Source organism: Theropithecus gelada, chromosome 7a (assembly GCF_003255815.1).
Source record: "Theropithecus gelada isolate Dixy chromosome 7a, Tgel_1.0, whole genome shotgun sequence".
Taxonomy (NCBI): Eukaryota; Metazoa; Chordata; class Mammalia; order Primates; family Cercopithecidae; genus Theropithecus; species Theropithecus gelada.
In genome coordinates, this window is record NC_037674.1 from 49316977 (window position 1) to 49387398 (window position 70422).

General features: G+C 50.5%; 1 protein-coding gene across 8 annotated transcripts; it reads left to right on the forward strand.

The window, feature by feature from the left end:
• The first annotated feature begins 20550 nt into the window (after window positions 1–20550).
• Window positions 20551–50794, forward strand: CD276 (CD276 molecule). 8 transcript variants are annotated; one of them, XM_025389897.1, is made up of 10 exons: window positions 20551–20801; window positions 35314–35446; window positions 38567–38905; window positions 39090–39404; window positions 39976–40314; window positions 40499–40795; window positions 44683–44817; window positions 45973–46014; window positions 47460–47495; window positions 49227–50794. In XM_025389897.1, exons 2-10 carry the CDS (start codon window positions 35368–35370, stop codon window positions 49247–49249), a joined length of 1605 nt encoding a protein of 534 aa, XP_025245682.1. In that variant the 5' UTR covers window positions 20551–20801; window positions 35314–35367; the 3' UTR covers window positions 49250–50794. The 8 variants fall into 8 exon arrangements, with proteins under 8 accessions (XP_025245682.1, XP_025245687.1, XP_025245685.1 ...); XM_025389902.1 differs by having other exon boundaries at window positions 38692–38905; XM_025389899.1 differs by lacking the exon at window positions 20551–20801 and adding an exon at window positions 20849–21140.
• Window positions 50795–70422: the final 19628 nt, after the last annotated feature.

Here is a 70422-nt window from a genome sequence, read left to right on the forward strand (position 1 = left end):
GTCATTGCAAGTCAGCAGTGGTCTCCTCTCATAGCCACTCAGGGACCCAGACCAGTGGAGTGGCCACCATTTCTAACATTGCTTGTCATCACACCAAAGGGAAAGAAAATGTGGTAAACACATTGGCTTTTAAAGCTTCTACTTAGAAGTGATACTTGCCACTTAAATTTTATGGACAAAGCAAGTCATATGACCATACGTAACTTCAAAGGAGGCAGGCAAGTGGGTATATGGCCACTAATCACAGCCATGTATCCAGGAGGAGAACCAGAAATATTCGTTGAATGGTACTATCTCACATAATTTGCCTATTTTTATTGCTGTTTCTTTTTTTGTTGATTGTTAAAGTTCCTTGTAGGATCTAGAAAATGTTATGTACTCCCTCATCAGTTTTGTTTTGTTTTGAGACAGAGTTTTACTCCTGTCGCCCAGGCTGGAGTGCAATGGCGTGATCTCGGCTCACTGCAACCTCCGCCTCCAAGGTTCCTGCCTCAGCCTCCTGAGTAACTAGGATTACAGGCATGCATCACCACGCCCAGCTACATTTTTTTGTATTTTTAGTAGAGATGGGGTTTCACTATGTTGGCCAGGCTGGTCTCAAATTCTTGACCTTGTGATCCACCCACCTTGGCCTCCCAACGTATTGGGATTACAGGCATGAGCCACTGTGCCCAGCCCCTTATCAATTTTAAACATTGAAAATATCTTCTGTCCATCCTTCATCTGTTAATTTTGCCCATAGTATCCTTCACTGTGTAGAAATCCTTTTTGTTGGTGTAGATCCATTCACCAATTTTTCCAGATGAAAGTTTTGGCTTTTGGGGTCTTATTTTAAAAATCCTTTCCCCATCCCAAGGCCACAATATGTAATTATATACTTTCTCCTATTAACTATTTTACTTTCCATATCTAAATTTTAATACAGCTAGAGTTCACCTTTTTCTTAAGGCGTGAAGTAGGAATCTTTTCTTTTAATCCATAAGAGGAGCAAATATTCTCAATACCATCAACTATAAAATTAATAATTTATCCACTAATTTATGGTTCCATCTTTATAATATTTCAAATTTATGAAATCTGTTTTTGTCCCACTAGTCTATGTGTTTGTTCCAATTCTTTCTAGTATAGTAGTATGGTTTTGTAGAATATTGAAGCAGGATATTTTCCTGACCCCCTCACAGGCCTTGCGACAAGGGTGTTTCACTTACTCAGCCCGCAGTGCTCCACCCCTCACAGAAGGGGGAGCACATATGAGCAGGTGCAGGAGCCAGGGTGAGTGCTTTTGGGTGCTGATAGGGGCAAAACTCCATGTGGGCCCCACAGCAGTGACTGGGGGAGTCGTCCCTGCAACCTCTGAAACCCCAGAAGGAGTGTTACAGTGACCTTTTGCTTTGCCATCTATGGACTGCTTACGTGTTAACAGCTCAGTGGAGGGTCAGTGTGGCAGCTTTTTGCACCCACACTTGAGGCACCCGAGTTCTCGTCTGGTGTCCAGGAGGAATGAGGTCACACAAATGAATCAAAGGTGGTAAATGTGGGGAATTTTATTGCCAATGAAAGTGGCTCTCAGTGGGTAGGGGAGCTGAAAAGGAGACAAAGGGGGAAGGTAATCTTCCCTTAAAGTCCAGATGTCCTTGGCTGGACTCCTCTCCAAAGCTACACTGTCAAGCTATCCCTCTGAAGTCAAGCCTCTTCTCTCTGACTTCCAACTGTAGTCTCTGACATCCAACTGCTTCTCTCTCTACTGGCTGAGCCTGTAGTTTTTAGGTGCACAGGATGGGGGACAATGTAGGCCATGGGTGGTTTTTGAAAAGTCAACATTCAAGCAGGAAAACAGGGATGTCAGTTTTCATTTTGGGCTGCAGGCTCAGGCTATTCAGCTTGAGGGTGGGGCTTTAGCCAGGGACCCGCCCTCTTCTGCCCAGAATTTCTCCGCCTCCTGCACCTATCAATATCTTTGCTTTGTAGAGAATCTCTGCTCTTCTTCACAGTTGTCTTAATTATCTGTGAATTTCTATTCTTCCCTATGTATTTCAGAATATTTTAAGTTGCTAAAACCTTTTGATATAAATTGTACTAAATGTGTAGATGATGTTGAAAGACAATGAACATCTTTGTGATGTTAAAATTTTCCATTCTTTTTTTTTTTTTTTTTTTTTTTTGAGATGGAGTCTTGCTCTGTCACCCAGGCTGGAGTGCAGTGGCATGATCTTGGCTCACTGCAACCTCTGCCTCCCGGGTTCAAGTGATTCTCCTGCCTCAGCCTCCCGAGTAGCTGGGACTACAGGTGTGTGCCACCACACCTGGCTAATTTTTGTATTTTTAGTAGAGACAGGGTTTCACCATGTTGGCCAGGATGGTCTCGATTTCCTGACCTTGTAATCCACCCACCTCGGCCTCCCAAAGTGCTGGGATTACAGGCATGAGCCCCCATGCCTGGTCCATTCTTAGTTTTTTTTGAGATGGAGTCTTGTTCTGTCACCCAGACTGGAGTACAATGGCGAGATCTCGACTCACTGCAATCTCCACCTCCTGGGTTCAAGCAATTCTTGTGCTTTGGCTTCCCAAGTAGCTAGGACTACAGGTGTCTGCCACCACACCCAGCTAATTTTTGTATTTTTAGTAGAGATGGGGTTTCACCATATTGGCCAGGCTGGTCACTCCTGACCTCAAGTGATCTGCCCCCCTCAGCTTCCCAAAATGCTGGGATTACAGGGCATGAGCCACCATGCCCACCCCAAATGTTCCATTCTTTAACATGACATGTCTTTCCATTTTTTCTAGTCTTTATGTATTTTATTAGAGTTTTTTCTTTTTTTTTTTGAGACAGAGTCTCGCTCAGTCACCCAGGCTGGAGTGCAGTGGTGTGATCTCGGCTCACTGCAAGCTCCGCCTCCAGGGTTCACGCCATTCTCCTGCCTCAGCCTCTCAAGTAGCTGGGACTACAGCCGCCCACCACCACGCCCGGCTAATTTTTTGCATTTTTAGTAGAGACGGGTTTTCACCGTGTTAGCCAGGATGGTCTCGATCTCTTGACCTCGTGATCCGCCCGCCTCAGCCTCCCAAAGTGCTGGGATTACAGGCGTGAGCCACCGCGCCCGGCTTTATTAGAGTTTTAAAGCTTTTATTGTATATTCTTTGATAGGTGTATTTATATTGTTAAAATAGATAATTGGGACATCATTAGGATGAGACACTCCAATGCCTGAGGTTCTTAGCAGAGAAACCAAACCCCAACTCAGTGTAAACTGTAAAATGAAACAGGCTAAACCAATCATAAACTGTTAACTAAACTTCTAACAGACTTTCCACTTTAACCAATTAAACGTTTTTTTTGTCTTGCTTTCATGAGCACCTTATAAAGGTTTCTCCCCTGTGTCTTCTCAGTAGAGCACTGACCTGCTCATAGTCTGGTGTTGACTGATGAATCGCAGAATGCTCAAATAAACAAAGAAACTCATTAAGATTTTAAGGTGTCTAAGTTTATCTTTTCTTTTCTTTTCTTTTTTTTGAGACAGAGTCTTGCTCTGTTACCCAGGCTGGAGTGCAATGGCACGATCTCGGCTCACTGCAACCTCTGCTTCCTGGGTTCAAACGATTCTCCTGCCTCAGACTCCCAAGTAGCTGGGGTTACAGGCACATGCCACCACACCTGGCTAATATTTTGTATTTTTGGTAGAGACGGGGTTTCACTGTGTTAGCCAGGATGGTCTCGATCTCCTGACCTGGTGATCTGCTCACCTCAGCCTCCCAAAGTCCTGGGGTTACAGGCGTAAACTGTGCCTGGCATGTTTTACTCTTTTCTTATTAGGGAGGTAAGGTAAGAGACTAATCACAACAATATGATCAGAAACTAAACTAGATTGGGGTTGAATTGTAGTTCCGCTAGACTCAGTCTCTGGTTTGATGGGGAGCTTGTCAAGTCTCTACCTACTCAGCCATATCACACGATGAGAAATTCACTTATGCCTCCTAGAGGTTTGAGCTTGGTTCTTTAGCTTCCCACTCAACACAGCTTCAATTTTGGCAAATAGGAGAGCGGGACCGGCTGTGTGTTTGACACAAGTCCCCCTTCCTCTACAAGTTGTTCACTCCTAATTACTGTGAGAGTGGAAAGTTTCAGTTTGTTATTCTGTGCCCCTCCCACAGCCTCCCATGCCACTCAGGCACTTGGCAAATGTTCCATGGGAAAAGCTGGCCATGCTTCAAGGGCTCTGTTCAATCTGAGACCCTACAGCTTTAATTATGAGAAATAATTGGACATTGTATCTTAAAATATTTTTTCTGGTTCTTTTTCTGAGACTCCTGTTAAATGGATATAGGCCCTTATACTTTTGTCACCCATATAACTTTTTTTTTTTTTTGACACAGAGTCTTGCTGTGTCACCCAGGTTGGACTGCAGTGGCAGTCTCAACTCATTGCAACCTCTGCCTCCCGGGTTCAAGCAATTCTGCCTAAGCCCCCTGAGTAGCTGGGACTACAGGTGCATGCCACCATGCCCAGCTAATTTTTGTATTCTTAGTAGAGATGGGGTTTCACCATGTTGGCCAGGCTGGTCTCAAACTCCTGACCTCAGGTGATCCACCCGCCTCAGCCTCCCAAAATGCTGGGATTACAGGTGTGGGCCACCACCATGCCTGGCCCACTTTTCTTTATATTTTCTATTTTTAGGCCTTTTCCGTTTTTTTGAGATGGAGTCTTGCTGTGTTGCCAGGCTGGAGTGTAGTGGCACAATCTCGACTCACTCCAAACTCCGTCTCCCAGGTTCAGGTGATTCCCCCGCCTCAGCAGCCTCCCAAGTAGCTGGGATTACAGGCACGTGCCACCACGCCTGGCTAATTTTTGTATTTTTAGTAGATGGGGTTTCACCATGTTGGCCAGGATGGTCTCGATCTCCTGACCCCATGATCCACTCGCCTCAGCCTCCCAAAGTGCTGGGATTACAGGCATGAGTCACCGCACCTGGCCCCAATATTTTTGATTTTGGTGATTGTCTTCTGCCTGATCTTCCAACTCTCTAATTTATTTTTTGGCTGAATACATTCTGCTATTTACTCCATCTACTGAGTTATTTGTTGCAATGGTTATTAAATGTTGTCATTGCCAACATTTCTAGTTATTTTTAAATCATTGCTTATCTTGCTTGATATTTACAGTGTCCTCCCTTATGTCTTGGAGGATGTGTATTGTTCTTATTGTAAATCCCTCTTTTGCCTAATCTGTTCATATGACTTTTTTTTTTTTTTTTTTTTTTGGAGACAGAGTCTTGCTCTGTCACCCAGGCTGGAGTGCAGTGGCACTATCTTGGCTCACTGCAGGCTCCACCTACAGGGTTCACGCCATTCTCCTGCCTTAGCCTCCCAAGTAGCTGGGACTACAGGTGCCTGCCACCACGCCTGGCTAATTTTTTGTATTTTTTTAGTAGAGACGGGGGTTTCACCGTGTTAGACAGGGGGTTTCACCGTGTTAGACAGGATGGTCTCGATCTCCTGACTTCGTGATCCGACCGCCTTGGCCTCCCAAAGTGCTGGAATTACAGGCATGAGCCACCACGCCCGACCCATATTACCCCTTTTGTTAGTCACTCATTTTGTGGTGGTTTTGGCTCTGAGCTCATCTTCCCTTGGAAGTGTCGGCTATCTTGGTGAATAATGTGTCCTCTGTGGGAAGGAGTGAGGTTAAAGATGGGCCTCCAGCTTTGGCTCCTCCAGGCAAAGGTATGAGGGGAGTGCCTCAGGGTGCAGAGCCTCTATCTAGCAGCTATTCCCCTGTCCACAGACAAGCCAGAGTGAAGTGCCTCGCCTTCCAGAGAACCTCTGCCCTAGTCACTGCTCTTTTCCAAGAGCTGCCTCCCTCTGCGTAGTCTCTTATCCCAACCAAGGGTACAAGAGGAAGGAGGGACTGCTCCATGGCTCCTGGCCAGCCTTCATCTATTGAATCTGTTTTCCACCAGCCAGTCCAGCTGGCTCCAGAAGTGCCTTGAGGTTCCCTTGCCATTTTCGGCTGGTGCTGTGTTGATGTTTTCTGCCTACAGAGGTGAAAGGGCAGACTACCCTCCACCTGGAGAAGTATGGGGGACAGAAAACAACAAGAAAGCCCTCTCCCAGACTTATATCGACCCATAACCTCTGGCTGTCACCACTCCAGGCTGCAGTGCTCACCGGACTAGGACCCATCTAGCTTTTGTTTCTCAGGGTCAGATTCCGGATACATCATCCCTCTCTCCCTTATACAGTGTCTCCAGGGCCGAGTCTAGGGGAGGGAATCTGCAGTCCACTCCATCCAGCACCAAGGTAAAAATCTGAAGCCCCATCTACTTTCCATCTTCTAAAAATTCTCCACTATTTCTGGTTTGCTAATGGTTCTTCATTTTATTTTCTAGCCCTGTTATGTATTGATTGTCTTAAAAACTATTTGTATCTTTTCTGCCATTTTCAAATGTGACAGCATGTTCTGAGACCCTTCCATTTCCTCTTAAGAAGAATCTCCTTGGCTGGGAGCGATTGCTCATGCCTGTAATCCCAGCACTTTGGTAGGCCGAGATGGGTGGAGCAATTGAGGTCAGGAGTTTGACCATGGTCAACATGGTGAAAACCCGTATCTACTAAAAATACAAAAAATTAGCTGGGCGTGGTGGCAGGCAACTGTAATCCCAGCTACTCGGGAGGCTGAGGCAGGAGAATCTCTTGAACCTAGGAGACGAGGTTGCAGTGAGCCAAGATCACGCCATTGCACTCCAGCCTGGGCAACAAGAGAAAAACTCTGTCTCAAAAAGAAGAAAGAAGAAGAAGGAGAAGGAGAAGAAGACGAAATCTCCTACTTAGTAGAGGCAGCGATTCTTGTGCAACTTTGTAACTTTGATTCATCCCATTCACTCTTTCCTGTGTTCTTGTCTGTAAAATGGGAACAGAGGAGTAGGTGATGTTTGGGGGCCTTTCACCGTCTCTGTGCTGTAGCTCCAAAGATCAGGCCCAACCATTGTTTGGCTCATTTTCTGCTGTACATTCGCATTAGTTCAGAAATGTGAGTGGTGGCACCACTTTCTTTCTAATTTCATTCTGGTCATTGGTAGTCAGAGAGCAAAATGTAGAGCTGAAAAATGAAGATTGTTTCCTCTTAGAAAAACAAAAAGCACAACCATCTACAGAAACCTATTCCTATAATGAGCAGCTGAGGCAGGTGAACAGAGGATTGTCCCGAGAAATGTGAATGAACCTGCCGTCACGGAATGGGGTATCTAGAGTGGGGGATGATGTGAGGGATTTTTTTTATTCCTTCCCAAAGCAAAAGCAGACTTTTAAATTACTTTTATCTTGCATTCTGGCCTCTTTCAAATCCTCTGAAGCCCCCCAAAGTTGCCAATGACTAACGTGAGACTATAACTCTCTAGGAAATAGGGATATCTCTGCCTCTGATGCTGGAAAACAGGGCAATAGACAGAATGACCTCCAAGAACCTTGCCTATCAAATATAGCATCCAGTCATGTCTCTTGGTAGAGGCAGAAACCATTCATGCTTCTGGGAAGAGCTAAAAACCATTCTGAGAAAGGTTGCAGGAGTTGAAAGGAACACTGGGATGCTGGCTTCCCCTGCACCTTCCACCATGATTGTAAGTTTCTTGAGGCCTCCTCAGAAGCTAAGCTGATGCCAACTTCATGCTTCCTGTTCAGCCTGCTGAACCATGAACCAATTAAACCTCTTTTCTTGATAAATTACCCAGTCTCAGGTATTTCTTTATAGCAATTTGAGAATAGCCCAATCTGCCATCGATGATTTTAGGTACTATAAAGCCATAGACTACTGGGCAAGGGCTTCAGCTCGACCCTCATATACAAATAGGGAAATAGGCTGAAAGAGCTCAGAGACTTCCCTGACATCACCATAGTGAGGCAGTAGCTGAACTAGGAGTAGAACCCAAGGCCTCTTACTGCTATGCAGGAGTCTGATACCTGCACCTGGATGCCTCAGGTAAGTTCCTGAAGCTTCTAAGCCCCCCACTGCTTTTGAAGGAAATGCTGGGTCAGGTATAGAATAAGGGCTAATTAAATGTGCAGTACTGTGGCAGACGCTGTGGATCCCCATTGTGGTTGAAGGACCTAGCCCTGCAGGTGCTAGGAGTACTGCAGGAAGATGGTCTCTCAGCTGTAAGTCCTCTTTGGGAATTGCCTCTGCTGAAGAAAGCAACCTGGATCAAAATAACTTCCCCCTTTTCAGAAGCTCCACATCCAATGACTGAATTGTGCTTGAGTATTAAAGGCCAGCTCTGTCCCTGACACAGGACAACTCGAAAGAGGTTGTTCCAGCTTCAGAATGCCCCATGTGGTTGGCCAAGGCCTTTGCTGAGTCTGTACTGTGGCCTGACTTCTCCCCTGCCCAATTCTACTTTTCTCCCTTTTCTTCCCCAGGTGTTGAGCCGCAGAGCACTCTCTATTCTAATCTCATCTAATCTCAGAGTCTGCTTCTTAAAGAACCCATCCTGCCACATTTGGGTTGAATTACAGTCATGAGGAAGCCTGAATTTGGGAAGCAGCCAGGGTCTGGTGGCTTCAGTCGTGGCTGGGGAGCAGCTGAAGAGAGATGGGTCATGAGGTGGGGCATAGACCCTGGACCTGGAGGCCTGGATTCCTGCCTCTCCATAGCAGCTCACCTGCCCAATTATGATTTTGTCTGCAACCCTCAAAGCAGAGTGGGGAGAGGCTGTGTGATTATTACTGTTACAATCACTGCTTAAAATCAATGCTAGGTGTTCCAGTAGATCAATCTCCCCCTAAATCTTCACCCCTCTTCTTGGGCTCTGCTCACTCTCACCTCCCTCACTCTCAGCAGATGATCTTGCCTCGTACTGTCCTTTACAGGAAAAATGAAAATGAAGCCATTGGGAAGCTTTCATGAGTTTCACATCTCGTATCCTTGTCACCCTATTCTCACCTCCTCCCATCCAGCCCAAGAAAGGGTGGTCCTCCCCAGGTACTGGGCCCTGCCCCTTTCTGCTTCCTTAGAAATCTCTACATGTCGATTATCATGACCCTTCTCCCTCATGGGACTTACCTGTTTCCTCTCTCCTGGTACCTTCCCATGGGTACATAAATATGTTTAGGTCTCTCATATCTGGAAAAAAGCACCAACCACAGATAGAAGAAAATATTTGCAAATTATATGTTTGATAAAGGACTTGTATCCAAAAATATACAAAGAACTCTTTTTTTTTTTTTTTTTTTTTTTGAGACAGAGTCTCGCTGTGCTCCCAGGCTGGAGTGCAGTGGCGTGATCTCGGCTTACTGCAAGCTCCGCCTCCCAGGTTCACGCCATTCTCCCGCCTCAGCCTCCCAAGTAGCTGAGACTACAGGCGCCCGCCACCACGCCCGGCTAGTTTTTTTTTTTTTGTATTTTTAGTAGAGACGGGGTTTCACCATGTTAGCCAGGATGGTCTCGATCTCCTGACCTCGTGATCCACCCACCTCGGCCTCCCAAAGTGCTGGGATTACAGGCTTGAGCCACCGCGCCCGGCCACAAAGAACTCTTAAAACTCAACAAGAAAACAAACAACTTTATTGAAAAATGGACCAAAGACCTTAACAAAGGAAGACATTTAGGTGGCAAGTAAGCATATGAAAATATGTTTCACATCAAATGTCACTGGAGAATACAAATTAAAACAATAAGACATGACTACACACCTATTGAAATGGCCAAAAATCCAGAACACTGACAACACTAAAAACTGGTGAAGATGCAGAGGAACAGGAACTCTCATTCATTGATGGTGGGAATGCAAAATGGTACAGCCTCTTTAAAAGACTCTTTTTTGGCAGTTTCTTTTTTGTTATTTACTTTTTTTATTTTTTTATTTTTTTAAATTATACTTTAAGTTTTAGGGTACATGTGCACAATGTGCAGGTTTGTTACATATGTATACATGTGGCATGTTGGTGTGCTGCACCCATTAACTTGTCATTTACATTAGGTATATCTCCTAATGCTATCCTTCCCCCCTCCTCCCACCCCACGACAGGCCCCAGTGTGTGATGTTCCCCTTCTTGTGTCCAAGTGTTCTCATTGTTCAATTCCCACCTATGAGTGAGAACAAGCAGTATTTAGTTTTCTGTTCTTGTGATAGTTTACTGAGAATGATGGTTTCCAGCTGCATCCATGTCCCGACAAAGGACATGAACTCATCCTTTTGTGGCTGCATAGTATTCCATGGTGTATATGTGCCACATTTTCTTAATCCAGTCTGTCATTGATGGACATTTGGGTTGGTTCCAAGTCTTTGCTATTGTGAATAGTGCCGCAGTAAATGTGTGTGCATGTGTCTTTATAGCAGCATGATTTATAATCCTTTGGGTATATACCCAGTAATGGGATGGCTGGGTCATATGGTATTTCTAGTTCTAAATTACAAAACTAAACATACCCTTACCATATAATCCAACTTCCTTTGTTAAATGAGGAGCAATCACACTTCTCAGTATTTAACAAAGGAAGTTGAAAAGTTACACCCAAACAAAAAACCCTGCACACGAATGTTTATAGCAACTTCATTCACAATTGCCAAGGACATCCTCTTGTCCTTCAGTAGGTGAATAGATAAAAAACTGTAGTACATCCAGACCATAGAATATTATTCAGTGCTAAAAAGGAATGAGCTAGCAAACCGTGGAAGGACTTGAGGAGAACTTAATGCATATCACTAAGTGAAAGAAGTTAATCTGAAAAGCCTAGATACTGTATGATTCCAGCTATATGACATTCTGGAAAAGGCAAATCTATGAAAGCAGTAAAAAGGTCAATGGTTTCCAGGAGTTGAGGGGAGGAGAGGAATGAATAAGTAGAACACAGACTGTTTAGGGCAGCGAAACTACCCTATATGATACTATAATGGTGTAAACATGTCATTATATATTTGTCAAAACCCACAATTTGTATAACACCAAGAATGAACCTTCATGTAAACTACAGACTTTGTGATGATGATATGTCAAGGTAGGTTCATTGATGGTAACAAACGTACCCCATAAATTGATTATCGGGGAGGCTGTACCTGTGTGGGACCAGGGGGTATATGGGAAATCTCTGTATCTTCTGCTCAATTTTGCTGTGAACTAAAACTGTTCTAAAAAATAAAATCTATTTTTAAAAACAACACCACAACATTTTCCATCCATGTACTTGTCAACTACTGGTCTTTTCATTTATCCACACTCATCCACAAGCAGTTATTAGGCACTATTCTAGGTGCAGGAATACAGCAGTGGACAACAAAGTCATCACTCAAATTCTATGGAGGGAGATAGGTAATAAAGCATAACCGAGTAATATATAATATTGTTAGAGGGTAAATAAGTGCTAAGGAAAAAAAAAATCAAGCAGAGTAAAGAAGTTGGGGATGACCAAGGCTGGGGATAGTGACACCACTTTATACAGGGTGGTCAGGGAAGGCCTTCCTGGAAAGGTAACACTTGAACAGAGACCTGGAGAAAGTAGGGAATGAGCTCTATGGACATCTGGGGAAAGAATGTCCCAGTCAGAGGGAAGACCAAGAGCAAAGGCCCCGAGGCAAGCATGACTGGTGTATTTAAGGAGCAGTAAAGGAAGCGAACAGAGTAGAGGAAGCAAGGGGGAGAGAGATGAGATCAGAAGGAAAGCACAGAGCCAGATCATGTAGGAGGATCATATAGAACAATTGAAGGACTTAACTTTTACCCCAGAGAATACTGAGCAGAGGAATGACTTGATTTGCCTGCATTTAAAGAGGTCACAGTAGCTGCTGTGTAGAAAGTAAACTATAGAGAGAAGAAGTGGAAGGAAAGAGACTAATCAGAAAGCCACTGCAATACAGGTAAATGAGGATGGCTTGGATTAGGGTGGTAGCAGTGGAGACCAGAAAGGTGCTCCTGGTTCTAAGGTAGGAGCCAGTAGGATTGTTGTGTGGGTTTTGCAAGAAACAGAAAAATCGGCTGGGTGTGGTGGCTCATGCCTGTAATGCCAGTACTTTGGGAGGCCAAGGTAGGTGGATCACGTGAGTTCAGGAGTTTGAGATCAGCCTGGCCAACCTGGTGAAACCCCCATCTCTACTAAAATACAAAAAATTAGCTGGGCCTGGTGGCAGATGCCTGTAGCCCCAGGTACTCAGGAGGCTGAGGCACAAGAATCCCTTGAGCCCTGGAGGCAGAGGTTGCAGTGAGCTGAGATCGCTCCACTACACTCCAGTTTGGGCTACAGAGTAAGACCCCATCTCAAAAAAAAAAAAAAAAAAAAAAACAAGAAACAGAAAAATGAAAAATAAAGGATGACCGCAAGGTTTTTGCCCTGAGCCAGAAGAAGAATGAAGTTGCCATCGCCTGAGATGGGGAAGACTGCAGGACAAATGGTTTGTGGTTTCTTTTGGTGGCAGTGAGTAGGCAGGAGGATGAAAATCATGAGTTTGATTCAAGACAAGTTAGTGAAGATGTTGAGTAGGCAGTCGGGTATACAGAATTAAAAGATACAGTCCAGGCCGGGCGCGGTGGCTCAAGCCTGTAATCCCAGCACTTTGGGAGGCCGAGACGGGTGGATCACGAGGTCAGGAGATCGAGACCATCCTGGCTAACATGGTGAAACCCCGTCTCTACTAAAAAATACAAAAAACTAGCCGGGCGAGGTGGTGGGCGCCTGTAGTCCCAGTTACTCGGGAAGCTGAGGCAGGAGAATGGTGTGAACCCGGGAGGCAGAGCTTGCTGTGAGCTGAGATCCGGCCACTGCACTCTAGCCTGGGCGACAGAGCGAGACTCTGTCTCAAAAAAAAAAAAAAAAAAAAAAAGATACAGTCCAAGCTGGAAACTTGAATTAGAGCGTTCTCAGCACACAGATTGTATTAAAGCCGTCAGACTGGATGAGATAACCGAGGGAGTGGGCCTAGACCCAGAAGAAAAGAGTGTGAGTACTAAGTTCTGGAGTTCCTGTACGTTAACGGGTTGGGGAGAGGAGAAGGATCCAGCACAGGAGACTAGAAGGAATAACCAACAAGGTGAGAGAAAAAGCAAAAACTTTCTGTTCTAGAGGCAGAAAGTGTTTCAAGAAAGGTAGTGAATGATTTGAGAGATAGTGAAAAGATTGATGATGCAGGAGAGGAGAATTGCTGGTGTGATTTCCTGAGTAGGCTAGTTGTGCAACAGGAGGGCTGACCTGAATGGTAGCATAGGGAGGGAAGGCAGAGGCTGTGGCCCAGGTGCTCTTTTCTCTGCTCCCAGATCTGCTCTTTGCGAGGTGGCCTTCCCCTTCTGCCCCCTGCACTTGACCACTTTCCTGGTGTCAGACTCTGCAAGCAGCACCACCAGGGTGATTAGATCAATGTCTTCCCAAGTGTGTATTGTCTTAGAGAAGGCCAGACCTGGGCAGGTCCCTGATGCCTTTCACTTATCAAGTTCTTCCCACCCTTCAAGGTCAGTATAAGTCCACCTCCTCTGCGAACCCTTCCCTGACCTCCACAGCCTCAGCCCACACAGCTTTCCCCTCTCCTTCCCTCCCATTCCTCCTTTAAGCTGGGCATTGAGGAGCATCCTTGGAGACCTAGGACAGGTGAGGACAGGAGCCCATTTCAGCTGCGTTTCCACTTATCACCAGGAGGGGGCTCAGAGTAGCAAGTGCCTATGTCAACCATGATGGAAATAACTTGAAGAGGAGTAGGGAAGTTGGAGACTGTTAATTCCTTTCTGGCCTTGCAGGCTGCTTGTTCTTGGCGCTAGCCTGCTTCATTAGTCCTGTCTGCTGCAGGGCTGAGGGGGAAATTCTGATACTCTCAGTGAGAAATGGTGGCTCAGGGTTGCAAAGGAGCTTTGGGAGGACTCTGAGAGGAAAAGGCCCAGAACAGTTAAGCTACCTCCTCTGGCCACATGGTTAGTTCATGGCAGGGATGAGAGGTGAGCCCTGGTGTCCTGGTTTTCAGCCTACTGTACTGTCAATGCCCCTTCCCGCCAGCCAGGGTCAAGGCATTCACTCCAGAGTTCAAGCCCTCATTCAGCTACAGCATCCCAGGTGGGAGTTGGGGAGCATGAGTGAGGAGCCTGGAGGAGAATGAGCCAGAGTTCCTGCCCTAAGGGAGCCCTCAAAATGCCTGGGGAGATATGACACATGGCTCGGGTCAAGTGGAGAACACTGTGGGCAGCACACATCAGAACAGACCAAGGTTGAAGCTGGCACCTGCTCCTTGGAGGAGGCTTAGGGAAGTAAGTGGATTGGTCCAGTTTGAGAGGACAACCTCTGATAGACTCCCTCCTCCTAAGCTGGGAGGAACCGGACTGTGTGAGTATTTATGGAGGGGTGGAGAGTGATGGAGAGGGGCCACATTTCGACAGCAATGCTGACCCCAAAGAATAATGAAGGGCTGGTTGAGGAACTACTAGGGTGAGGGGAGAAACTCTGGCGGGAGTCTCTCCTCAGAAGCCACACATCTGGCTGCACATCTCCCTGAGTAGACAACGTCAGTGCTGCTGCTCAAGTTCCTGTTTGGAAACCCAGAGCCCATCCCTGTTTGCCTGTGAAGGTGCCAGGTTCCTGCAGAAAGTCTGCTTATAAAGGATTTCTTTTGAAGTTATGTTTGTGATGGTCTCATCATGAGAACTGAGGAAGGAAGAGGAGCCACATATGTTATTTTGCTGAAAGTCCTGTTTTAAGAAAACAAATGCAAGGTTGTATTCATGAGCAACTGCTAACCACAATAATGGAAGAAGCAGGTAAGCTAATAAGATATAATACCCCATACCTCAGGTAGTAACTTTGGGTGAGGTAGGCCAGTGGGCAGGAAGCCCTATGTCTGGTGGCAGAAGCAGGGTGGGAAGGAAACTGGAAGAGAACTGAGCCTTGGTCACTGACTGAGGATGCTGCAACTCACACATCCTGCTTCGTGGCCTGGCTTGTCTCGAACTGGGTTCTTCCCTAGCACCAGTAACCCAAGTGGAGACCTAGCAGCAGCCAAGACATGGTGCCAAGTAGGGTCACTTTCACTGCAAAATGCCTATCTCCAGGAGAGAGGGAGAGTGGACTGAGAGAAGCCAGGGAGAGAAAAAGGGCGGGGATTTGCAGTCGGTTGTCCTGCCTCAGGGATTAGGGTTGACACGAAGAACTGCAGGTTAAGAGTGCTCCATTAAGGAAGATTGGATAAACTCTTCTCACCATTGGGGCAGTTAAACCTTCCCTTGAGTCCATTTGGTAAGGTGCCCTGAAGATATCTAGGCATAATGTCACAAGCCCAGCTGAAAACAAATACCACAAAGAGACCCTGTAATTCTGAAAACAGCAATATTAGCACTTAAGATTCAGCACCTGGCTTACTCCTGTAGTCCTAACTACTAGGGAGGCTGAGGAAGGAGGATTTCTTGTGCCCAGGGGTGAATACAAGGCTGCAGTGAGCTACGATTGTACTACTGTACTCTAGCCTGAGTGACAGAACAAGACCCCATCTCTTAAAAAAAAAGGATTAAGCACCTGGATTGAAATTCAGATTTCTGGATTCCATGTGGTTTATCCACTGTCTTCCTTAAGAGGGCCATCACCACTGGCTTGTGAGGCTGGGCACTTGTGAGGAGGGGCACTTGATCTTATTCATCTAGCAGGAACCTTTAGTTGTTCTGGTCAGTGCCTGCTTCTCTGAGCCTGTCTTGGGGCAAGTCTAAGAGCAGGGCCAGGACTAGCATGAGGTGCCTGCACCTATGATGCAAAACTGAAAGAGGGTGCTCACTTTCAGGTCAGCGCGAGGGCAGAGCCTGTTCAGTTATTTGCATGTGAGAGCTATTATAAAAAAACAACTCTCAATGAGATAGAAGAGTTCCCCTGGTAGCATGGTGCTGTTTTTAGTTTGTTCTGTTGTTTTGTTTTTTAAACTCTGTCCAACCCTCCTATGTGGAGGACCTCCCACCTTCCTTCCAACTCACCAGCCACAGGACACAAACGCTGAAATGGCTTCCTGGTATTGGGAGTGTTGTCAGCCCAGGTTATAGTAAAGAAATTGGAAAGAGAAAGGGGATGGAATGGTTCAGTTTCACTGGGGACGAGGAGGAAGACAGATAATGGAAAGGGTGAACAGGGAAGAAGAACAGAGGCTGGTGAGTCAGAGAGAAGCAGATAGTTAGAAAAGACTGCGTAGAAGCTCTTTCGTTATGTTGTTGTGTATGTATTAGGGCCTTAGGGTTGTGAAGTGTTCCCCGGTGATCCTCCTTGGAGGGCCCGTTCCTCTTTCATTAGGCTGCTCCTGTTATTTTGCTTGCCAGACTCTTCCAGCTGGAATTAGTTGGTTCTAGACATTTGAAGCCTATTCCAAGACTCAATTCCCAGGACTAAGAAACTAGGAAGCCGGAACCTGCAGTGGTTGCTATGCACCGTATTCAATTTTGCACCGGATTCAGTCATTTGAGAGAAATGTGGTTGCCTTCAGTTTAGGCTGGATGGAACAGCTCCTGATGGCACCCTATGAGTCCTAAGTGAGTGGGCAGAGTGGAGTGTGGGTGGGTGGCCTTTGCCAAGACATCAAGGATTTGAGGCCTAAAAATGCAAACAACTTGGGAAGTAATATGCACCACCCAGCCTGAGGGAAGGGAGGCCAGTGCCAAGATGTTGGCTCAGCATCACAGTGATCCTCGATAAAATCCCCAATCCCCACTTGGGCCTTAAATCCCTGACACTGCCAAGAATTGATTTTTGTTTCTTAAGGAAGCAGTCAAAATGAATACATTTTCAGTATCATTCTTAGGAGAGGCATCGCAATGTTTCTGAGCTGCTTTCTATGAGATGGACTGCTAAGCTGCTCTAAAAAGACCGAAATGTCTCCATAGCTTACACTGTACAGTTTGCTTTATTTAAGTGTATTTAAATAGATGAGCGAGACACTTTTCCTTTTGTATGTCAAAGGAGGCAAAAGGAAGTTGTCTCCTAATTTCAGTCATAATTTGTGCCGTGAGGAAAGTTATAATATTCTATTGTATGGATACACCACATTTGCCTATCCATTCATCTGGAGATGTAGACACTTGGTTGCTTCTACATTTTGCCTATTGTGAGTAATGCCACTATGAATATGAGTGTACGAATATCTCTTTGAGACCCTGCTTTCAATTCTTTGTGGGTATGCCCATAAGTGGAATTGCTGAATCATATAGTAGTTCTATTTTTAATTTTTTTTTTTTTTTTGAGACAGAGTCTCACTCTGTCACCCATGCTGGAGTGCAGTGGCATGATCTCAGTCCACTGCAACCTCTGCCTCCTGGGTTCAAGTGATTCTCCTACCTCAGCCTCCCGAGTAGCTGGGACTATAGGCGAGCGCCGCCATGCCTGGATAATTTTGTATTTTTTTTTTTTTTTTTTAGTAGCGATGGGGTTTCACCATGCTGGCCAGGCTGGTTTTGAACTCCCGACCTCAGGTGATCCGCCCGCCTTGGCCTCCCAGAGTGTTAGGATTACAGGTGTGAGCCACTGTGCCTGGCCTATTTTTAATGTTTTTGAGGAACTACCGGACTGGTTTCCATAGCTCAGGGCTGCTCCTGTAACACGCTTTCCCCAAAGCCTCCATCAGTGTTTCATTTACATCTCATTTGCCACACTGGGTCACGTGACTGCCTCTAGCTGCAAGTGGATCGGAGAACCCATGTATTTTCAACCAGGCATAGAACTTCTTAGAACAAATGCTACACTCTGTTGGTAAGGAAGAAGAAGAGAATGAATTTTAGTGGACAACTAGCAGCCTAAGGGCAAATGAGAACACTGGAGGGCTTCACGTAGGCAAGATACATTGCGGCATTGTGGGAGGATTTGCGCTTTAGAAGGCTCTCTCTGGCAGCTATGGACTGAGGAGTCAAGTCAGCAGAATCCGTTAAGAGGCAATCCAGTGAGGAGTGATTGGGGCTCAGATGAAGATGGGGTGGCAGTAGGGTATTCAGAAAAGGGATGGACTCCTAAGATATTCTGATATTGGCAGTAGGAAGGGGGAAGAAGTGGGAGGGAGGGAGGGATGAGTCCAGGTTTTGAGCATAGTCCTTACTGTATATCTAGAAGGGGAAACAGGTTTGGGGGACAGGTGATAGTTCAATTTTGCACATGTTCAATTTGAGGAACCTGCAGGATGGTAGGTAGATAAAAAGTAGGATAAGACTTGTCCCAATCTGGGTCTTTTGGGATTGGTTTGTGACCTCCTTGGGGAACTTGAAGCAAAACTGGAGATAGCACATTCTGAGTCATCTACTCCTGTGCTGGCCCAGGAAGCAGGTTGTGGGGAGGTGGGGTTGGGAGGGATAGAGGTGAGAGGGGTAAGGCTGTTGTCCAGAAAGAATGCATGAAGACAACCTTCCATCCTGAGTTTTTCTGGTTCTGATGGGAATCTCTGTGTAGCCGCCCCATTCCTGAGTTCCCAGGGACAATCAGACAAACATTCTCTGAACCAAGGAGGCCCCTGCATGATGGGATGGTCATTCTAGCTATCTGTGTCCAGATCCAAGTGTCTGAGTCTCAGATGAGCTGGTCCTACACACATACTATCTGTGCCCTGCCCAAGCTGTTTCCCCTTCCTAGGGGATCAGAGCCCTCTCAATCTGCTGCTTCCAGGGATGAGAGCCAGTACACCTTTCCTTCCCTCCTGACCTCTGCTCTTGAATGATTATTTTAAAATCTCCCCCCATAGACACACTATAAACTGCTCTGTGATGTTCCTTCACTGTCCACCATGGCTGAGTCATGCCAGATTATAAATCCCCTAGGACAGGACCAGTGTCACCACTGCAGGGCACAAGGCACAGGACTGACTCTTTGTGAAGGGAAGGAAAGTAAGTTTCTCTAGATCTGTTCAACGCCACCTCCGGGGTCCTCCAGCAGGGCTCCTGGCTCCCTCAGCCCGGGCACACCTCTCCATGTGATGCTTCTTTCCTAGGTTGCTGGGTCAAGTGGAGGCTACTCATCCTGAGACCTGTAAGGCCAGACCCAGGCTGGACGAGGCTGGATAGGACCTGGCAGGGCAGCGGGGAGCAGCGTGGATTTCTCCAGAGTTCCTGGAGGTCGTCAGGGACAAGACAGCTGGGCCTCTCTGCTGCCATCCCTAGGAGCAGTCGGCAGTTACACAGACACAGCTGCTGTGTGATTCAAAAACACATACGCACGAAGACTCAAATACAGAGTTGCTTGAATGTGTTCACAAATATACACACCTGGCCGGGCGTGGTGGCTCATGCCTGTAATCCTGACACTTTGGGAGGCCAAGGTGGGCGGATCACGAGGTCAAAAGATCGAGACCATCCTGGCCAAAATGGTGAAACCCTGTCTCTGCTAAAAATACAAAAATTAGCTGGATGTGGTGGTGCGCACCTGTAATCCTAGCTACTCAGGAGGCTGAGGCAGGGGAATCGCTTGAACTCGGGAGGCGGAGGTTACAGTGAGCCGAGATGGCGCCACTGCACTCCAGAGTCAGATTCTGTCTCCAAAAAAAAAAAAAAGACAAAAAACCCCCACAAATACACACACCCATGCACCACCACCCCTACCCATATACCATATGCACACTGAAATTCAGAGGGCAAATCCTGGTTTCTCCCTTCATAGCTATGTGTCCCCAAATTACTTAATCTCTTTGTATCTTAATTTCCCTATTTCTGATCTGCAAAAAAGAGGATAATAATGGTATTCACCTCAATGAGTTGTTGTGAAGATTAAATGAGATAAAATGGTAAAGAGCTTACAACAGTGGCAACACATGCAGAGAGACACACGTGTTTTCATACTCATTTCTCAAGCCCTGCCCAGTACTGCCACTGGCACTGGTGGTGAGTCTGGCAGCAGTACAAGGTTGGAGTCCCTTCATCCCTCTGAGCCTTGGTTTTCTCATCTGTGAAATGGGAATACTATCTACCCGGTGGGGCTGTCCGGAAAATTAAAGAGGCCCAGCATGGAAAGCTCCTAACCTAACTCTGGCCCACAAAAGCCTCCCTACGTTTTAGCTGTCACTGTCCCTGTGAGGAAGAACAGATCCAAGAACAGGTGCAGGGATCGGCTGCACCACGGCAAAATCTAGACAGGCCCGACCCCCATCTCCTCCTAGGCTGGAGCGGGGCCCTGTAAGGACAGAGCCCAAGGCCACTAGGTGTCAGGGCTGTTGGAGCCAAGTCCGGCCAGCAGTCTGGGGTGGGGCTGGGGGCAGGGCTCGTCGGATGGCCGTGGGTGGAAGGAAAAGAGGAAAACCAGCTCAGTGGAAATTGTCCTGCGGTTGGCTCAGGCGCCCACGACACTGTATTTATAGAGAGCTCCCTGCAGCTCTTAATTCCTCGCAGTCGAGTTAACCCTTTCTGGGCTGTGGTGCCAGCATGGTGTGGAGGAAGAACCCAGGACTGGGGTCGGACAGCAGGATTCCAGCGCTGTTCCGCCGCCAGTCGATGACCAGTCAGTCACCTGTCCCCTCTCGCAGAAAGGAAGATTCAGCTCCTGGAAGTGTGGGAACGGGGTGGGGGATGGGCAGCGCTCTGCTCCCGGAGCCGAGGGTTTTCCCCGCCAGGGTCAGGCCTGGGGGCGGGGCGGGGCGGGGGCGGGGGCGGGGGCCGGGGCCAGGCAGTGTGCTCTGCCCAGCAGGCTGGCTCAGGCCTCGGTCCGCAGCAGCCGCCGCGGGGCCAATCCGGCCTCGGGGACGCACCGGAGCCGCCTTTCCGGGCCCCAGGCGGATTCTCCGGCCCGGCCCGCCCCGCCCCTCGGACTCCCCGGGCCGCCCCCGGCCCCTATTCGGGCCGGGCCTCGCTGCTGCGGCGGCGACTGAGCTAGGCTGGGCCGCGTCCCCGAGTCCCAGAGTCGGCGCGGCGCGGTGAGTGCTGGCGTGGCGCGGACGGCGTGGGGTGGGGCGGCCTTTGTCTGCTGCGGGCCGGGCCCAGAGCCTGCGGAGGTCCGCAAGTTCCCGCGCCGGGCTGCAGGAGCTGAGCGGGGTGCCTTCCCTCCGGGCTCCCGCTCACCTGCCCTCCCCCGGGTCCAGGCGGTCCCCCGCGCACAGGAGCCCCGGGAACCGCTGGCGCCGCTCCTGCTCTGGGCTGTGGGGCCCGCGGAGAGCTGGGGGCGCCCGGATCCTATCCCGCCCCACTTCCCTCGGCCAGAGAGGGGCCCGGGCGCCGTCGGACCTGCCGACCCCGGAAGCTGCGGACCGGGCCGGGTGGGTGAACGCGCTTTTGGAGGCCCCGGGTCTGGAGCGGGCATTGGGGCAGATCTGTCCCGTGTTGAAGCTTAACGAAGCCGCCGGCCGCGGCTCGGAGGTTAGCGGGGTCTCTCGGGTCCTGCGGAGGAAAACGCCCAGCTCCGGGAGGGGAGCGGCGGGGAGGAAGGGCGAGTGGTTAGGCGGGTCCACTCTGCGGGGCCCAGCAGGGCAAAGGTGTGGGCGACTGGTGCACGTCTACAGGCAGCCGTGGGCAGCATGAGGGGTTAGATTCCGGGAAGGACAGGTAGAGACGGCTGGCAGGGGCCACGGGGTGAGTAGGTGTTGGGGGTGGGGAGGCAACTGGGATGGGCAGTTTGGGCTTGGGAAGCCTCAGGGAGGTGGGGGGTGAGGTGGGATGGAGAGGAGATGCGGGCGACTGTGGAGGGAGGTGGGGACCCCGAGTGGGGGCACACTAGAAGGGAGGGGATTGAATCCCAGCGCCCAGGGCCCTCCCTGCGACCGTTTAGCTAGCGAATTGGCAGGTTTGGCAGCCTAAGGCAGGGGATTTATTTCTAAGCCAAACCTGCCCTAATGAGAAAAGCGTGATGAATGACTCAGATATGGGATCTATCACTGAGGGAAAACATTAAGCAAATAGTAAAGCAAAAAGGATTGTGTGTGTGTGTGTGTGTGTGTGTGTGTGTGTGTGTGTGTATGGCGGGGTGGGGGGCTGTTATTTGTCTTAATTTAGAAAAACGATTTACCTTCAAATTGGATGTGGATAATTGTAAATGAGTCTCATCTCTTCATTAAAGCCCCGGGTCCTTGTCTTATAAGCATGTCTTTAGCAGTTAGTTTCTATATTAGAAAGTAATGAAGTTGCTTTGTCTTTAAGGGAGTTCTTTATTTAGTGTGGCCTCCTCTAGTTCCCTCTGGCCTCCCAGAAGTCCCTAGGAAATCTGATGCTGTGCTGCCTTCCTTGTAGTGTGGGGGCCTGCAAATAGGTGGGACAGCTTGAGGCTGAGGGGAATTGAAGTTTAAACTTGAACTGAAAGTCTAAACTTGTCCGATGGGTTGGGCTGATCTGAGTGCAGGGCGGGGTGGAGGGCTATGGGGCTGTAGGGTATGAAGTGGCTCATTTCATGGGAGTATATTGGGTGAGTACATTTTCCTACCCGATGGTAGGCTGACTGAATGTCTCATGTTCAGATACCTGACGGCTGGGTTGGGTGCTTTAATATTTATGCAAAGGACAGTTATAGAAGTGTGGTCCTTTCAAAGTAGTCCTCTGGGGTGTCTGTGTCCTTATTAGGTTGACTTCTGAACCTTCCTGTGGGAATTCCTCCATCCTTAAACTTTGGCCTTCCCTGAGGGAGTACATCTTCATTCTTTGGAGTAGGATTTGAGTTTGACAGGGAGCCTGACAATGCTGTTTGGAGTCAGAGATGCAGTGTGATAAGAGAGCCACGAGTTGGAATTCCACAGCACCTAAAGAGACTCCTAGAAAGTGTTGTAGAACAAGTGGCTGGGTGGTACTTGGCTGCACATATGGGGTTTGGGGGTCTGTGCAGAAAAATGACCAAATCCAACCAGCCTCTGATATTATGACCACATGGGGGTTGTTAAGCTGAGGATCTGAGTCATAGGGTCAGGGAAAGAGGAAAAATGGCAAGGAGGATGATGTAAGCTTATCCTCTGAGTGGGTGTCGACTTCTCATTGTCCTTTTCCCACATCCCCAGGGCAGGAGTGGTAGGGAAGTCCACCAGCAAAAGGGGGAGGGCACACCCAGGGACTGGGGGATGGGGAGAAGGGTGAGGTCCACATGATTTTTGAGAAATTGCCTTTGATCTTGTTGGCTCAGAATGGACCCCACACCTGGAAGGGGGCCACATGTACAGTTATGCAACCCTTGCCTGCCACCCCCAGTTTTGCCACCCCTGCAGTGTGCCAGATAGGAGCATTGGGTTTTCAGGTTTGGGAGTGGGTAGGGTTGTGCTGGAAGCTAAATAGACATTATCTCATGTAATCCTCATAGTAATCCTATGAGGTAGGGTATCATTAACACCGTTTTACAGTTGGGGAAACTGAGGCCCAGATAGGGCAAGTTACATGCCCAAAGACACACAGCTGGCAAGTGGTGGAGCTGGGCTGTTGTCTCCTTCCAGAACTAGCTTTTTCTGCTGCTCTGGAGGTAGGCACAGGTTTTACCTCTCTTTCTGGAGCCTGGCAAGATGTGCCAAGGGTCTCTGTAGTAAGCCAGGGAAGACTCATCTGGGGAGCCAGAGAAAGGGCACGCCTGACCTGGGTGACCCAGCGACTAGTGGCCTTCACAGCATAGTCAGGGCTTTTGCTGAGAGTTCTTCTCTTCCAGAACCCTGGCCTTCATCATGCTGGGGCTTCCAGGAGTCCCTCCTCCACCCTCCAGTTCTGACCAGTGCTCCCAGCCAGCTGTGTCCTTTCTTCCTTTCTTTCTCTTTGTGGTCCAGAGAGTGAATGCCTGCTCCACACACCTTATGCCATTGGAAATTTGACCTTCGCTAGGCATAGGGAGCATAATCTGCAGGAAGTGGAGTGAGAAGCATTTCTTTTTTTTTTTTTGAGACGGAGTCTTGCTCTGTCACCCAGGCTGGAGTGCAGTGGCCAGATCTCGGCTCACTGCAAGCTCTGCCTCGCGGGTTTACGCCATTCTCCTGCCTCAGCCTCCCGAGTAGCTGGGACTACAGGCGCCCGCCACCTCACCCGGCTAGTTTTTTGTATTTTTTAGTAGAGACGGGGTTTCATCGTGTTAGCCAGGATGGTCTCGATCTCCTGACCTCGTGATCCACCCGTCTCGGCCTCCCAAAGTGCTGGGATTACAGGCTTGAGCCACCGTGCCCGGCGTGAGGAGCATTTCTTGCTGGGAGCCTTGGAGCAGGGAGAGATACTGTCTGTGGGAGGCAGGGGTCCCAGGTTACCCTAGAGGCAATACAGGCTTCTAGGAACTGGGGCTCCCTTGTGGGAGACATTGGAATGTGTCCTTGTGAGAATGCTCTGTGCTAGGGGATATGGCAGCAGAAGGGTAGGAGCCCATGGTACTTGGAGCTGTGACCGGGCATCTGCGAAGAGGAAGGGGCCAAGAACTACTAGAATGAGTCAGAGCCAGAGATGGAGTCAAGTTGTGCATTTGCTACTTTGGAGCTAGGGCAGTGGTGGGGCTGTAGGTGAAAAGTGGGGACACAGAAGGAGTAAGGTCCCAGAGACCCAGATGTGTGGCCTGACAGAGAAGGTCTTGGCCAGGGAGAGTGGGGTAGGGGCAAAGTGTTCGCTCAGTGCAGAGGCCTCATCTAGGAGACCTTGTCTCCATGCTTGCGGCAATAATAACGGCAATAATAATAACTATTACTGCAGTTTTGTTACTGGGCACTTTCCTAAGTCCTCTCTCTCTATTGTCTTATTTTATTCTCACAGCAACCCTGTGGGGTAGGGATTGTTACCCCCATTTTAGAGATTTGGAATTGGGTCTCAAATAGGTTAAGTCATTTAAACTTGGTCATGTGTTCAGCAAGGCATTGGTGTCAGGATTTAAACCCAAGGCTGCCTGCTTCTGAGCTCATGCTGTACCCTGGGCAGGCAAGGCAGCCTGATGATTCCATTCAACAAGTGAGGAAGAGAGGAGGGTCAGCTGGCTCTTAGTCACCTCTGCTGGTGGCTGATGATTGAGTGTGGGTCCTTGGGCAGCCGGCCACCACTCTCTGGGTTCAGATTTCCATCTGTACAATGGGCCTGGAGCTAGGCACTGGACCAGGTGTACCATAAGAGGCCTTCTAGCTCTGAGGACTGGTGGAGACTGCTGCACTCCCAGAGGGGTCTGGCGCTTAGATGGAGAGGGGCTGGCAGAGTTGTTCTGCTAGACTGAGCCTCTTTCAGGGTAGAAACCAAAGGAATTTGGAGGCAAGGAGGCATTTAGGCGGATCACATCTGGAGAAAATGCTCCCTTCCGTGAGTGCAGTCTGGAAAGATTTCGGGAAAGGACAGGATTTCTGGATATGTTTAGGTGGGCACCTAGCAGGACTCAGCAGATATTGAGTGAATACAGATGTATGTGCTCTGGGCCTGCTAGTGTCTGACCCGAGATCTGCCCTCTGATGTGGTCTCGTGTGCTCTCATCCCTTTCCTTCCTCTCCCTATTCCCCTTGTTGCCATCCCTTCTTTTGACTGGACCTCCTCTGGGCGCAATGTAGCTATCACTTTTTTCAGGGCTCTGTGCCTGCAGTGTGTGTGTTTGTGTGTGTGTACACGTTTCCACATGCATGTATAGGTCAGTTTTGCAGCCCCTGCACATGCTTCTGGTTCCAGGGAGACCTTAGCCCTGCTTTGCTTGCCAGCCCTGATGACATACTACTGTCCTGACTCACACAGAAATCACTTGGAGAGGAAGAACTGATTCCTGCTCTTGGATGGGATCACTTGACTGGGGAGTGGTGCCCAGTGGACATCCTTGAACACAAAAAGCCCAAACTGACTCAGATTATCAGGAAAAAGGAAGGCAAACAGGGAGGCTGTTGCCAGGGAACTCTAGGGACCCTCCCATCTCTTTTCTGAGGCTGCTACCCATTTATAGAGCACCTAGTATTAACTAAGTCAGTTTTGATAATTTTACTCATTGAGTCCTATAATCATCCTATGAGGGTAAGGTTTATAATCCCCATTTTACAGATGAGCAAAGTGAGGCTCAGAGAGGATATTTTCGTAAAGTTTCATTACTAGGAAGTGACAGAGTCTGGATTTGAACCTGTCTCTCCAACTCCAAAGTCATCTTCTTAAACACTAGTGCTAACTTCTTCCATGAAGCTTCTTGCAATCACACCAGCCCAACATGTGATATGGTCACAGCATGGGATGGTGGTCAGGGCCCTTTGATGGTTGATGAGATGAAGACCCAGAAAGGCAAGGGAGTTTGCCCTAGGGAGCCTGGCAAGTGAGTGATAGAGCCTGGTCTAAAGTCCAGTATATCTCTCTTGTTGCTGTTTTCCTTTTTTCTTTTGTTAATTTCCACAAGAATTTACATGTCTATAGTTAAAAACAGAGAAGTGTATCAAGTAGAAAACCGTAGCAAACTCTCACCCTTATTCCACATGTCAGAGTTGCATTTGCTCTCAGGCATCCAAATCCTTTCCCCATATACAAACGTCCATCCATCCATATATCCATCCATCTCTCTGTCTAAACACACATGCATTCATTCATTCACTCATTGAATAGTGCATTGAGAACCCATTATATGCCAAGCCGTTGCTAGAATTAAGGATGCAATAGTTAAATAAAGCAGATGTGGTTCCTTCTTAGGGAGGTTCCCGTATATCATGAAGAAAACAGACTGGGTGCAATGAGTAACAGCCTCCTTAGAGTGGCAGATCTCTTACCTGGCTTTTCTATCAAGGTGACCCTTAGAATATGGAGGTGTTACCTTTTATCTTAGTCCATGTTTTACTGCTATAACAGAATACCACAGCCTGGGTAACACATAAAGAAAAAAAGTTTATTTGACTTGTAGTTCTGGAGACTGGGAAGTCCAAGGGCATGGTGCTGGCATCTGGTGAGGGCCTTCTTGCTGCCTTATCCTATTGTGGAAGGGTATGTGAGCGTGCAGGACAGTATGGGGGCAGCACTTATTCTTTTATCAGGAATCCACTTTTCCTGTGATAACAGCATTAATCTCTTCACTTCTTACAGGCTCCACCTCTTAATACTGTTACAGTGGCAATTAAATTTCAACATGAGTTTTAAAGGAGACATTCAAATCATAGCACCCACGTCATCTAGGAAGAAGGAACTGTGTTTGCAGCAACTCTGTGAGGTAGGAAAGGGAGTCCTATGTTGTAGAAACTGGAAGCAGCCCACTGTGCTGAGGAGCAAGTAGGAAGAGATGAGGCTGGGTAGGTGGGCAGGGCCAGGGCAGATGGGGCTCTGTAGGCTATGGAGGAGCTGAGATCTTTTCACAAGGAAAGTGAACAGCCCTAGGATTAACTATTGAAGGCACTGACATAATATGACTTATGTTTTTATATTAATAGCAATTATTCTGGCTGTTGTATAGAGTATAGATTGGAGAACAGAATTGGGTGGGGGAACTAGAAAAGGTAAACAGACTGGTGAAGAGGCTTTTATAGTTATCCAGGCAAGAGATGATGGTGACTTAGAAGACCAGGAAGAGAAGCAGGGGTGGAGAGAAATGGAGATAGCGAAGATATATCAGACATATTTGAGGAGTCCTTCAGTTACAGATAAAAGAAAACTAGCTCAAGCACATTTAAGAAAAAAAAAAAAAGACTGGTTCAGGTACCTAGGCAGTCTATGTGTGCAGCTTGCTTCAGGGCTTAAATGATGGTTTTAGGGCTCTGCATCCTTCTAGCTTCCATCTCTGCCTCTGTTCATTTGTTTGGATCAATTCTTTAGATTGTTGGTAGCAGATAGATTTATTGCTAACAGTCCCAGACCATATCCTTCTTAGCAATCTCAGCAAGAAAGAGACTTTTTTGATGGCTACTGCAGCAAGGCTCTGGGGAAGTCTCTGACTGGGTGTGGCTTGGCTTACAGCTCATTCTCGAACTAATCACTGAGTAGGGGCAGAGCAGGGTTTCTCCAATGAGCCAGGTCTTGTAACATGCCCAGGCCCTTAGCTGGGAGGACAGCTTCACCAGTACAGCATGGACTGGGCTCCCTGCAGGAGTGTGGAGCCTTCCTACCAGAAGGGGCCAGCATAGACCAAGAGAAGGGCACTGTAGAATAAAGGACATGGAGCAAAATAACTGTTAAGACTAGCTACCAGAGACAGAGATAATCTGCTCAGCCTTGAGTTTGCCTCTTTGTCAAGGAAACAAGGAGCAGAAGATGCTAAGAAGGAATTGAGGTTTAGGCCAAGTGGGGAGGTGCTCATCTGTTTTAATTGGATTTGTCTTGCCCCTGGGATTGCTTGTCCTGGTATAGGGTGAACTTGGAGATAGTATCTTTGAGAAGCTGTCAGGGATATTTCAGGCCAGTCTAGGGTAGAAGAGGGTTGGAGATGTGGGTCGCAGTATTCCACAGTTTCCTACTGTGCACAGATTCAATCCAGAGTCCTCATCTACCTCCCTCACTACCTCCCTTGCTTTCTCTCCTGAGTCTTAGCCTCTCCTGGAGTCCCATCTTCCCAGAATATGCTGTGGGCATCTCCTCTTCTGGAACCAATGAGCAAGTGAGCACTTGAAGAAGAGCCCACTAGTAGGCACTTGCATGGCTTCACTGGGGTTTTGCAAATGCACTTCTTTTCTTTTTCTTCTCCATTTTATTGGTCCCCAGCCAGAAGCAGTGAAGCTTCTCTCTTTTTTTTCATTTTATTTTATTTTTTGAGACGGAATCTCGCTCTGTCGTCCAGGCTAGAGTGCAATGGCACGATCTCGGCTCACTGCAACCTCCGCCTCCCGGGTTCACGCCATTCTCCTGCCTCAGCCTCCCGAATAGCTGGAACTACAGGTGCCTGCCACCACACCTGGCTAATTTTTTTGTATTTTTAGTAGAGACGAGGTTTCACCGTGTTAGCTAGGATGGTCTCGATCTGTTGACCTCGTTATCTGCCTGTCTCAGCCTCCCAAAGTGCTGGGATTACAGGCGTGAGCCACCGCACCTGGCCGCAGTGAATCTTCTCATGACAGCCCTGGGGATGAGATGGGTAGATGGGAGCTGGGTAGCAGCACAGGTAGGCACACTCCTCACCCCAGTGTACTGAATGGCGGGTGGACATTGATCCAGGGACAGATGGTGCTGTGGGCTTTCCTATTCCTGTCCTCTCTCTGAGGACCTTGATGACACCCAAACACAAACAGAGAGAGGAGAGTAACCTTTTCAGATGATATTCATTCATTCTTTTTTTAATCCACCAACAAATTATCAAGCATTGTCTATGCACCAGGAACGGTCAAAAGAGTACTTCAAAAGATCACGACAGGGCTACACAGCATTGTAAATACAGTTAATGCTGCTGACTTACACACTTAAACCTGGATAAAATGGCCAACTTCATGTTACATATATTTTACGACAGTGAAAAAAATGTGGCAGTTGGAGGAATGGACTCAGTTTAACTGGGTGAAATGGAATAGTAACAAATGAAATATCATATAAAGCTCCACCCCATTCTCAACTCCATCAGAAGAGGTTGGCAGAGGTGTGGATTAGCAGCAGTGAGTGTGAGTGACTTCTCATGGTTGGCTGCAGATTTGATAGTCTGTTATTTTGGGTTGTTTTGGTGAATAGTGTGACATGGCTGCTCAATGGTGACTTCGTCGAGGAAGATCAAATACATGCAGGGCTGTGATAAGGAAGGGGGCAGACTTGTTCTGTGTGGTCCATGGGGTCAGATGAGGACTGTTGTGGGCTGTATTGGCAGATAAATTTGGGCTCAGTGTAAGGTAGAGCTTCTCATCGATGAACTCTGTCCAAAAGCAAGTGGATAGCCCATGGAGGCCATGGGTGCCCATCACAGGGGAGGGCAAACAGATTGTGTGTATGCGGGGAGGCGGGGGGGGCAGAGAAAGATGCCCTGTTCTGATACTTGACCATTAATTTCTGCAGTTTCCCCAGAATTTGTTCTCATGGCATCATCTCCTCAGTGACCCCACCTTTGGCTCTGTCACCACCATTGCATGAATGACTGCCCTGTCCCTCTGTTCTGAGCTGCAGCTGGGTGTGTCTGGGAGTCCGTAGGACATTTTGGTGTGGATGATCCATAGCTCGAGCTCAGTAGGAGCTGATCTTCCTCCTCCACATGCTTCATTTCCACGTCTCCCCATCTTGTTATGGGTGTCCATGTTTGCCCATTGCTCAAGCCTTCAGTGCCCCCTTCACACCTCCAGCCCCTCCCTCAATACAAATAGTCCCCAAGCCTGGTCATTTCTGCCCTTGACATTTGTCCAGAGCTGGGCTCATGCATCACTCAGTGACTCTGATGAGATAGTCTCCTGTTTGTGTTTTGAGATACCTATTTTAGATGTGGTTTCCTTTTGTGGCTCTGAGCAGTGGCAGTGCTCATGGGGTAGGGAGAGGGGGAAGAGAAGGAGAAAGTAAGGGTGGGATGGCTCCTTAGTTAGTTCAGATGCTATAAGAAAGACTCAAAATAGCAGTGACTTATGCTAGAAGAGATGTTTATTTCTCACCCATGTGACCATATGGGTATATCCAGGGCTGATACTACAGTCCCTCAGGGTTCTTCTGCCTGCTGCTCTCAGGGTGTTGCCTTTGGTAGTACGATCGCCACACCCACACACCACATCTGTGTTCCAGCCAGTGGGAAGGGGGAGGGGAAAGGGAGGGGAGGGCGTGCTTTTCTCTTTAAGGGCATGATCCAGAAGTTGTACACACCAGTGTACACATTACATGGCCACACTCAGCTGCAAGTAAGGCTGGGATCTGCAGTCGTTAGCTGAGTGGCCCTGTGCCTAACTAAAAATGCTATGGAAGACGGGGAGAGCTGGGTGTGGTGGCAGCACCTGTAGTCCCTGCTGCTTGGGAGGCTGAGGCAGGAGGATCACTTGAGCCCGGGAGTTCAAGGGTGCAGTGGGTTCTGATTGCACCACTGAACTATGATGGTACCACTCTAGCCTGGGTGACAGAGCGGGACCCTGTCTCTTAAAAATAAACGGGAGAAAATGGGTGCAAGTGGACAACAACTAGCAATTTCTGCCACAGTCACTTTGGGCATTTTAAGTGTGAACTGCGTGGCTGTGAATTGGCTAAACCTTAAGGATATAGTCCCTGAAAGCATCAAATACTGATAAAGTTCCACCAGAATCCACAAAGCTTTTCTTTAATAGGTAGGAACACTGAGCTCAGAGAAGAGAAGTCGCCTAGTTAAGATTGCATAACAAAGTGTCAGAGCTGGGACCAGAACCCCAAACTTTGGGCTCATTTTCTAGAATTCCAAGGAGATCTGGCTGAGAGGCAGACAGGCAGTGTCAGGAGGATGGGTCTCTGATGTTCAGGAAAGGGCTACCTTTCCCAGCGTGGCTACCTGGGGAGCTGCTCATGACTTTTCAGGGATCACCTTTGGGGTTATGCCTTTGAGGTGCCTCCAAGTCACCCTGACTATATCATAAATAGTATACTACACCGAACTGCAGTGATCTACCCACGTGTCCCTCTTCCCTATTAGAATCTGCTCCTTGAGGACAGACGCGTATCTTAGTCATCTCTGCCCCTAGTACTTCCCTACCAGGAGCTCCGTAAGTAGAGAAATGAATTACTAAAGATATGAATGCATGTAGATTCAAGGACTCCTTCAGTTGCAGACAATAGAAACTTAGCTCAAACTGGTTTAAGGAAAAAAATGGTAGGCTCAAATATCTGGGCAGTCTAGGTCTGCAGCTTGCTTCAGGCATAGCTGGATCTAGGGACTTGTCTGACATTTTCAGAACTCTGTGTCTCTCTGACCCTTTTTGTCCTCTTTGTGGGAAGTGTTGCCCAAGGAGCCCCTGCGGGGACTGGGAGGAAGTAGGGGGTTAGGAGGAAGTAGAGTGATGTGGGTGATTATGGTGGGGGCAAGGAGACCCTCTTGGGCATCCCCAGGCCCAGGGCATTTTGGCCCCCAGCCCAGGTGCAGTCTGGATTTGTTGTAGCTTTCTGAGGGCACATCTTGGGTCACCTCTTGGGAGCCTCCCTATGGCCCTGCTTCTGCAGGGTTGGATGCCCTTGCTGTACCTTAGGCTGAGGACAGCCTGAGCGCTCACTCCTGCTGCTCTGTGAAAGCCCAAGGTGCTCTGTGGTTTTGGTATAGAGCAGGAAGGAGGAGAAGCAGGAGTGGGTGCTGGCGGGTGACCCACGTGGAGGGGTGGCACATACTGACTCCAGGGCAGGTCCTGGCTGGGGATGAGATTCCCCTTTGTGGAAAACATTGTTGTGGGGGTGGGGTACACAGGCAACATGAGGCCTGCGTGGCTGCACGTGGCTCTGGGTTCCGGGATGCCCAGCTCTGTGTTCCCAGGCCACTCTCCCATTATCCAGGAGCACTTCCTTTCTGAGCTCTGTCTTTGTCTCCTGTCTTCAGCTCCTTCAGGCCCAGCTGTCAGGGTAGGGGTCTCTGGGTGCCGTGGACTCCTCTGGTCTCTTTGCTTCTGGACTGTCAAACTCCTTCTCTCCAGGGCAGGTTTCCAGGATCCAGAGTCTAGGAAAGGAATGAAAGGGAGCAAGTCCCGGGCCCAGCCCTGGAAGTTCCTCATCTTCCCTCTGGAGGGAAGGGCAGCTCAGCCCTGGGAGAGCCTGGGTAGGGCTGATCAGGGGAGGTGCCCTCTGCTCCCTGCACCTGCCCAGAGTGGCAGGAATTAGCCTGATATATGAAGGAGACAGTTATATGAAGGGTCTTGAGTGCCAGGCAGAGGAATGGGGTCTGACTTCTATAGTGAATGGGGAGCCATGGGAAGTTCTTGAGAGGGGAGGGACATGGGCAGATTCCTGTCTTAGGTCCTAAGAGAAGGTACCTTAGAGAATGGGGCTGGCAGGGAAAGAGAGGAGCAAGCAGGGCCAGTGAGCAAAGATGGAAGCTTGAGAAGCAGTGTGGAGAGTGAGGAAGGTGGCCCAGGAAGAACCCACAGGCCTTGGTTCTGTCTGGGGGTAAAGAGAGGAAGGGAGACGTGGAATCTGGGCGTCCGTTCATCCTTAGCCCTGGTGCTTCCCGCAGGGGGTGGGCAGGTTGTGCAGGCAGCTGCCTGCTGGATCTTCCTGTGGGCCTCAGGGTGGCCCTTGTAGGGCAGGCAGGATGTGGTGCCTGCCAAAGGTGCTTTATGAATGGAGCCCGGGAAGACTGCTGACTCAGCAGGCGGCAAGGCTTTGAGGCCGGAAGCGTCTGGAAAGGAAGTGGCTGCTCAGGGCTTCCCCACTGTAGACAGCTGGGAGAGAAGGGGGGCTGGCCAGGATGCACATGGTTTGGCTGAGGGACTCCCTCAGCCCAGCTGCTGGGGGGGTGTGTGTGTAGGAGTGGAGGGTGGTGGGGGGCGGGTGTGCCTGGCTGGGACTGGAAGGATTGAGGCTGGGTGCCTGGGATGGAATTGAGGCTAGCAGCTGTTAATGAGGTTTGCTCTGCGGAAGGGTGGAAAGGTGTAGCAGAATTGGACTCTTTTCAGCTGTGCTGACTGGCAAATTATTTGACATTAACAAAGTCACTTATCTGGGCTTCAATTTTTTTTTTTTTTTTTTTTTTTGAGACGGAGTCTTGCTGTATTGCCTAGGCTGGAGTGCAGTGGCGCGATCTCCGCTCAGTACAACCTCTGCCTCCTGGGTTCAAGCAATTCTCCTGCCTCAGCCTCCTGAGTAGCTGGGATTACAGGCTTGCACCACCACGCCCAGCTAATTTTTGTATTTTTAGTAGACATGAGGTTTCACCATGTTGGTCAGGCTGGTCTCAAACTCCTGACCTCATGATCCGCCCACCTCAGCCTCCCAAAGTGCTGGGATTACAGGCGTGAGCCACCGCACCCGGCCATGGGCTTTGATTTTTTTTAAGTCCTGCAAAAATAGGACCAAGTGGTACAGCCTGTCTCCCAGGGTGTTAGGAGGACGTGAAGTCATTTCTATTCTGGTTGATCAATGTTGGTTGGCATAGATGTGGCTTGATCAGGACATGGTGCGAATGTTTAGGCAGCAGCTGTCAGACTCAGGGAAGAGGTGTGTGCAGCCTGGAGGGTGGCTGGGATTGGGAGCAGGGCTGGACTTAGGGATGTCCGCTCTTCCCATCCCCAGCTCAGGCCTGACCTGCAGCCACAGACCTGCCTCTTACTCAGTCCTGACTCCAGCCTTGGGGTCATCCCCAGTCCTTGCCTCTTCTACTTCTGATCTGTCTTGGTCACTCAATACAGATATATTAAGCTACCAAATGTTCTCTCTCTGCATTCCCACACTCATACACCTAGTCGCCTCCTAAAACTCTGTCCTACAAGCTTCTTTGCAAATACTGCTGACTTCACACAAGCTGTACTGAACCCTTCCATTTTCTCTGCCTCAGTGAATGCTCCACCCTGTCACTGAGACTTGAAACCACAGCCAGCCTGACTGCTCTTTCTCTCTACCCAAGTCCTCAAATGCTGTCACTTTTACCCAGACATGCTTTCTCTCTTTTGTCTGCCCCCTCATTTATTCCACCACTATCCCTTCCTATAGGAATGGCTATAATAGCCTCTTTTTTTTATTTTTATTTTTATTTTTTGAGATCGACTCTTGCTCTGTCACCCAGTCTGGAGTGCAGTGGCGCAATCCTGGCTCACTGCAATCTCTGCCTCCTGAGTTCAAGCGATTCTCCTGCCTCACCCTCCCAAGCAGCTGGGATTACAGGTGCCCACCACCATACCCAGCTAATTATTTGTATTTTTAGTAGAGATGGGGTTTCACCATGTTGTTCAGACTGGTCACAAACTCCTGACTTCAAGTGATCCACCTTCCTCAGCCTCCCAAAGTGCTGGGATTATAGGCATTAGCCAACACACTCAGCCTGAAAGAGCCTCTTAGCTGGCCTCTCCCTTGCCCTGATACAATCCAGTCTGTGCCCAGGAGCTAGAGTGAGTTTTAAGCATTGTTGCCTAGATTATGTGTGATTAAAACGCTCCCCAGTGATTCCCATTACTCATAGAAAAAACTAAATTCCTCACTAGTCTCTCAAAGCCCTGCTTGATCTGGCTGAAACACACCCTCCCATCAGATGGGGGTGGAGGTGCTATCAGATTAATTTTCATGAAGCTCAGCTCTGACCATGTATTTCCCTTATTCAGGAAGCTTCAGTGGCTCCCAGCTGCCTTTAGGATACAGTTCACACCTGTCAGCCCATCTCTAAGTCTGGCCCCGACAGGAGCTCCTGCTCTGCCCTACCAGCTACTGCCAAATTAATCTGCACACATCCTAGCCCCAGAGCAAGCCAACCTTGCCTTCACCTGCTGCCTTGCCTCCTCTTCCTTATATTTGGATACTTCTTAGCTGAAAGGGTGGATCGCAGCTGCCCCCTGCCCCACCTTCCCTGTCAGGCCTCCCCAGGGACTCCCTGCCAAGCATCTCAGTAGGGGGCCCTGTGGGGTATGGGAACGAAGACCTCCCAGTGGGCAGTTGCAGCCTTCCCCACTCTGGTCCAGGAGAGATGAGGCGAGAGACGGTCTGGGGAGAACCTTTGGAGACAAAGGCTTTGCATCCTCTTCCTCCCAGGCAGGGGCAGCCTTCCACCACGGGGAGCCCAGCTGTCAGCTGCCTCACAGCAAGATGCTGCATCGGCGGGGCAGCCCTGGCATAGGTGTGCACGTGGGTGCAGCCCTGGGAGCACTGTGGTTCTGCCTCACAGGTGAGGGTAGCAGCATGGGGACTGGAGGGGAGGGACAGTGATTGTGGCAGTTGGGGAGGGGGTGCCCACGCCTGTCAGGGGTCCTGCCAAGCCAGCTCTGGCTAGCAGGGCCATACCTTACTTCCACCTGTGGGATCCAGTAGGCAACTCACTTTACTGTTCTTAGCCTCCATTTCCTTGTCTGTAAAATGGGAACATGAGTGCTAAATGTGATCGTGTTGTTTCTTGAATACACTGTGTGTGCCCCCTCCCAGGACCTTTCCACTCGCTTTTTCCCCTCTCTGCCTGGAACTTTCTGCCCCTAAATGTCTGCATGACTAGATCCCATATTTTGTTGAGGTCTTTGCTCAGTCTCACCTCCTCTCAAGGCTCTCCTGGCTCCCTTGTATAAAATAGCACACTGCTGCTCCTCCCTCCCTATCCCTGGCCTCCCTGCATTATTCTGCCTAGATTTGCCCCCACCTGGCATTTTCTTGCTTCCTCCCTGTTCAAAGAGCAGGGTCCATCCCAGGGCCAGGACGGCTGCTGCATAGTAGGTGCCCAATAACTGTGTAGAATAAACGATGTGACTCTCCCCACACAGTGCACTCAATAATAATAGCTATTTTAGTAATATCCTCACCGCATTTCAAATTCTCATCAGCATCTCTGCTCTGAGACGGCGTCCTCTGTGGGGAAGACGAAGCTGAGTGTCTGGCGCCATCTTGTGGCCGTAAAGAAGTGGTGCCTGTCTCTACCCATGGCTGCTCTGATTTCTCTAGAGCAAGAAAGGGTTTTGTCTGGGTGACTTACCAGGTTTCATTCCCCCAAATGCCCCCTCCAAGGGACACTCTGGTCCGACTGACAGGGCATGAGAACTGGCCTGGGGCACCAGGGGTTTCAGCAAGAGATCCAAGACTAGCTTAAGAACTTTAGAGATCTCAGCCGGGCGTGGTGGCTCACGCCTGTAATCCCAGCACTTTGGGAGGCGGAGGCGGGCGGATCACGAGGTCAGGAGCTCGAGACCACGGTGAAACCCCTGGCGCGGTGGCGGGTGCCTGTAGTCCCAGCTACTCCGGAGGCTGAGGCAGGAGAATGGCGCGAACCCGGGAGGCGGAGCTTGCAGTGAGCCGAGATGGCGCCACTGCACTCCAGCCTGGGCGACAGAGCGAGACTCTGTCTCAAAAAAAAAAAAAGACTGTCTCAAAAAAAAAAAAAAAACTTTAGAGATCTCTAGGTACTGCGAAGATTATGATACTGAGTATGATCCATAATAAAAATAATAACCATAAAGTCAATGTTCTTTTTCTAAATGCGGGAAACCTTTAACGAGTGCTGTATTCAGTTGGCGTTGTTTCAAGGCTGATCTTCATACATTTTGAGTGTGCCTGTTTTGCTAGTGCTCGAAGCACACAATCTAACCATTACCCAAGAATGGTAGTGCCAGGGTGGGGGGCTCGCTTCCCCAAAAGAAAGGCTATCAGGACCCCTGCCTAACTATCCAGGGCTCTAGAAGAAGAGCTAGTATGAAGACAGAGGTGACCGGGTGGGGAGGCTGCGGGGTAACTCCACAGGATAGAGGGCGGGGATGGGATCAGGGACCCTGCCCAGGGGCTTTTTGCTGGAGGCTCTGGCTCTGGACATGACCTGGCCCTGTCTCTGGGAGTGGAGTTGACTCTGGACAGCTGGGATGCCTGTTCCAGCTTTCCTCCTCCTCCCCATCCTCCCCCTCTTCCCCCTCTTCCTCTCTTTCTTCCTCCCCCTCCTCCCCCCTCTTTTTTTTTTTTTTTTTTTTTTTTGAGATGGGGTCTTGCTCTGTTGCGGAGGATGGAGTGCAATAGTGGCGTGATCTCAGCTCACTGCAACCTCCACCTCCCAGGTTCAAGCAATTCTCCTGCCTCAGCCTCCCGAGTAGCTGGGATTACAGGTGCGCACTGCCACTTGGCTAATTTTTTGTATTTTTTAGTAGAGACGGGGTTTCACCATATCTGCCAGGCTGGTCTCGAACTCCTGACCTCAGGTGATCCACCTGTCTCCGCCTCCCGCGCCAGGCCTTTTCCCCTTCTAACTCATCAGCAAGTCCTGTTGATTCTCCCTCCTAAATTAACTTTGAATCTGCCCCCCTCTCTTCCTCTCTACTGCCACCCTTTGAAGCCACACCACCCTCACCTCTTACAGGGATGGCTGAAATAGCCCCTAACTGGCCTCCCCCTTGCCCTGCCACAGTCCAGTCTCCACAGAGGAGCTAGAGTGAGTTTTAAGCATTGCTACTCAGATTATGCATGATTAAAATACTCCCCAGTGATTCCCATTACTCATAGAAAAACTTAGATTCCTCACTGGTTTCTCCAAGTCATCTTTGGTCTGGGTGGGACATGCCCTCCCATCAGATGCATCTGCCACACGGGACACTCCCTGATATTTTCACACAGCAAGGCCAGTCTTGCCTCAGGGCCTTCCACCTGCTGTTTCCTCTATGGGGTTCTCTGTATGTCAGCTCTTTTTCATTCCTTGTACATTTCAGCTTAATCGCTTTAAAGATCACGTGCCTTACCACCGTATTTAAAGGTACGGGTATTCTCTCTTGTATACAAACAAATCGTGTTTCTTTAGGAAAAGGAAAAAAAAAAGCACTTGTGATTCTCTCTCCTCCAGAGAAAACCACTGTTGACATTTTTGGTGGATACTGTTTTGGACTCCCCAGTTTATAAAATTACTTACGCTCATGGGGAAATGCACATGGCGCAGGCAGGTGTAAAGTACCTGCCAGATTTTTGAAAAGCTGTTGCTTCACTTGCTAACCTGCTGGCTTCTTTTCTTCACATACCTTAGTCACATGCTGATGAGAATCTGTGTGCCCATTTGTCCCTCTCTTCCATTAAAATGTAACTTCTGTGGGTGTGTGACCTTAGTGTTGCTCTCTGTTGCATTTCTGACTCTTATGCTCGACACCTGCAGGTGCTCACTATATTCTCAACTGAATGAGGCCCTGAGACAATAAATTACTTTGGGTCTCAGGCCTAAAAGGAGGGGTGCATAGAGCCTGGGTTTAGCGGGGCAGGGAGGGGGACTAGGGAGGCCCAGAGAGTTCCCACCCATCCTCAGTCCCCATTTTATGTCCCCCACTTCCCCTGCCCCCAGGAGCCCTGGAGGTCCAGGTCCCTGAGGACCCAGTGGTGGCACTGGTGGGCACCGATGCCACCCTGCGCTGCTCCTTCTCCCCCGAGCCTGGCTTTAGCCTGGCACAGCTCAACCTCATCTGGCAGCTGACAGACACCAAACAGCTGGTGCACAGTTTCACCGAGGGCCGGGACCAGGGCAGCGCTTATGCCAACCGCACGGCACTCTTCCTGGACCTGCTGGCACAGGGCAACGCATCCCTGAGGCTGCAGCGCGTGCGTGTGGCGGACGAGGGCAGCTTCACCTGTTTCGTGAGCATCCGGGATTTTGGCAGCGCTGCTGTCAGCCTGCAGGTGGCTGGTGAGCACCGGGAGGGGGACGCCTTCCCCTTGGTTCATCCTCCATTCCCCCTGCAGCCCACCCCCTGCTGCACCACTGCTCCCAGAACCCCAGCCCCAGTGCTGATTCCTGTACTCAGCCCCATGCATCCTTTTCGTCATCTGCCATTGCCCTGCCCTTGACCCCTGTCCTCTGCCACCTTCAGCTCCCTACTCGAAGCCCAGCATGACCCTGGAGCCTAACAAGGACCTGCGGCCCGGGGACACGGTGACCATCACGTGCTCCAGCTACCGGGGCTACCCTGAGGCCGAGGTGTTCTGGCAGGATGGGCAGGGTGCGCCCCTGACTGGCAACGTGACCACGTCGCAGATGGCCAATGAGCAGGGCTTGTTCGATGTGCACAGCGTCCTGCGGGTGGTGCTGGGTGCGAACGGCACCTACAGCTGCCTGGTGCGCAACCCCGTGCTGCAGCAGGATGCACACGGCTCCATCACCATCACACCCCAGAGAAGCCCCACAGGTTTCTTTGCTTCAATGTCCCCCTGTGGGAGGGGTGTTCTGCTTCTATCAGCAGGGGTTGGGAGCTCCGAATCTGGCCCCACCTTCAGTCTCCCGGAACAGCGAGTTGCCTCCTAATGATAGGGAGAAAGATAAGGGGGAGGTGGGGGTGTTCATTGGATGGGGTTGGGGGCGGAGCAATCACAGGCCTTCTTGGCTTTCCTGACTTCAAGGCTCTGGAAGCCTCTGGGAAGACTAGAGCCACATCTGGGTTAGCAGATGGGTGGGAGAAAGAAAGGAATCCTGATAGCAGGATTCACCAGGGCTGGAGTCGGTGAGGGTCACCTACCCCAGGCCTGGCCCTGGGATTGATCTGGTCAGGCCAGGACCCACCTGCTGTGATTGTTCTCAGAGGACTGAGAAGACTCCATATCTGAGAGTCCTCAGGCTTAATTTACTTTTGCATCTAAGAAGAAAATAGGAAGACGGAACAGGGTCTGGGAGTTGATGGGGGAAGAGGTTGGGAGACTTGGATGGTAGCCTGGAGAGTCCTGCTTCTCCTCACCACCCTGCCCCTCTGACCCCGCCCCCAGGAGCCGTGGAGGTCCAGGTCCCTGAGGACCCGGTGGTAGCCCTGGTGGGCACCGATGCCACCCTGCGCTGCTCCTTCTCCCCCGAGCCTGGCTTTAGCCTGGCACAGCTCAACCTCATCTGGCAGCTGACAGACACCAAACAGCTGGTGCACAGTTTCACCGAGGGCCGGGACCAGGGCAGCGCTTATGCCAACCGCACGGCACTCTTCCTGGACCTGCTGGCACAGGGCAACGCATCCCTGAGGCTGCAGCGCGTGCGTGTGGCGGACGAGGGCAGCTTCACCTGCTTCGTGAGCATCCGGGATTTTGGCAGCGCTGCTGTCAGCCTGCAGGTGGCTGGTGAGCGCCGGGAGGGGGACGCCTTCCCGTTGGTTCACCCTCTATTCCCCCTGCAGCCCACTCCCTGCTACACCACTGCTCCCAGAACCCCAGCCCCAGTGCTGATTCCTGTACTCAGCCCCATGCATCCTTTTCGTCATCTGCCATTGCCCTGCCCTTGACCCCTGTCCTCTACCACCTCCAGCTCCCTACTCGAAGCCCAGCATGACCCTGGAGCCCAACAAGGACCTGCGGCCCGGGGACACGGTGACCATCACGTGCTCCAGCTACCGGGGCTACCCTGAGGCCGAGGTGTTCTGGCAGGATGGGCAGGGTGCGCCCCTGACTGGCAACGTGACCACGTCGCAGATGGCCAATGAGCAGGGCTTGTTCGATGTGCACAGCGTCCTGCGGGTGGTGCTGGGTGCGAACGGCACCTACAGCTGCCTGGTGCGCAACCCCGTGCTGCAGCAGGACGCGCATGGTTCTGTCACCATCACAGGTATGGGCAGATGAACAGCTGGGGAAGGACAGCGCGAGTAACTGCCTCTTTACCGGACCCTAAGGTGGAATTTCCGTAGGTTTGGGTGGCCAGAAGACTTTTTCAAAATCCCTTTCATAGACGTCAGGTGCTCACACTCTTCCCCACAAGTCCTTAAGGGACTCGAGCTGATAAGAACCATTTATAACGTTTGCCTTCCTAAGAGTGCTTTTCGTGGCACTTATGCTTCTTATGCAGAGGACAAAGTACCTGCCCGGAATTTGGAGGCATGGGCAGGAATGCTGGGGCAGCCACAAGGCATGGCCCAGGGGACTTGTGTGGGTGTGCTTTCCAACAGCAACTCCTCTGAGTGGTAGGAAGGTATTCTGGGTCGGTGGATGCCATCTGATTCTGAAGCCCTGAGTGACAGCTGGACCTCCCCAGTTAGTCCTCAACACCTGAGTCAACGTCAGCTCTTCTTCCTGCAGACTTGAGCTCCACCCAGGCAGCAGTTGGATGGGCAGGGGCTGTCTCTGCTGCCCCCATGTGGCCAAACACCAGATAGAGGCTGCCCCTTTAGTGATTCTTAGTCTCTGGTTTCCAGGTCCTAGCCTGGTGGGCACCTCTTGTGCCTGAGGGTGTGAAGGGTGTTGAGGTCAAGAGCCACAGTCTCCATCTGTGTTTGGCCCCGAGAGGCCTCTAGTTAGTCACTTCCTGGGCCGATGTGCTCAGTCTGGCTCTTCAGTATCTGTCTCTGAGCTTTCCCAGGGACCTCCTCCTGGTATACAGTGAGGTCAGGACAGCAGGTTTTGTCTGTCTGGTTCTCCTCTTGTCTTCTGACGACTTCCACCTGACCCCCAGCCCATCCAAGTTCTGATCTCACCCCCAGTTTCCAGGTCTGCACGCACCTCAGGACTCACTGACTTATTCCTGTCCTTTTCCCCTTGAGCCCTATGTGGTCCCCACTTCTGACAAGCTCGGAGCCGCGGCCCATCACATCGTCTGCTTGGAGTTCAGGCTCACTCCTCCTTCTCTCTTAGGTGTTTCCTTCCAGCAAGGATGTGCTCCCTCTGCCCACCCCTTCCGCAAGATGGAAACCACTCCCCTCCTGGAGACCCCATGGGCCTGTGCTACCCAGGAGAGAGTAGCTGCCCTGAGCTCTCGAATGTTCTGAGACATGTCCTTGACCTTTTAGAGAATAGCATATGGTCTAGTGGTGAAAATGCTGTTCACAGGAGAAAAGAAGAAATAGAAGATAGAGTGATCTTGGCAGAGGATATGAAGCTTTCAGAGGAGGGAGGGTGGTAGTGAGGACACCTCCAGGGGCAAGTGGGAGCTGAGAAGGCCTTGAAGGATAAGGGGTCTTTGTGGTCATTTGCACCCTGGGCTGAGCTGGATATTTGCGATGCTGTGCAGAAAGGACTTGTGAGTATAAATGTGATTGCAAAGAGAATGTTTATCTCACCTAAGAGAAAATTCTCTATTTTAAACTTGAGTAGCTAACATGTAAAGTGATTTCAAAAGAATTTAGGGCCGGGTGTGGTGGCTCACACCTGTAATCCCAGCACTTTCGGAGGCCAAGGCAGGTGGATCACTTGAGGTCAGAAGTTTGAGACCAGCCTGGTCAGCATGGTAAAACCCCGTTTAAAAACACAAAAATTAGCTGGGTGTGGTGGCACGCACCTGTAGTCCCAGCTACTTGGGAGGCTGGAGCAAGAGAATTGCTTAAACCTGGGAGGCGGAGGTTGCAGTGAGCTGAGATAGTGTCACTGCACTCCAACCTGGGTGACAGAGCAAGACACTGTCTTAAAAAATAAATAAAAATAAAAGAGTGATTTCATTGAGGCCATTGTTGCCAAGCACATTTCACAGATGAAGAAACTGAGGTCCACAGAGAAGGGGGAGCTTTCCCAAGGTCACAGACTGGCACAGTGGTTCTGAGTCTTTGGGGTCAGACCCCTCTTTGAAAATTAGATAAATGATCAATGCGGCAGTTTGCATGTAACTCTGGAGGGTTCGCTGCCTCTCTAAACTCCTCCGTGGATCCGCAGGCCTAGGCTCCAGCGCCCTGCAGTGAGGAGATGAGCCACGATCAGAATCCAACTTTGGCCTCTCAGCCTAATTTCCTCTCCTCCCCACCAGCCAGCCTCCTGTTTTTCTTAGAGTAGTTCTGGCCTACTTTGGAGCCCTTGGCCTGTATTTTGCTTCAGGCAGCTTTGTGTCATGTAAAACATTCTGGGATTCAGGCTTTCAGTCCTCCAGCTGGTCTGTCCCATACCTGACGAAGTTAGTGAAGTTGAGTGTGCTGTGCAGGGCCTCTCAGAGGGGGATTTATGGAGCAAGCCCTGGAGATGTGGCCTGAACCCTAGCTCTGTCCTTTCTTGGGTGAACAGGGCAAATCTAATTTGTGTTCCAGGGACAACACCAGCTAAGGGGGAACATGGAAAGAGACCCTCTGCTTGAGCATTTCTGTGGCTCTGCCCCCTCCTCTGCCATCAGAGCCCCATGATGGGATTTCCAGGGTGGCGGTGGTTGTTTTTTTTACTGTGTGCTCTGTGGACGGACCCTCTTGGCCACCACATTAGCTGCTGCCCTCCTTTTCTGCATACCTCTCTTCATCACTGGGGCGATGGATCCCTCTGCTTCCAATGGCCAGCGCAGCAGTTTTACCAGCGGTGCCTATTGAAGGTGACATCTACAGATCCCTGCATGAGGTGCACCTATGCTGGGGTCTCTGCTGCCAAAGGGTCCATGGCACTGCGCACTGCACTGACAGGGGCTCCTGCAGAAGCTGCTGAGGCCTTGGGCACGCATCGTCTCCAGAGAGCAAAGGAAAGCAGCACTGTCTTTTGTCAGACTTTTCCTCTCAAGACCTCTGCCCAGGACCCAGCTGGGTGCAGGGGCCGGCCTGGAGGATGGTATGTAAGATGGAGCCACACAGGCTGTGCTCAGAACAGCTCCTGGCCCTGCCCAGCTTTGGGTTCTCAACTTCATCCCTCTTGATGTGAGCTCTAAGAGGAGGGGCCTCAGTGTTTCACGTAAATATCCCCCTGGCAAGGCCCCTGCAGACCTACCTGACTCCTTGGGGAAACTCCCAGCCCTCGCTCCAGCCCTCTCAGTGACCTCATCTGTATGTAGGGCTCAGCACACGTTTTCTGTAAATGGCCAGGGAGTAAATGTTTTTAGGCATCGTGGGCCACACACCATCTCTGTTGCTGCTGCTTCTCCTTCTGTTCCTCCTCCGCCTTCCCCCATCTTTTTTTGGTATTCCTTTACAAATGTAAAAACCATCACTAGTTTGTGGACTGTACAAAAACAGGCCACAAGCCAGCTTCGGCCCATGGGCCGTCGTTTGCTGCCTCCTGATCCATAGAATGGAAAACGTCACCAGGTGGGACTGGAGCAGTCAAAAGAGGGCCTCTGGAGGAGGTGAATAGGTAGAGAGTTTGGGAAACTGATAGCAATAGTGCAGAGGTTGGAAGGAGCCAGTTGCTTCTGGGGAGAATGGTTAGGACACCAGTTTGGCTGGAGCTGAGGCTCCTACAGTAGAATTAGAAAGAAAGGTTAGGGGAGGGTAAGCAGCAGCCAGCTTATAGAGGTCCTTAAATCACCCTTGAAGCTTGAAGCATTATTCTAAAGTCACTAGGGAGCCATAGAAGGTTCTTGAGCATCATTCAACCACAGACTCTTCAATCCTTCCTGGTTGAGGCGTGTCCCCATCAGCCAGGGTTGTATCAGGGTTTGGGGAGTGTATGGCGAAGGGACTATGGGAACTTCAGTGAGCTTTATTCATAGTGTTAGGGCCCAGTGAGGGTGGGAGCCCCTGTTCACACTTGGAGCCAATGGTGCTGTCCTCCGGGACATGGGGCCAAGCTTGACGGTCTCACCGTTCCTACTTTTTCTCTCAGGGCAGCCCATGACATTCCCCCCGGAGGCCCTGTGGGTGACCGTGGGGCTCTCTGTCTGTCTCGTTGCACTGCTGGTGGCCCTGGCTTTCGTGTGCTGGAGAAAGATCAAACAGAGCTGTGAGGAGGAGAATGCAGGTGAGGGTGTGTGTGTGTGCACTTACGTGTCTTGGGGTATGTTGCTGTGTCTTTGGTGTCAATAGAGTGTCACTTTCTAGAGACAGAATGAATGTGAGTGTGCAAAGGGGGCTGGATTTGTCTGTGTGTGATCTTGAGTCTATGTCTTGTGTGTGTGAACAAGCATGAGCCTGTCCATGTGTAGATACCACAGGATGAGTGTGGATGAGTGTGACTGGAAGATGGTGGGAGTGTAAGGCCAAGTGCTACAAGGGGATGAGTGTGTCTGTGTAAACAAGTGTGCCTGTGAAAGTGTAAGTGTGAGACAGCAGGCCAGAGCATGGAAGCTGTGTGGCACAAATGTCGGCACTCCAGGGGCAGGCATGGCACTGGGGAGGAACATGCCTGCCTCAGAGTGAGAGGGTCTGAAGCAGCTGCCATTTGTGGGGCTGAGGGTCAGCCTGAGCTGGCATTGGTGACTGGCAAGTGGGTGAGAGGACATTAGTGGGTGGTGAGTTGACCCTGGTGGGTAAACAGATGCATGAGAGTAGATGGGTAGTCAGAGGCTGGGGATGGCTGGAGGTCAGGAAGGAGAGGGAAGAAGAGAGTGGTCAGGTGGCAGATAGGTGAGTACTTGTGAGGTGGACAGGTGGAAGGATGAGCGGGTAGACGGCTGGTTGGTTGCATCTGTTGGAGGTTGATGGTTGGCAGGGCTACTGAGCGAGCGGATGGGTGAGGTGATGGGTGGGTGGGCTGGTGGAGGGTAGGTGGGTGGTCTTTGACTGGGTATGTGGTAAGGGCTCTAGGCTGAGTGGATGCTCTTTGGCTGGGTGAGTGGTGGGCTGCAGTCTGGGTGGGTGGCCTTTGGCTGGGTGAGTGGTGGGCTGCAGTCTGGGTGGGTGGTCTTTGGCTGGGTGAGTGGTGGGCTCCAGGCTGGGTGGGTGGTCTTTGGCTGGGTGAGTGGTGGGCTCCAGGCCGGGAGCCCCTTCATGTTGTCACAGGCTGGGCTCTGCTGTGCTTTGCTCTCGGGCTCCAACCCATGTCTAGCATTCGGACCACAGGTCAGGCCCACTCAGGCCCTGTTCACTAGCTTCCTGCACTCTTGGGTGGGAAAGTGCTGGCATGAAAATGGGCTTGTGAAAGAGTTTTGTTTATTCTGAGTTCTTGTGTTTGCAGGAGCTGAGGACCAGGATGGGGAGGGAGAAGGATCCAAGACAGGTGAGTCTGAACTTGGAGCTGGCACTCTTGGCTGGGAGAGGGACATATGGGAAAGGAGAGAGGACTCTAGGATCTGGAGGGGACAGATGTGCTGTAAGGTTTGAATGAAATGTGTTCTCTGGACTGAGGCCTTGCCACGCCGGTGAGTCTGCTCTTTGCCCAGAGTTAGGCAGGAGGTGGATCACCCGGTTCCCTCCCAGGTGTGTCTTCATTTCTCCTGCCAACCTTTACCCATCTGCCAGGGCTGATTCCACCTGATTGGCCCCACAGTGTGGAGTCTGGTAGCTTCCTAGGGGTGGGAGCAGGGACTCCAGAGACAGGGCAGTCTGGGTTTAAGTTCCAGCTCCATCTCAGGTAAACAGAGTGGCCTTGAGCAAGATGGTTTGCCTCTCTGACTTCAGTTTCTTCTTATGTAAAATGGGGATAATCACAGATTCACAGGTTGTTTGAATTATTAATTTAATTAATTGAGATAACATACATAAAGGACCTAGTACCATACCTAGTGCCAAGTGCTTAATACGCTGGAGTCCTATTACTATTAGGCAAACAGCTTAAGACAATCCTGTTCTAGTTACGGGCTCTGTAGCTTTGGGCAAGGTGCCTTGCTCCTCTGGGTGTCAGTTTCCCATCTGTAAAATGTCATCCTGACCCTGCCCTGGCTGTTTTGAAGCTCTCTCAGGTGACTGGAGAGGGAGGTACTTGCAAAGGACATAGGAGCATGGCACAGTAAGCTGGGGGCCCAGCTTGGGTGGTGCCCAGGCACTGGTGCCCATGGCTGCTGGAGGCCGACTTCCAGGGGATCCTAGGCTGGGAGAGGCAGGTTTCCGCTGAGCCATTTGGGATGGTTCCAGTTAATGCCGGTTTCCTCCCCACCCCCGCAGAAGGAAGGGCAGGAGATTGACACTTGGGGACTGCTATAAATTATGCCAATTAATTCTTTGCCTGTTGGTGCCCAGTGTGGCAGGCATAGAGACAGCTCTGGGATCAGACCTCATTTTTCATGCTCAGAGGCAGATGTAGTTGGCAGAAGGGAGGGAGTGGGGAGAAGAGTGTGGGTGAGGGAGTTGGTTAGTCTCATTCCACATGGTCCCAGGCCCACCTGCAAATCTGCCAGCCTCCTTTAGCTTCTCACACCACCCTGTGTGTAGAGTGGGCTCAGGGCAGTTCCGCAACTCCAGCTGGAGGTGGAGGGCTCAAGGGTTGTCCCATTCTACAGATGCAGAAAACTAAGGCCCAGAGAGAATGACAAGCCACAGAGTGGAACTGGGACCTGGGGCTGGGGCTTCGGGCAGCAGCCTAGGGCCCCTTCCCCTGTGCTGTGAAGTGGTCCCACTCTGCTAACTTCTCCCGCCCTTTCCAGCCCTCACTCCTTCCTCTGCCTGACTCCCTACCCCACCACTTCCCACAGTTCCTCACCATGTACGCCTTCCTTTTTTTTACAGCCCTGCAGCCTCTGAAACACTCTGACAGCAAAGAAGGTAAAGACACCTGGGCTTGAGATTGTGTCTGTGTATGCACACATCTGTGTGTGAGAGACTGAGAGGGTGGGTAGGCATCATCCTTTCACTGGTGACCTGAGGCCCCCTCTGCAGAAGAGCAGCCTCAACTTCCCCGTGGTGAGATGGCAGAGGGCTGAGTAACCAAGGTCCCATCTGCTCTAATGGGACCCAAATATGACAGAGGCTTAACCAGGACAGTTTATTCCTCCTTCCTGTGATAGTGTGAGCATAAGTAATCATAAAACCACTGATGACCTGAAGCCAGGTTCCGCTTACCTGGATTCTGCCCTCTTCAACTTCAATTCCTAGGTCTAAGAAGCTGTTCGAGCTCCCACACCCCCTCCAGAGCCAAGAGGGAGAAAAAGGAAGGATATGTTTCCTTCTAGAACTTGACTGGAAGTAGCCTGCGTCACTTCCGCTCACATCCCATTGGTCAGAACCCAGGCATATGAGCCCTAACTCAGGGGAGGCTAGAGAAATGTTCAGCTGGGTAGCCATGTCCCCGGTACACAGTAGGTGGTTAGTAAATGTCCATAGTCATTATTAGGCCTATTGTTATAATGTCAGTGATGACATTTGGAAATGTAGGAGATAAGTCATTTCCTTCCTGTTGTTCAGAATCAAATAACCATAGAAGATTTGGGCAGATGGAGATAAAAAGTGTCAGCTTAGGCCAGGTGTGGTGCATCACACCCGTAATCTCAGCACTTTGGGAGGCCGAGGTGGGTGGATCATTTGAGGTCAGGAGTTCAAGACCAGCCTGGCAAACATGGTGAAACCGTTCCATCTCTACTAAAAATACAAAAATTAGCTGGGTGTGGTGGTGCATGCCTGTAATCCCAGCTAGTTGGGAGGCTGAGGCGGGAGAATCACTTGAACCCAGGAGGCGGAGGTTGCAGTGAGCTGAGATCACACCTGTGCACTCCAGCCTGGGTGACAGAGCGAGATTCCATCTCAAAAAAAAAAAAAAAAGTCAGCTTGGTTTTGAAGAGTTTCTGGCCTGGTTGGACAAACCAGTTTGCTTCCTAATCCTGCTCCTTGGTGAGGCAGCCTGCCCCTTCAGTCTTTGGCCGTGCTGGACAACCACAGAGGCAGTGCCCAGATGGGAGAGCTCCTCTTCCCAGGGACACACAGAGCCGCAAGAATGGGTGAAGGCGAGGGCAGGGGCAGGACCCAAGCCCTTCTTCCCAAGTCTCCATTCAGCTCCAGATGCAGAGTGGGGTCTGAAATATGAGTCTTTGGGATGGCCCTCCACATGGAGACAGGAAGCTCGGGGGAAGGAGGAGGGCCCCTGCCGTGTCACTCTCAGGGAAATCAGTGTGGAGGGGACACTGGGTATGCTGCTTGCTGGACGAGGGAATTGGGCCTGGCCTTGGAGGGTGAATGGGATCTGGAGATGAGAAGGGAAAAGTGTTGCACTTAGAGGGGAGTGAAGGGAAGTGTGTAGGGCTGTGGACCTGTGGGGACTGAGAGGGGGCTGCGTGAGGTGGTCCCCCTCAGGTGCCCCGGCATGCCTGGCACCTGCATCTGTGTCTGGGCCTCCAGGGCAGTGGTCAGCATGGGGGCTGTCCGTTGGGCTGCTGTCTCACACACACTCCCCACCTGAAGTGTGACCAGGTGCCTGGGCTTCTGGCATGATCCCCAAAATAGAACTTCTGGCATCTAATGCTTTTCCCATCCCTTTTCTTTTCTTCCCCTCATGAAATGAAGATGATGGACAAGAATTAGCCTGACCATGAGGACCAGGGAGCTGCTGCCCTTCCCTACAGCTCCTACCCTCTGGCTGCAATGGAGCTGCACTGTGACCCCTGCCCCCAACAGATGCATCCTGCTCTGACAGGTGGGCTCCTTCTGCAAAGGATGTGATACACAGACCACTGTGCAGCCTTATTTCTCCAATGGACATGATTCCCAAGTCATCCTGCTGCCTTATTTCTTACAGACACAGTACACAGACCACCCACAGCCTTATCTCTCTAAGTCATCCTGCCTGCTGCCTTGTTTCACCATACATACATTTCTTAGGGACAGCACACTGACCACATCGCCACCCTCTTCTTCCAGTGCTGCGTGGACCATCTGGCTGCCTTTTTTCTCCAAAAGATGCAATATTCAGACTGACTGACCCCCTGCCTTATTTCACCAAAGACACGATGCATAGTCACCCCTGGCCTTGTTTCTCCAGTGGCCAATGGCCCTGATACACTAGTGATCATGTTCAGCCCGGCTTCCACCTGCATAGAATCTTGTCTTCTCAGACAGGGACAATGCGGCCTCAGCATCTCCTGGAGTCTAGAAGCTGTTTCCTCTCCCCTCCTTCCTCCAATACTGGCCTTTTCCCTCCCTGCCCCAAGTGAAGACAGGGCACTCTGCGCCCACCACTTGCACAGCTGTGCAGAGACCTGCAGATGCACGTGCTGGAACACGTGTGGTTCCCCCCGGCCCAGCCTCCTCTGCAGTGCCCCTCTCCCCTGCCCATCCTCCCCACGGAAGCATGTGCTGGTCACACTGGTTCTCCGGGGGTCTGTGATGGGGCCCCTGGGGGTCAGCTTCTGTCCCTCTGCCTTCCCACCTCTTTGTTCCTTTCCTTTCATGTATCCATTCAGTTAATGTTTATTGAGCAACTACAGATGTCAGCACTGCGTTAGGTGCTGGGGGCCCTGCTTGGGAAGATCAAGTTCCTCCCTCAAGGACTCCCCATCCAGCTGGGAGACAGACAACTAACTACACTGCACGCTGCGGTTTGCAGGGGGCTCCTGCCTTGCTCCCTGCTCCACACCTCCTCTGTGCTCAAGGCTTCCTGGATACCTCACCCCCACCCCACCCCTAATTCTTACCCAGAGCATGGGGTTGGGGCAGAAACCTGGAGAGAGGGACATAGCCCCTCACCACAGCTAGAGAATCTGGTGGTATCCAAAGTGTCTGTGCAGGCGTGGGCAGGTGGGCAGGCACCAAGGCCCTGTGGACCTTTCATAGCAGCAGAAGAGGCAGAGCCCGGGGCAGGGCAGGGCCAGGAGTGCTTTGGGGACATAGAGGGGACTGCCCCCCACCCCCACCATGGTGCTATTCTGGGGCCGGGGCAGTCTTTTCCTGGCTTGCCTCTGGCCAGCTCCCAGCCTCCAGTAGAGTGAGACTTCAGATGTTCTGATGCCTTCTGGATGTCATCTCTGCCTGCCCCAGGAATGGAAGATGTGAGGACTTCTAATTTAAATGTGGAACTCGGAGGGATTTTGTAAACTGGAGGTATGTTTTGGGGAAAATAAATGTCTTTGTAAGAAACGTTTTCTCTGTGAAGTGTTTGGAAGCAGGGTGGGCCCCAGGCCTCAACCAGCAGGATTCTGTCCTGGATGTTGAAGCCTGGCCCTCCTTATCTCACTGTCCTGAAATCACTGGATCTCCAAGGCCATTTGGCTCCCTCCTTGCCTTCAGGTTCCCCCTGGATAAAGTGAAGTTGGTTGTCCAGAAAGCCAGGCCCTTTGGTCACTCTGTGGGGCTCCTCCCAGTGGAAGCATCACCCAATTTCTTTCCCTCAGAAAACTCGAACCTAGGCTTGTTTAGGACCTCTGCTGATGTACCCATTTTAGAGACTGGGAAGCTGAGACTCAGTAAGAAGCTGGCACCAGGAAGAATTCTGAATGCTGTTTCTGGCTGACTCAATTGGATGGGCACCGGGCCAGGGATCAGAGGTCCATTCCCAGGACACAGTTCTGCCCTATGACCCTGAGCAGGACATTTCCCTTCTCTGAGCCTTGGCTTTCTTGTATGAAAAACAGCCACCTGTGCACAGTGGCTCATGCCTATAATCCCAACACTTTAGGAGGCTGAGGTGGGAGGATCGCTTAAGGCCAGGATTTCAAGACTAGCCCAGGCAATATAACAAGACCCTGTCTCTGCACAGAAATAAAAAATCAGCCAGGTGTGGTGGCACACACCTGTAATCCTAGTTACTCAGGAGGCTGAGGTGGGAGAATCACTTGATCCTCAGCTCAGGAGGTCGAAGTTGCAATCCGCTGTAATTGTACCACTGCACTCCAGCCTGGGCAACACAGCAAGACTCTGTCTCTAAAGAAAAAAGGAAGAACAGAACTGAGGTTTTAACCACCTTCCACTTTGAAAGACTGAGAGGAGGCATGCAGGCTTCCAGAGAGCCAGATTCAGGGCTCTGGGAGCCTGCCTAGGGTACTGCATTCGTTTGCCCCAGGATGACAGTGTCCTGGCACTGGGACAGCCTGGAGCTTTGCAGACCCTGGGCAGCAGGAGGAGCCTGTGCTGGGGGTCAGGACACTTGACTTTCAGTCCTGCCTCTACTAGTAACCTGTGTCCATGTCCTTCATACCTCTGAGCCTTACTTTCCTTATCTATTAAATAGGGGTGACAGGTCATCTCCCAAAAAGTATGTGGCATCCTTTACAAACTGCAGGGTCTGTTACAAAGTTGATGGCCCTAGGGGTGAGATCAGTCATGTTGCTTGAGGTCCTGTCATTGGTGCTCTGGGTGGGTATTAGGATTGAAAGACTTACGCCTTTGCCCCTCCAACCCACTGTGTGCCCTTGAGCTTGCTGCTTCACCGCACTGGGCTTCAGTCCCTACCTGTAAGGTAGAGACAGTAATAGTTCCTGTTTCAAAACACTGTTGAGAGGGTTGGACAAAGTGGGTGAGAAGACACTGCAATTAGGCCGGGTGCTGTGGCTCACGCCTGTAAGCCTAGCATTTTGGGAGGCTGAGGCAGGCAGATCACCCGAGGTCAGGAGTTCAAGACCAGCCTGGCCAACATGGTGAAACCCCATCTCCACTAAGAATACAAAAAAGCCGGGTGTAGTGGCACGTGCCTGTCATCCCAGCTACTCAGGGGACTGAGACAGGAGAATCATTTGAGCCCAGGAGGTGGAAATTGCAGCGAGCTGAGATCGCGCCACTGCATTCCAGCTTGGGTGACAGAGTGAGAGTCCATCTCAATAATAAATAAACATAAAAAGACACTGCAAACCATTAGGTGCTGGGCACACGTGAGGGGCTATTCTTTCCCTCCCTGCAGTCGGGCCCACGCACTGTTGCTCCTTAGGTGATTTTGTAGATTGAGCACAGTGACTTGGAACAAGCTGTCTGAAGCCCAGTTTGTTCATCTGTAAAACAGGCACAGGAACCCATGCTTTTTCTTTGTGACAGGGCTGGATAAGGCTCAGACATGTCACCGCATCGAGTGTTCTGGGCACGGACCCAGCAGGTGTGGGACTTGCCTGGAGGCTTAGGGGTAAAGAGAGTGGCAACTAAGTCCTCTGGTGACAAGTGCCCTGGGCAGCAGTATTTTTAGCTGCCCTTCCTGGGCAAAGCTCCAACTCCTGCATTTTAATGGAGAAATAATTCTCACAGTGCGACAAGCTGTAGCCTGCAGGTGTCACATCCATATTAAAAGAGGACAGAGCAAGGTTCATTTGCCTGGCTCAAGGTGTGACCAGAATTCGCCTCTAGGACCATTTGTAACCAGGGCTTGAAGACCAATTAGTGGATCTGACCACTCACCACCCAGAGGAAGGAGACTGGGAGGAGGGGTGAAAATGGTATGGCCAGGGCATCTGGATCATCCTGCCTCTTCTACTTGTGTGCTTGGAGCATTCTGCTTAACTCGCAGACCCTGGGCAGCAGGAGAAGCCCGGGCTGGGGGTCAGGACACTTGACTTTCAATCCTGGCTCTGCTACTAGACTGGCCTCCTTCTAGACTGTTGTATCCAGTCTTACACATTTACAAAAAATATTTTTTTTTTTTGGTAATCAAACATTATGCAATGCTTCTTTCTGTTTTTACTCTTTTCCCAAGTCAATTCTTCTAGAGTGTCCTCATCCTCTTTGCTTTCTATATTGATGTGTAACATACCTCTAGTATTTATAAGATGCTAATCCTCAGTGTATGACTCCATGAATTTTTACACAAATCTCTACCCATATAACCACTACCCAGATCAAGATATAGAACGGTGCCTGGATTCCAGAAAGTTCCCTAGTGTCCCTACCCAAGCAACAGCCCTGCCCACTTGGCTGCTTTCACCAATTAGTTTTACTTATTCTTGAACTTCATATAAATGGAATCGTGCAGTACATGCTATTTTGTATCTAGCTTCTTGCAAAGAACTCCCTCGTTCTTTTTAAATGGCTACATAGTATCTCATAGTACTGCTGTTCTAGCCTATATTTTGCTAGTTCCTACAGTTTAGACACAAATAATGCAGGCTTGTGCTCGAGTTTCTACAGTATGGAGCCCTAGAAGTGGGATCTCTGGATACATTTTAAGTGTTGGGAGAGTTGCCAATTGTTTCAGCTGCCTTTTTAGCCAGTCCCTGTGGCAGTAAGAATGTGCAAGTGAAGAAAACTTAGGGTGGCTGGAAAAACTGATTCTAGACAGGGTAGAGATGGTACTTGGAATTCACATCCAGTTGGGCTCTCGGAGACTTCAGAGCGGAGCCTGATTCAGTAGCGTACAGGGCCTGCAGTTATCCCTTCCATCTGCTCTGGACCACCTTGCCCTTCAGCATCTGTCTGTCACTGCCGCTGCCTCCGTTCCCAGGAGCTGTCTGGGATCCCGGGACCCCAGTCCTGGGTGAGTGTGTCTGCCTCCTGGTGGGTTATGTGGGCCCAGCACTGTTGTCTGAGTGAGTGTGTGCCAGGGTCGAGCCCTGCACCCAGAGCACCGTAATTGATGGGGGAAGGTTCTCAGCATCTTTGGGGTTGTTTTTTTTTTTTCTTTTTTATTTCTTTTGAAGAAGGTCTCACTCTGTTGCCCAGTCTGGAGTTCTGTGGTACGGTCATAGCCCACTGCACCCTCAACCTCCCGAGCTCGTGATCTTCCTGCCTCAGTCTCCTGAGTAGCTGGGACTGCAGGTGCCTGCCACTACACCTGACTAACTTACAATTTTTTTTTTTTTTTTTTTTTTTCAGAGACAGGGTTTTGCTATGTTGCCTGGGCTGGTCTCAAACTCCTGGGTTCAATCAGTCCTCCTGCCTCAGCCTTCCAAAGTGCTGGGATTACAGGCGAGAGCCACTGTGCCTGGCCAGCATCCTGTTGGATGCAGGTGGCTCAGGTTAGGTTAAATCTCTTGCACTTGTGTCAGAGTATTCATAACCTTTGGCACTGCCAGCTCCAGGTAATTATGGTGACACTACTTCATTACTAATGAGGCAGAGCTTTGTTAGAACAGAGAAACACCTGAGTCTCATAGAGGAGCCATAACCCGGCCCTCAGACAGAGGGTCTGTGACCTTTGCCCTCAGCCTTTCTCCAGCATCTGAGCAGCAAAATATCCCCTGCCCCTCAGCCTTCCTTAGCCAATATGATTTCTGCACCCAAACGCCCTCCTCTGGATGTGTTTCATCAGCGTCCCTTGCAGATTGAGGCTCTGGCATGGATCACGATGCTTCAGCTCATAATAGATCAGCTCTCACCTCCCGCGTCCTGGGCACTATGTTCCTAGTGATACAGCTCCTGATCCCATTAGTCCAGTGGTTCTCAACCCTGACTGTCCATTAGAATCACTTTGGGAGTTGTAAATGGTGCCTGGACTCCATCCCCAGAAGTTCTGATGGAATTGATTGAGTTTATTGCTAAATATTTGATGTGCATATGCCACTGGCCCTAGTCTGGCTTATAAATTGATGTGAAACAGGATTCGGAAGACAGCCCTGAGCAGAGACCTTTGAGACGCCACCTCTTAGGTAAGCTAGCTATTCTCAGTGATCACCATATTGGACTCCTTCGGTTTTTTTTTTTTTTTTTTTTTTTTTTAACTAAGGGAAGCACAGAAAATACAGGAGCAAGGAAGGTTGAGGGAAGTGATAATGTTTAATTCAGAAAGAAGGGGGCCCTGTTCCCTGTGTTGTGGGGCGGGGGAGAACAGGCATCCTGAGTTCCTGCACTCACTCAGACCAGACACGTAGGCTCTGGGAGAATGATGATGAAGGATGCGGTGCCACTGGTGATGGTTCAGTCCTTTTTAGCTCTAGGAAATGGGGAGCCCTGCCTACTCCTGAGCGTCCCCTCCCCCTCCTCCTCTCACGGCCTCCCTTTTGCCTCTGTGTCTCTCACCTGTCGCCCCCAGGCCTCCAGATGTGCATAGCCACATGGCTGCTTTGGACTCCCTCTGCCCTCCAGCACCATGTCCTCCGCGGAGGGAAGGACCATCTGTCCTGCTCCCTGTAGCCGTCAGTCTACATTTGTGTGCCAGGCTCAGGGAAATAATAGCCTTCATGTTTTTCCTGCTCTCCCCCACCTCCCATCTCACACGTGCTTCAGAATCAGGGCATCCTGGGGTCTCTACCACATTGCAGCCCTGCAGTATCCAGAATGACTGAAGCACAGCAGCTCTCCTCTACCACCCCCACCCTCCTTCTTGAAGCTCTCTGGCCTCTAGTTCTTCCTCAGTCTCAAAACTCACCCATCTGAAGTCCACCTGCCTACCTATCTACCATAATTTACAGGCCAGAATGCTCCCTGGGTGCTGGTCTACACCCTATTCTGTTTCATTCCTGCTCCTCATATTTCAATATCCTCTCCTAAAAAGTCCCTGTGGAGTGTGGCCCCATTGTTGGAGGTGGGGAAGAGGGACTGATGTATCTGCAGAGCCTGCCAGCCGCTGAACTGACATTTTGCCTTATTTGCTAAGATAATTTAGTGTAATTTGCTACTAATGAATGAATGCACTTCTTGTTCTTAGAGCTTTTGTAATTGCATTGAAGTCCATGTGCTCGCTGACAGCAGTTTCAGCAAACGTTCCGGGAACTGAAGCTGGCCAGGTTGTAGAGGGCTCAGCCTCCTTGGGTGACCATGCTGAGGGCCTTGGTGACCTGTGAGGCATGGCCAGGGTGCTGATTTTCTTGGTGTCTCTATCTGTGCTGCTTTTCTCACTGTCCTCCTGTCCACTGCAGCCAGGAGGATCTGGGTCAGCCCAACAGGAGAATGTGCTGGCAGCCAGGGGTTCTGGACCTAGGACATTTTTGGAATGGGCTTTGCAGTGCTAGGAGAAGAGAGTGCATTCTGTTCTGTCTGCAGGATGGGTGATGAGGGAGTCAGGGGGAAGTATAAGGGAGAAGGGGACAGAGATGACTGGCGAGTGACAGAAGTTGCATGTTTCATATTCAATCGTGTTTATAAGCATTTGCTCCAGCTCCCCCCATCCCTGGATATGCCCTCTCTCTCCTCTGCCTATGCAGATCCTACACACTCCCTCCTATGTATGCCCCCAGATCTCTGCAAGTCCATGTTTCATAGCTACGATGAAGCACTTGCTCACTCATTGCTCTCTGGGAACTCATCTCCCAGAGAGATGAGCAGTTCTGGCTTGCCCCCACGCCCAGAGCCGGGCACAGAGCAGCTCCTGTCCTCTGGTCTGCTGCAAGCAGGAGGTACCCAAACCACATTAATTCAGGTCTCTGAATGGAAGTAACTAAGGCTGAAGTTTACTTCTACACTATCCATGAATAAAGGATTTCCCAGCAAATGAACAATGTAAATGAGGCTGCCGAAGGGTGCTTCACCTATTTAAAGGAATAATCTATTTTAAAAATCTTTTAGAAGCCCTTAGTTACCCAGAAACAATTGATACAGTAATTGCAAGCCATTTTTAAAATTTGTTTACTAGAGAAGACTCCCCAACCTCTGTTCACCCACTCCCATGCTCTGCTAACCCTTAGGGAGCTGGGTACTAAATGCTCGGTGTCCTTGTAGACCCCATCTGTAAAATAGGGTCAGGAGTAGTACCTTCCCCTCCCTCGTTGACCAAAATGGACAGAGATTGCCCAAAGGACAGAGCCTTCACGGGGCCACCTCACCTGCACTTACACAGTATGAATGGACAGATCTGGGCAGATGGCCCTGGACTCAGCCAGGACAAAAGAGAGCTTTGACCTGAGACCAATAGGAAGGGGTTGGATGGTCAGACAGGATGTGTGTGGGGAGGATGGGGGTGGAAGCAGAGGCAATTTCTCATTGCTCAGCCCAAGATGGTAGCTGAAGTAGCCCCAGGCAAAAGGAGAAGCAGCCATGGCCCCCTGAGCACCAGCACTGCAGATCCCTGGCCTGCAGATCGATTCTGCTTTCTCAGTTTGATGGGCTTGTTGGCTTCGGCTTGGGGAGGAAAAACAAGCTCTTTCTCAAGGAGAGGAGCCGTGTCAGAGGTGGCTGTGGTGCCTCCATCCCTGCCGCACAGCCCACCCCTGCCCAGCCCTGTGAGAGATGCTGGGTCAGCAGTCAGGACACCATTCTTAGCCTCTCCCTTGGCCCTAGCCCGGCATCTGCCTGCCTGGTGGTGTGGGGCGAGGCAGGCCAACATACCTGGGCTGAGGGGCTCCTGTGGGCAGTTGTCAGGCCCTGTGCACCTGCCGCTGAGGCTGCTCCTGGTCCCATGTGTGTGGCCCTGGATGGATGTGTGCCTTTGGCGGGGTGAGAGGGTAGATAAGAGTGAAGACAGGAAAGCAAAGGTCAGTATCCACAAACTTGGAAACATCAGCCTGCTGAGGAAGGGACCCTAAAGCCCCTTTTCCACAATATTGCTGAGCTCTAGAAGGGGAGGAATTGGGAGCAGCTGGGAGCAAAGCTCAGAATAGGACCCAGGAGGCTCTGCCCCCACCTCAGTTCTGTGTCCACAGGACTCTGTGATACACCTCTGTGAGGTTCAGTCTGAGGACAAGAGCGTGGGTATCTGAGCAGCCACTTCCTGCATGTGGTGAGGCAACCCAACACAGTGGGCTTTTCCATTTTGCAGCCCCCACAGAACCAGCCCCTCCAAGGAAGCACATGTTTCATTGGCAGCAGTGGTGGCAGTGGCAACTGAGCCCTTGTGGGGCACCACTCCTCCCAACCTCAGCAACCTCCTGTCTCCTCTTGTGGTTTTCCTAATAAACATCTTTAAAATATTTATGAAGGCAGCTTCAATGAAGTAACACACCATTGCTTTAAAATGATTTTCTTCTAATAGGTAGCTTGAGCACGGGCTCCATTTCCCAAACTCCTAAGGGCAGGCCCATCAGGGTGACACCCCAGGGTGGGCATTCAAGGCTCTCCATGAATGAGCTGAGCAGTGGGGATCCCTTCCCTCTCTCAGGACCTCCAAGGGCGGGCCAGGCCTGGCGGCAAGTGTGGTGTCACAGTGTCATAGGCTTCAGGGACTGGACTCTGGCAGAGGGGTCTCGGGGATCAGGCAAGCCAGTTAGGGCTCTGGAAGAACTCTTAACATGGGAAGAAGCTGAAAACTGGAAGTTTCTCTAGAACCATGGATAGCACCTCCAACCTGTGCACCTGGGGCACTGAGAAGCCCAGAAGCTGGGAGCTAGGACTCCTCGGTCTCTGTCCCACTTTATTGATAAGAATGGGGAAAGGCTGTACTCCAGAAGGAAGTGATGAGTGCCATGGGTTTCTAGGGAGGAACCTGGACTGGGATGCCGTGGCCACTGAACAGTTGGTAGCTGAGCTCAGCTGCTCCCCAGCGGCCCTGGATGGAAAGGACATGATGGCAATGCCTTGTGTGCACATGTTGTGGGGTGGGTTGGGAGTAAGTTAGGATCTGCAGTTGGCCGCCAGATTTGTCTGTCTGGCCTTTGAAACTCCAAGAAGCCACCGCCTACCCTCCTTCTTACACAAATCCCTGAGCTGCCCTCTCATGGACAGGTAGGATCATACCTTGTCTAATCTCTTCCCGGTGCAGAGGGGGAAACTGAGGTTCCTCCCCATCTCTCAGCCTCTCCCTAGGCTAGAAGGAAAACCCCATCCATATCTATCTCATATGCAGACAGAGAGGAGGCCCTGATGGAGAAATTTTGGGAGGAAGGTTCTATTCTTGATTCTCACCCCACTTATCTCCAGAAAAGTCTCTTTCTAACAAGAGCTGTTTTCATCACCATTGCCTAAAGCCTGGAGCTGCTCTAATTATGTGTCAGGCTGGAATTTGACAGGAAGCATTTTAATTATTAATTTGAAGTGTGCTGAGCATGGGGGGGAGGAGGGCCGGCTCTGCAAGCTCACGCCCAGCCCTGTCTGTTGGGACCTCATTAATGACACCTCAGGCCTCCCAGACTTTCTTCTCCAGATGGAGCCTCTTCCCTGCCATGGCCCAGAGTCTGCACCTCCCACTCTTCTGACCTTCTAACCTCTCACTTTGAACCATGCTTTCTTATTTTTCTAAGCCGTTTGGCACAGAGTCTACTGTTTCTATTACATGGGATGGAGGAGACTAAGGCGCATGGAGGGCAGGAAGTCCAGGGGATGTCACAAGTATGCATTAGCCACAGCCAGGGCAGAGCCTTTTGGGGTTCTTTAGTTCTTGCTTGCCAGCAGAGGTGGCCTTCTGCAGGGCTCTCTCACCTGTGGTGTGCCATCTTTATATCCATATCATCTAAGGTGGCATGCAAAGTTTTGTCAATTTGTTACCTGCATCTGATCCCATCTGATCCTTTTTTTTTTTTTGTCAGAGTCTTGCTCTGTTGCCCAGTGTTGCCAGGCTGGAGTACAGTGGTGCGATCTCGGTTCACTGCAACCTCCACCTCCTGGGTTCAAGTGATTCTCCTGCCTCAGTCTCCTGAGTAGCTGGGATTCCAGGCGCCCACCACCATGCTTGGCTAATTTGGTATTTTTAGTAGAGATGGAGTTTCACCATCTTGGCCAGGCTGGTCTAGAACTCCTGGCCTCCAGTGATCTGCCCTCATCGGCCTCCCAAAGTTCTGGGATTAATGGTGTGAGCCACTGCACCTGGCCTGCATCTGATCCTTTTGAGGAGTAGATTCTTTGCTTCATTTACACCCAGGCATGCATGTGCCCTCTGGACTGGACCACTTGTCCACTCCCAGGTGAAGTAGAGTTAGAGCCTGTCATGGGCTAAGGACATCATTTTGCCCATTTCCCCTCCTGCCCTCAATTAAGAAAGATTCATCCCCTGCTCATTGGTTGTTTTCTGGGTTTAACCCCTGGCACTGTCCTGTGTGTTGGGGCCTGTCTCTTCTGTCACGCATCATTGTTTCCGCATTCTGGATTCAGGGCCACAAAGCTGCAGGCTAGGATGCAGCCCTGGAGCTGAAGATTGTGCTGTGTCACGTGGGTCCAGCTGCTGCTGTGGTGTGTGAGGCTGAGATTGCATTTCTGCCCCAGGCTTCCTTCCTTGGATTGCTGGCCAGTCCCCTTGCTCTCCAGGGCATTCCTGCTTCTACCTGCATCCCAGGCTCGGTGCTCAGGTCCCTACTTCATTTCTTGATGCAACTTTCCTTTGTGTTAGATTCGGTGCTGTATTTGGATGGGAAAGTCATGATCCACTAGGGGAGATAAGCATTTATGTGAATTTGATCTAGGCAGAACTGTGGGGTCCAGAGGAGGGATCAAGGAACCCTGGAGGAATTGGGGCAGATTTCCCAGACACAGTGATGTGAGAGCTGAGTCTTGAAGGACATTTGGTATGTTATTCATAGTTGGGTGCATTGAACAGAAGCAACTGTATTTTAAGCAGAAAGGAATTTAGTACAGGGTATTGGGTGCTTACGCCAGCTTGGGGCTGGGTCTCAGGAAATGATTTCTTTTCTTTTCTTTTTGAGACAAAGTCTTGCTCTGTGGTCCAGGCTGGAGTGCAGTGGTGTGATCTCAGCTCACTGCAACCTGCATCTCCCAGGTTCAAGCTATTCTTCTGCCTCAGCCTCCCGAGTAGCTGGGATTACAGGTGCATGCCACCATGCCCGGCTAATTTTTTTTTCTTTTCTTTTCTTCTCTTTCTTTCTTTTTATTTTTTTTTTGAGACAGAATCTCACTCTGTTGCCCAGGCTGGAGTGCAGTGGCATGATCTTGGCTCACTGCAGCCTCTGCCACCCAGTTCAAGTGATTCTCATGCCTGAGTCTCCCGTGTAGCTGGGACTACTGGCACATGCCACCACGCCCTGCTAATTTTTGTATTTTTAGTAGAGATGGGGCCAGGCTGGTCTTGAACTCCTGACCTCAAGTGATCCACCTGCCTCAGCCTCCCAAAGTGTTGGGATTACAGGCGTGAGCCACCACGCCTGGCCAGGAAATGACTTCCAGAATACAGAATATCACAGAACTGACCAACCAGGGGGCTGCTACTTTGTCATGCAGTAGGTTGAATAATGGTCCCCAAAGATGTTCATGTCCTAATTCCTGGAGCCTGTGAATATTACCTTACCTGGCAAAAAGGACTTCGCAGATGTAATTAGGTTAAGAATCTTGAGATGGGAAGATGATCCTGGATTATCTAGGTGGGTCCAATGTAATAATAAGGGTCCTTATAAGAAGGAGGCAAGAAAGCAGAATCAGGAGAAAATAAAGGAGACGGATGACAGACCAGGAGCTGGCTTGAAGACGGAAGAAGGGGCCGTGAGCCAAGGAAGGCAGGCGGCCTCTAGAAACTGGACAGGGTGAGGAAATGGATTCTCCTCTGGAGCCTCCAGAAGGAACACAGAGCTGCTGACACCTTGACTTGTGAAACCCATTTTGGACTTCTGACCTCCACAGCTGTAAGAGAATAAATGTGTGTGGTTACAAGCCTCTGAGTTTATGGTATTTAGTTACAACAGCAAAAAGAATATGTGGAATGGGGGAAGAATCGTTGGGACCACTGGGTTCAAGAACATGTGTCAACAGCCTGATCCAGGGAGCAGAAAGAAACCCATCGCTGCTACCTTCCACACCCCTGAATCCGAGGCCTCAGCACTGAAATGCTGCTGCATTTCCACAGGCAGTTTTGCTGGCTGAAAGCAGCCATAGATAGCCTCCAAATCTGCCTTCCAGGTCTTGCCAAAGGGCCTCTAATTGCTGGAACTTAATTCACACACAACCTCAGCTGCAAAGGAGTCCTGCATGTTTAGCTTCACAGCCACTGCAGTCTAGCAAGGCCATGAGGAGATGGCAGGAAAGGGATGCTGAGTGTTCACCAAACATCTCAGACACAATGGGGAGTAATTAATGATGAAAATGAGTAATATGCATTAAAACCTGACCACGGGCTCATCAGGAAAACTTCCCACCAGCCCATGCATGAGTATTATACCTGGACTCTGTGTAAAGATGAAGCTAAGCTATTTGCCCAAAAATCCCACAGTAAGGAAGTGATGGAGGCAGGTTTGAATCTAGCTTTGGTCTACTTTAGCGCTTGAGCTTCTAACCACTACACAGTACTGAGGAGGGGTAGGGTCAGCGCCACGAGGGGAAATGGCCTTGAAGAACACAGAGGCATGAAGTAACCAGGCACTTCAGGGAACTGCAAGCAGCTCCTATGCCTTGAACAAAAGCTGCATGGGCAGGAGCAGCAAGGAGAGTAGAGAGCAGCGGGGGCCAGGCCACAAGGGTCTCTAGTGCTCTGCCAAATGGCTGCACTTCACTCCTAAAGACCACCAGGCACCGTGGAAATAGCTTTTTTTACTTTTCTCCATAAAAGGTCTTAAGACAGGAGAGCAACAAGTTGTTTTGCATTTTGTATGTGAAGAGAGGTTTACACTAGATCAGAGAACTGAGTCACATAGGAAAGACAAAGCCCAGACCCTGGTCACACACTAAACCCTGACTCTGTGATGGGCTCGGGGTCATAGTCTGAGCCCCAACCCTGGAGACACACTGAGCCCTGACTGTGGTCACACACTTAGCTCCAACCCTGGTCATAGATTGAGCTCTAATTCTGGTCATACACTGGGCCCTGATCTGGTCACACACTGAACCCTGATTGTAATCATACACTGAACCCTTACCCCAGTCACGCACTGAGCCTCAAGGTCACAGACTGAGCCCCAACCACGGGAACACACTGAGCTCTGACTGTAGTCACACACTGAGCTCCATCTCTAGTCATAGACTGAGCCCTGATCCTGGTCACACACTGAACCCTAATCCTGGTCATACACTGAGCCCTGACCCTGGTCACAGATAAACCCTGATCCTAGTTATAGGCTGAGCCCCATCCTTGCTCTGGACTGAGTCCTATTTTTGGTGTCTCCCTGGGCCCTACCTCTGGTTGTAGACTAGCCTGTCTTGCAGTTGAGCTCTTATCCCATCCAACCACACTAGGGAGGCCACTGATCACCGGAGCAGTCAGGCGCAAGTGTGATTCATTCGCTACAGCCCTTCACTATTGCTGTGTCCATAGCCCAGGACTCACATCTTTAAAAAGCAGAGAAATCTGCTTCTGTGACGTGCAAGATGACTGGACATGCTTACTTAGTGCTTGATGAGTCAAGGAGTAGGAGAAGGTGGAAGAGGAGAGGGAAGCGAGTTCTTAGAATATTAAGCTCCCTTTCTGTAATGAAGGGGGCTCTCACTACAAATCTAGAGCTCCCTGCCAACCAGATAGGAATGCAGAGGGCGTAGCAACAACCTGGGACTAGCTGTGCTCTGGCCTGGGGCCTGCTGGGCTTCCGGGAGAGAGATCAGACCTCAGCCTCTCCCACGGCCACAGGCCAGCAGGATCTTACTTAGTGAGATCCTGCATGTCACAGGAGACAGCAGGCAGAGTGGCCTTGGGGCTCGGCCCTGAGGTAACAACCCATTTGTCTGCTGGCAGACAAGGTATTCGCAGTATACTTGAGTCACCCCAAGGTGGTTGCCGATGGGGTAAATCTCTTCCTTGCGCTGGAGCCCCTTGCATTGTCCTCCACACCCCACCCCTCCTACTTTCCCCTTCCAGCTCTAGAAGTCACTTGGGCTATTCCTCTCCACACCGCCAAACAAATTTCCACCAATTAAAACTGGAATTAAACCACTCTAGTAGCCTTCTGTCCTGTCCCTAAAGTCTCCAGGGCTCAAGAATGGGTTCTACCCACTACCAAGTGTGGTTGTCTCCAGGGTGGAGGAGAGAAACCATTCTCAATGGGCAGCTTGTTAAAATCCCCAGGACATGACTGGTTCTGGTGGGCCTACTTCCAGCAAAGCACAGCTGCCTGTGAGGCTCTGCTCCAGCCCCACCGTCCTGCCCTGCCTCTATGATGACATATGGGGCAGGTACTATCCCTCTCTGGACCTGGCAAACTGACCCTGGGAGCAGCCACAGGAATGCCACCCTGGGCCCTTGTTCCTGAGCTCGGGACATTTCCTAGGCCCAATATGACAGGGAGGCAGAGAGCCCTTGAGAGGGAAGGAAACAGACAGTGGTGGTGCATATTCTGGCAGTCCCTGAAGAAGGGGCTTCACACATATTTTGTCATTGAGCTTCACAGCAGAGCCATTGGTGGGTTTTACATCCTTAAGAAAATGAAGCTCCAAGAGGTGAAATAGCTGGTGCGAGGTCACAAAGGTAGGAGGAGATGGAGCCCCAGTCTGGAACCAGGGCTTTCTGGCTCTAAAGCCAGGGTTAGGGTTAGGGTTTAGGGTTAGGGTTTGGGACCTCACATTCCATCACTTGCCCACCATTTGGTCCAGGGTACAAAGCAGCTTCTGAATCTGGCCACGGTTGGGGCAAGGGTTGGTCAGCCATCTTGAGCCTCAACACTCTAGGATGGTGTCTGCCAGGCTTGGCCTGCCATGGATCCTGTCCTCTGCATCTGAAGTTTTGGGATGAGGTCTCCGCCAGGGGCAGAGGGTGGTGAGGTGGGGATTATGGATCCTCTTGGGACAAGCCTGAGGCCAGGAAGGGACCCTTTCACCAGCCACACTCTGTTCCCTGCTCTATTCCACGTAGGAATCCCGCTGGGCCACAGTGTGTGTGGTGAGGGTATCCTGGGCAGCTGGAGCTCAGAAGCATGAGGTCTGAGGCTCTGAACATGGTCCAGAAGTCCCGGCAGTCTCAGCTTGGTGTCAGGGCCATGGGTCCTTGTGGCCCTGTGCAGGTGTGATAATCACCATGCTGCCCACCTCCAGGGCACACTGCTGTGGTGTCTCCAGGGTAGTTGTACTGAGGGGGCCATTTACATAGGTGACAATGTGAGTGGTGTCCCTGGAGTTGTGCAGTGGCCCTGGCAGGTGCCCTCAATACTCCCTAGGGAAGGACGTTCTGATAGGGATGGGGCGGGGCAGAGGGGCAAAGGGAAGAGAGCTTGTCTGAGGGGTACATTGGAGAGCTTCTGGGACAGCCTCCCAAGGCCAGCAGTAGTAGGGGAACCGGGGAATCTGATGCTGATGCGTTTAGCTAGACCTTGCTTGTCGGGAACGCCACCGGGCCTTCAGAATACGCAAGCCTATGGGACAAAGACACTTAATTAAGAAAAATTCACTTACTGACATCTTGCTATGTCCCATCCAGTACTTGAACGATGGCAATTGTTTGGTGAAAGAGTTATCCCTGTGACTGGCACTACAGTGGATTGATGGAATGGCAACAAGGGCTATTTGATTTGAAGATTCCCTTATTAAAAAGCATGAAATCATCCCTCAGCCCTGCAATGATGCTCTGAATTAAAAAGCAAACAAAGCAACAAAACAAAACCAAAACCAAAAACAAGCAAACAAACAAACAAAAACACCAAACAAAACTGGGTGGGTGCTTTGGAAAGTCCAGCAGAGGCTGACTGCCTCAAAGAACCAGAGGGTCAGGCAAAGTGGCCTGCGCCTACCTTCACTGCCCCATGACCCAGAATGAAACTTCCTCCCTTTCAGGAAGCCTTTGGGAGTCTTGACCCCCCAACTCTGAATCTGGAGAGGCAGTTAAGCCCCCTGAACAAGGGTGGGCTAAGCAAAGGCAAGAGGTGTGTTTATTCAATGTACATTCATTGAGAATCTTATGGAAGCATTGTTCCTGCCCTCAAGGGGCTTGCAATCAACTGGAGGAGACAGCTGTATGGAGGAAAATAAACCTTAGTGCAGGGATGAGGGTGGGTCAGAGGTACACTTAAGACACGGCAGGGGAGAAAGGAAGAGATGCCATGGTGAAAGATGAGTTTGGGGTAGGCTGAATTGGCAGGAGTCAGCCTCATACCCCTGCAGGTGCCAGTGTGAATAAATGAGAGTCCCTGGGCCAGTGTGGGGACACTGGTGAGTGCCTGTTCCACCCCAGAAGGGCCCTGATGCTCAGTTCCTGCTGACTGGTTCTGTGTGGAAATGCCATCCCAGTGTTGTCACAGCTACTGATTTTTTTCCAAGAAATCTGAAATCTGGAATTTTACGTAAAATTCTTTTTTTAAAAAAATGTAGGAAGCAAAACAGGTGTGCAGGCCACCAGTCTGCAACCTGTGGATAAGACAAGGAGAGATACTCAGGGAATTGAAGGGTGAGCAGGGTTAGCTTAACCTGAAAAAGGGTGTTCTCTGGACTATAGAAGTTCTCAGGACGTCCCCACCCACCCAGGGCAGGAGGACCATCTGCAGCTTCCCTGACACCTCTCCCAGCCTGCAGCCCAAGCACAAGGAACCATATTTTTTTAGGAAGCCAGAGGAAATGGTTTTCCTTAAGAAATACTGGAACCCTTTGGGAGGCCCATATGTGACTGGCAAGACTGAACTCCATGTCTGGGGCACCACCCTGAAAAAGTTTCTCTTCTTGTCTACACTAGGCATTGGAGTGAAGTCTGTCTTGAGAGGGGCTGGCAGCTCTTTCTCAGGTACCAGGACATGGTAGCATGTGCCACTCATTAAAGTGGTGTCAGACTGAGCATCCCTGGGCACATGTCCTAGAGCTATCTCCTTGCCAAGTGGGGCTCCTGCCTCCTGCTCCCAGCCCATATCCCAGGGACCTGCTGGTGCTCCCCTTGGTGCCTTTGGGATCACAGGTTTACCCTAACCATCCTCACCCCATGCAGGCCGGAGGAAGAGCTCATCACGCCTGGGGCTCATCTGCTCTCACTGGGTGGTTTTCTGTATTTAACCCTCCACCCTCCCGCTGGGTCTCAGGGGCAAATAAGCCTCCTCCCAGTACTGTCCCTAAGGAAATGGTCATGTCTGGAGGGCAGAAGGGAGAGATGGTGCCGAGATTGTTGCCTATGGGTAGGCATCAGGGTTCTGTCCCCTCCCCACACTCCTGGGTCACTACTTCTTAGTGAACCTCCTTCTCCTTCCCCACCTCACCAGGTGGGCTCAGCCATCACTACCTCCTTTGGGAAGCTGCTCACACTCAGCCATTTAAGGAAAAATTGTCCATCTTACCGGGGTCTCCTGGGAAGGCCCCACCACTGGCCATGGTGCATCCAGGAACCCCACAAAGATCAGGGCCCCTTGGGCTCTTTCCACTGCTGCTCCACAGGTTGTGCCTTGCGGTGACACCTGCAACCCCCACCCCATCCTGCTTTCTTTGGGGGTGGAGGACAGGTCGGGTGGTGCCTGGAGACTGGGTTTCTGTGGCTCTTCTAAGACAGTGGGGGAGGAGAGGACACCAGGGTGGGTCTGCACCATCAGATTTGTTGTCCACAGTGGGAAGCGCCTGACTTTACACGTCCCAGCATAATAGGAAGAGAGCAGCCTGAGCAGGAACTGAGAGCCAAGAGCCTCAGGCAGGTGTGTGAGCTTGAGTGTTCCTGGCAGGGAGTCAGGTCTGATCAGCACAGCGCCTGGGTCCTGGATAGCATCAGCCTGAGGTCACCTGCCAAGACCCTTTGGTCCTCTAGGCTGGCATGACTGGTACAGGTAAGGTGGGGGTGGGCAGGTGGTGATGCTGTGCTTGCCTCTGTAGTAGGGGTTCAGGGCAGACCAATGGAAGAGTCAGGTTGCATCAGAATTTCAGCTAGCTCCCGTTTAACATGTTACAGGAAGAGGCAGCTCCAGCATCCCACCCCTCTGCCCTGTGGGAGAAAGAAAAGGGTACTGCAAATGCATTGCAGGAGGGACATTTAACCCACTTGCAAGATCCAATTACCTTCAAGGACTTAGCATATCTGTGATACTTACCAATGTGCTAATTGCGTGCTCTTCTTATCTATTCGTGAGAGTGGGTCCCCATCGTGATGGTCTACTGAATAACTGTTGCTGAGCTATCATAAGGCTTTTCTCCCAGTATCAGGATACCCTGGCTTCCTCCCCCACAGTTAAGAGGACGGAGTGGCTCCGAGTGGGGCTCTGGGGACTCAAAACTCCCTTGCAGAAGGTGCTCTTATCTTTTCCATTTTGCACCAACGTGCACCTCTACTTCAATGAGGGCTCTCTCCACCGTCTCCTATATGGTTCCCCCAGCTCCTCGTGTCCTTCATTCCCACATCGAGGTGACCCAGCTCTATTCCATTCCAAGTGAAGTTCCATGCAAAATTCACCCTCCTTCCAGAAGCCTTTTCCTTTTTTTTTTTTTTTTTTTTTTTTAAGACGGAGTCTTGCTCTGTTGCCAGGCTGGAGTGCAGTGGCACAATCTCGGCTCACTGCAACCTCCGCCTCCTGAGTTCAGGTGATTCTCTTGCTTCAGCCTCCCGAGTAGCTGGGATTACAGGCTCCCACCACAACACCCGGCTAATTTTTTGTATTTTTAGTAGAGACAGGGTTTCACCATATTGGCCAGGATGGTCTCCATCTCTTAACCTCGTGATCCACCTGCCTCAGCCTCCCAAAGTGCTGGGATTACAGGCGTGAGCCACCGTGCTCGGCCCCCAGAATCCTTTTCTAGATACTCCAGCCCCACCCATTGTCAGGTCAGCCTAGACCAGAAAGGGCCGGGACATTCACTGGGCTTAGGGCAGGCTAGTCTTGGCTCTGTCAGAGAAATGGAAAGGGGGAAGGATGCTTTGGGCTTGGAGCTGTTTTTCTGCTAGTCACTCAGTCAGTGCCCCAGACCCGCCAGAAACTAGGGGGTGGTTCTGAAAGTCTGGCCTAAAGCGGAGTTGAAGTCAGGGCCCAAACCCTGGTGAGCACTATGTAAAGTGCCTAACAATCACATAGTATGTATTCTATAAATTGTAGCACTTATATATAGTGTAAATAATGATGGCAATGTCAGTCCCCAGATCAGCCAATTTCTGACTGTGTAACTTAGAACGAATTCCTTATTTGTTCATCAGTTTCCTCCCCTGACCTGCAAAATAAAGATTGTGGTTATTTCATTTACTCAATAAATAATTATTGAGCAACATATTCTGTTCTAGGTACAACTAAATCTGTCATTCAGTGTTTGTTAAAAGATGTAGCATGGTACCTGACATATACTAGGTTGTCAATAAACATCAGTTTTCTTATACAAGTCTCAGCTGTGGAATGGGAGATGGGTGGGTGTGGGAGGGGCTGGAACAGAGAAAGGGAAGTCAGCAGTGGACAGGGTGGGTGGAGGGCTGGTCCTGTTGCCTCTGGAATTCCCAGCCCCGCTACACCCTACTTTCCCTTCTTGTTGACAAGGCCTCATTAAGGACAGGGGATAGTGCTGGGGTCTCTGAATAGTTTGCCCTCCTTTCTGTCCCTTGATCCCATTAGACCATTTCTGGGGACGACATCATCTGTCCCTCATCTATAAAATACAGACAGTGATGCCTCCTCATTCTTAGACACCAAGGACATGGCAATGTGCCCACCCTGTTAATGGAGTGTCAGCTTGGAGACCCCCACCCTTCCCAGGACATCTCCCAGAGTGGTCGCCTCACCAAGCTGACATGCCTCCCACTTCTGGTTCCTTTCTCTGGCATCCCAGGCCAGACCCAGCAGAGCTATGGCTCCCTTAGTGCCGAAACCCCACACCCTTCAGTTTTGACTTTCCCCAGCCCCAAGACACACCAGACCAGACCCTCACAGGGGAGTTGTGTGTATCTGTGTGTGCAAGCACCATGAGACCTGGCACACAGGAGGTCTGCAATAAAAGCTGATTGAATGAATGCACAGTGGATACCCCTCTACAAATGGGGCTCATTTATTCATTCAACAAACATTTATTGAACCCATAATCCATTTGGTGCCAGTCTTTGAGTCAGGGGTGGTGACATTCAGGTTAACAGTAACCAAGTTCTCCAAAGACTGAGGCATGTTCACATGTTTCCTCACCCCAACACTCCCCTCACCCCGAAGGCCTGCCTGGCTCTCAGACTACCCAGCCCCCACCCTCACCTCCAGTGACC

What these genes read in the sequence shown, in the direction of transcription:
- CD276 (XM_025389897.1), top strand. Translation starts at nt 35,368, where the DNA reads ATGCTGCATCGGCGGGGCAGCCCTGGCATAGGTGTGCACGTGGGTGCA. An exon ending in TGGTTCTGTCACCATCACAG is followed by an intron (nt 40,796 to 44,682) that starts GTATGGGCAGAT and finishes TTTTTCTCTCAG; the next exon opens with GGCAGCCCATGACATTCCCC. An exon ending in GGGAGAAGGATCCAAGACAG is followed by an intron (nt 46,015 to 47,459) that starts GTGAGTCTGAAC and finishes TTTTTTTTACAG; the next exon opens with CCCTGCAGCCTCTGAAACAC.